Genomic DNA, 72,089 nt, shown 5'->3' with positions numbered 1-72,089 from the left:
GCTATACCAATCCAGGACTGCCACATTTGACATCTTCACAGAATGACCATCTTTTTGCAAGAGGAATCTGCACATTTTAGACTGGTCTTTTATTGTGACCAGTGTAAGGTACATATGTGCAATAATGATGCTGCTTCATCAGCATCATGATATGTCACACTAGCCAGGTGGATAGATTATCTTGGCAATAGTGAAGTGCTCACTAACACAAATTTGTGAACTATATATGACGAAAGTAAACCTTTTATGTGCATGGAAGAAGTCTTAGATCTTTTATTTCAATTCATGTAAAATTGGAACAAAAAACAAAGGTTTTGCATTTATATTTTTGCTGAATATGTATTGCTCTCTGTATACACATGTACTATGAACAAGTGCTGTATTTCTTATTTCTTTCAGTCTAACAGCTCAGTCTATGGTTTTTACAATGATGCCCCACCACTCCTTGATTATATCCGAAAATACGGACACACCAAAGGTACAGTAATGCTGTTTTTCTACTTTGGGAGAGTTTTTTTTTTATTATAAAAATTCAACATCAAACATTACAGTGGGTGAGTGGGTACTTCACCACATAATATGAGCAACGGTTAATGGTTCCCCCTTTCATAATACATTATTAGACAGAGGTTTCCTATGTGTGGTGTCTGAAATGTGCATTTGTGGCCTTTTGTTGTTGCTGAATCGATCAGATCAGTGTGACCTTAGTGTCAGTGAGCGCAAACAGGGCAAAGAACATCACTCTGATAACTGCTGTTGACTCTCAACCAGTCCTGTCCTGACTCCGACACAAGCATGTATGTATGCACATGTGCATGTGGGTCTGCATGTTAGTGTCAGCTGCGCTGTGTGTGTCTTGCAGGGGCACTGCTCTTTGACCACTTTCAAGGTTTCTGGCTGTCTCACAGTGTTCCACATTTCCCTCCATTCCCTGAGAATGGTTACAGTTACCCGTCTTCCGGCAAAGTCAACGGCCAGACTGTTCTGTGTGTGACCTACCCGTATGAACAGTTCCTGCACATCGGTGAGCAAATGGCTGTGAAGCAACAGAGCTTAATTTACTATCAGTCAAAACCTGTGGGTGAAACTATGAGAAACTATGGATATTATCTAACAACACTGAACAATGGACGTTAATAATTACATTCTGGACTCACACGCAATTCCAGCAGGGGGCCATAAATCATCTATATATTAAAAGCGAAGTGGCATCTGTGTATGTGTATGTGCATGATTTTATTTAGTAAGTTCAATGAAAGTACATAATATAATTGTAAATAAATTAAAAATACATGGATGACACAAGAAAGTGAAAATACTAATTTCCATTGTCCTCCATTTAAAAATCAAATGACAAAATAATAATAATAATAATAATAAATATTGTGTATACCTAAACAATTTATAAATACATTAAGACAGTGAATTAACATTACAAATGACCTAATTAACAGAAAATAAAAGGGTTGAGTTCTTCCCCTAAAAACTGTTGAGGTCTAATGTTCTAAAAAACATTCTGGACTCACACACCATTCCAAATCATTATAGAAACTTTGTATAATTTATTACCTCCCTTGAAAAATGTCAGCTACCTAATTTACAAACACTGTCCAATCTAGAGTCCGTGGATCCCCACAGTCAATGCCCTAGTTGCATTTTTTTTAAAATAATCAGGGATTTTGGGGTAATTTTGAACATTATTAGAAAATAGAAAATCAGAAGTTTTTACTTTTTTATTTTTAAGGATGGTCCACCTGCCATTTATAATGCATGCAGGTATCTACTGTGGCAGTGGAGCTATTTTGTGGGCTTTCACAGAGATCTCTACTTTCACCTCTTATTTTGGTAGTGAAACAAGGCCAAATTACAAATAATTATGGACCTCACTGTATGCGGTCACAGTGGAACATTAGTACTGTGTATGTCCAGAATGCATTATGAGACAGAGTACTGAACTGATAGTGTTTATTGGGAAAACCATAAATCTAGCCAGTCTAACCAAGTTCTGTTTATATTAGGGCATTAGTGGACTCTTTAGTTCTATAAGCGTCTTTATTTAACATGTTTTTTTTTTCTTTGTGATTCCTGTTTGTCCAGCACAGCAGATGGTGTATCTTTATCCACATTTCTATAACTGTTCTGTGCCTGCTGCGTTCTTGGCTGAGTTGCCACTGTTGGCGCGCTTATGTGAGGGAAACAAACTACCATTGGCATCTGAAAAGAGAGTGGCACAGCTTGTTTCAGCCAAAGGGGGAAAATTTGTCAGTTTTGTTAAATCTGAACACTTTGTGGATGGTAAGTTATTCCTCGCCGAATGCTGACGTTTGTATCTGTCACTGCCAGGGAAAGAAAGTTAATGAAACAACATGCAAAATTAAGACGATCTGTGGACTTAAATGAATCATATAATCTGGGTATAATACTTGCACCATGCTTCACGTCTCCACTGTCTCTGTCCCCGTCTCCCTCTACTCTTATTTGAGGTGTTTTAGTTCTGGTTCAGTTTTGTAGTGTCCAGGGGTGGTCAACAGTGTGCCATGAAGGGCTACGAGTTCTCTCTTCTGGTTCTGTTTAGTGTTTGGTCATTTATAAGTGTCCCGTGTTGGTTTTGCCCGGAAGGTTTGTTAGTTTGTTTCCACTTGCTTTTCTTCCTTTGTCTTTTTCGTTTTGCTTACTTCATGTTTTGTCCTCACACCTGTGCCTCATTCTCCATGATCACTTCCCTGTCTGTTTAAACCTTGCCTTTTGTATCCCCATCGCTTGGGCATCAGTTGTTTTTCCCCTCATTGTGTTTCTAGTGTGCTTTGTTCTTGTTCTAGTTGACCATCTGTTACTGACTGTTACCTACTTCTGTTTTCATGACTCTGAGTGCACACCTGCAATCACACACTATCTGGAATTGTGCACATGTTGATCTGCCTCATATCTTGCCCTTTACATACCCACATTCAACCACAGATGGTCAATATAAAACACCTCATGAATATTCAAGCGTACACATGAAGGTTAAAAACATGTACTTATTACGGTAACCAAGAGGAAAAGCAGGAAAACAGACTTGTGTGTGGTCGCAGCAATGGAATGACACACACACAAAAAACCCAATAAATGCAACAAGTTGGCAACACTAGGTGGCAACAATGAGTCCTCAATTAGTTTTGAAACCAACCATTTATAACGACCATTCACTCAAGGTTAAGCATGTTGCTTCTTCATTTAAACATCACATTCACTTATAGACACAACTTTAACAAGCCCTCCAAAAGAACCAGAATAAAACTTTACAGATAAAAGAATAATCAGACAATTATTTATCGTTACACATGGCAGAATCCTTTACACTGCTGTGAAGTTAATGTGCTTCTGTCTTTATTAAGATAAAACTTATTGAGCAGCGAAAATCATGTAGGCCTATTTTTAATATAAACAAGAGCAATCTCAGATTTCTGACGTCCACCAATCCAGATCTGGATCACCTCCAAAATTCAGTGGAGTCTTTCATGCCCTAATCTCTATCTGTGGTGCAAATTTGGTGTGAATCCGTGAAGTAGTTTTGACATAATCCTTCAAAGCGTATATAAAGTGAAATCTTGATCTAGAATCCTAATCCGGATCACCTCCAAAATTTAGTGGAGTCTTCCACGGCCTAATATCTATCTGTGGTGTAAATTTAGTGAGAATTTGTGAAGTAGTTTTCACGTAATCTTTAAAAGCCTATAAAGTGAGATCCTGAACCAGAAACTGGATCTGGATCCAGATCACCTCCAAAATTTTGTGGAGTCTTCCATGGCCTAATATGTATCTGTGGTGCAAATTTGCTGAGAATCTGTAAAGTAGTTTTGATGTGATCCTTCAAAGACTATATTTAACCAGGATGGTCCCATTGAAATCAAGACAATGGGACAATCAATCAGTCTCTTTTGCAAGGGAGACCTGGACAATTATAAAGTTTCCAATTCACCTAACCTGCATGTCTTTCAATGTGGGAGGAAACCGGAGCACCCAGAGGAAACCCACACAAACACATGGAGAACATGCAAAATCCACACAGACAGGCCACAGGTGGGAATCGATCCCATGACCTTCTTGCTGTGAGGCAACAGTCCTAACCACTAAGCCTCCATGATGCCATTATAAAGTGAAACCTGATCCAGAATCCAGATCTGGATCCAGATCACCTCCAAAATTTAATGGGGTCTTCAGTGGCCTAATATTTATCTGTGGTGAAAATTTTTGTCAAAATCCTGCTAACAGTAATCCTTCAAAGCCTATATAAAGTGAAATCTTTATCCAGAATCCAGATCCAGATTACCTCCAAAATTCAGTGGTGTCATCCATGGGCTAATAGCTATCTGTGGTGCAAATTGGGTGAGAATCTGAGTAGTCTTGACATGATACTTCAAAGCCTATATAAAGTGAAACTTGATCCAGAATCTGGATCCGGATCACCTCCAAAATTTGAGGGAGTCTTCCATACCCTAATTTGTATTGTGGTGCAAATTTGGTGGGAATCTGTGAAGTAGTTTTGATGTAATCATTCAAAGCCTATATAAAGTAAAGTGAAATCTTGATCTAGAATCTGGATCCTGATGCAAATCTGGATTACCTCCAAAATTCAGTGGAGTCTTCCATGCTTTAAAATCTATCTATGGTGCAAATTTGGTGAGAATCTGAAGTAGTCTTGATGTGATCCTTCAAAGCTTACAAAAAGTGAAACTTGATCCAGAATCTGGATCCGGATCACCTCCAAAATTTGAGGGAGTCTCCCATGGCCTAATTTGTATTGTGGTGTAAATTTGGTGAGAATCTGTGAAGTAGTTTTGATGTGATCCTTCAAGGCGTATATAAAGTGAAACCTGATCCAAAATCCGGATCCAGATCCAGGTCACCAAAATTTAATGGAGTCTTCCAGGGCCTAATATGTATCTGTGATGAAAATGTCATCAAAATACATCAAAATAGTTTTGATGTAATCCTGCTAACTGTAATCCTTCAAAGTCCATATAAAGTGAAAGTTGATCCAGAATCTGAATGTGGATCACCTCCAAAATTGAATGGACTCTTCCATGGCCTAATATGTATCTGCGGTGAAACTTTTGCTGAAATCTGTGCAGTAGTTTTGACATAATCCTGCTAACAGACAGACAGACAGACAAATGAATAAATAAATAAACGATGATTTTATTACATCCTTGGCGGATGTAAATATCAGGAGGGGAAACAATTTGCTTCATGCCAGGAGCAACAGGCAGAACCTTGTCCAAATGATTATGATAATCTGGTGAAATATTAAATGTCTGGTTTTATACAAGATAAAAGTTGGCTTATGTATTTAACAATTGAACAGTTCCTATGGAATAATTTTGGCTCACTATCAGGTATAAAATGCTAATTTCAAATTTATGAGAAAGTACACATATAAGTAACATGTGTTATTAAGTGTAATTAAATCTATAGTTATTACTCAGTTGCACATGGCATCATTTTATGTGTAATGGTGCCACTCCCATTTTTATTACAGTCTGTTTTCATTGTACCATCTCCAAAATGTTTGTATGCATGGTTGAAACTTTCCATACAGATGCGTACATTCCGCTGTCCAGTTATGTAACGCACAATGTGTGTTTAAATTGACTGCGCCGTTTTTAGGCCCCATTTTGTGCATGTGCAACAGTTACAAGGATTGTTTACACAAGATACAATGTACTTACTGTGAAGTGTGGGACAAGCTTACAGATAAACTAATCATGGAGTAAGCAAACATACCGAGCATTTTTCTGACACTGAATTACAGTGGTTCAAAGAGAAAATAGCTGTTTTGGGCGCTTGTGATGTGTACACAGCACCGGGCATGTTGTTTTCTGTTGCGTTATAGCAGAAAATAAGTTGGTTCATCCTGGTAGAGAGACAACTCCGGTTGTACAGGAACAATGCAACTTTATTACAGCTCGGTACAGCTTACAGGTGTTACCCACTTGTTCGCCCTGATCTGCCCCGTCTGCCTGCTCTCTGTACGGCAGCCCTCATTTATAGTGTGACTGCCTCTAGTGGTCACACTAAGACACCACATTTTCTTTGTTGACCGCACCTGGAGCGACACTGCCGGTCTTGGAGTTCAGCGACATCATGGTGAACCTTGTGAATATCTGTTGCGCCGGCGTTCATTCCTTTCTCCACCTAAAATTGGTGAACTAGTAGAGAAAGTTCTCTGCACTTTTGCTAAGCAAAACGGTGGAACCGGGTCAGAACGAAACATGTAGCAAAAGGAACGTCAGTGCAACACAGATGTCTGCATAATTAAATAATTTATTCACGGAAACAACTGTGATGTGTCAGCGTTCCTTTCTCTATCTAAAATTGGTTGAACATTTCACACAGTTATTATAATTTAATGTACAAAACAGCTTGGGACTTTGACGAGGGCGGTCGCATCTCCTCCACTCTCCCTTATCTCTGCTCTCTGCTTTAACCTTCAAGTCCCTACTTCACCAGACTGTGAATTCCTCAAATTATATTGGATACTGGATCTATTGGACTACTATTGGATTTACCATGGAATTAATCAGCTGGTCTCTGAACGCTATGAACGACACCATCTTTTCTACAAGAAGGTCAGGACCGGGGGATCCTACCTGCCCAGATGGAACATACCCTGCGGGCTATGTTCTCGACTCCTGGGGGTCGTGGCGTATTGCATGCTTTGCGTCCTTCTCTGTTGAGGATGTCGAGGATTTATTCATATTTGGTCTTATGGTAGCAGGGCTGGTACTTTCTGGCTTATGTGCTGCCCTGATCTACTGGAAAATTGGCAAGACGGCAGCATCAAGAACCACGGCCCCTCGCTTGTCCATCATGATTAACGAGTTGGGCAAGGCAGTGCATTCTCAGACTGCGATGACTCTTGAACTCAGATGCAAATTGGATGACATCTTGGAGCAGATGCGTGCCTTGAAGATGAAGATGAAGATTCCAGAGGCCAGGGAATATTCTTAATTCATAATTGGGAATATTCTTAATTCATAATTGGGATTTGGTTGTTCAAGTGAAGCTGTAAAAAGTGTTTTTCACTGCTCAAACCACAACACGGCAGGCTTATCAGCCTGAAGGACAAATTGCCCTGCTGTTTTCCTCCAGAGAAATGTTTTCGGCCTTGGTGAACTTGGTGGCTGTTTCTTATTTCATCTCACAAAGACAATAAACTGTTTCACAGGACTGAAGCATTTTCCACTCCCTCTCCCCACCCCCCTCCTACCCCCCATCACATACTCCCTACTCCGGCTTCTGCTCATGTCATCCCTTCCCTTCTGCGGGGGCAGCGCGGTTTTAGCTGCAGCTGGTCCCTGTCCCCCCCCCCAAGCTGACGGTGGCGCAACTCAGGGTTGCTGCGAGACCTTCACCCACTTGCCTCAATTTGGATAATGGACTTCTTCAAATTTAGTGCACATAAACAATGTCAGATGTGTATGTGCTTTCTTTAATTCTGATGTGTGCCATTATTACGGTAAACAAGTAATAACTGTGGACTTGCTGTCTGAGGTAACTGGAGTGTAAACATAATTTCTCCACTGTGAGATCAATAAAGTATATGTCATCTCATCTCATCTCATCTCATTTTCAACAGCAAACAAACATACCTGATGTGAAGTGTTCACTGCACAGGTGAGTGTATTCTGTGGGAAACCAGGCTTTTCAGTGGATTGCAGCAATCCACAAAATTCTGCACTCCACTGAAATCCAAAATTCTGTCCATTGAAATCCTGTAGAAGCTCACATTCTCCTTCTGTCCATGTCTGCTGTGATAGTGAATTGCACAAATAATCTCTGAAATGGTGTAATAGCAGAAAAATGGCAAAAAACAGGAAAATCTTGTTTACACAGCCAAGTGTATTCTGACCGCCTCAACTGGAACTTCCAAACGGCGGCAGCCAAGTGTGAACCTGACCTGTGAAACATCACGTGCACAGCAGATAAACAGTGAAAAACGGTGAAGAGGAAAGACGAGTTGAGATGGCTTGTTTATACATTTATTTCCTTTTTATATAGCGCCAAATCACAGCAAAGCTGCCTCAACGCGCTTTATACAAGTGAGGTCTAACCTTACCAACCCCCTGGAGTAAACACACAGGAGACAGTGGAAGGAAAAACTCCCTCTGATGATAATGAGGAAGAAACTTCAAGCAGACCAGACAGCAGGGGTGAACCACTGCTTAGGTCATACTAATAAAAACATTTTTAACAATACAGAGGAAAATCAAATCTTTGAGAATTATTAAATCCACACAGACTCCTGGACAGCACCAGTTGATTGGTGAGGGGAGGTCTTCAGATCCAGTCTTCGAGCATAGTCCATTTTACAACTGTTGTAGTCATGGGCGCAATTTGGTGGGGGATAGGGGGACATGTCCCCCCCCACCTTTTCAACCAGGGGGGACAGAATATGGTATGCCCCCCCCACCTTCTGACATATATGTGTGTACTTGAAACATGCTATGCCAGTCTTATGTGCAAACCATGTCAGAATAGTATTTTTGTTTCTGCAAGTTTGTATTTTTAGCAGCATTGACTTGTTTATAACACCTGTTTCTTGTTTGTCACATTCAGAAATTTCTGGGACTGCATTTGCCCAGATTTGAAACCAAAAATATACTCAACAAAAATATAAACGCAACACTTTTGGTTTTGCTCCCATTTTGTATGAGATGAACTCAAAGATCTAAAACTTTTTCCACATACACAATATCACCATTTCCCTCAAATATTGTTCACAAACCAGTCAAAATCTGTGATAGTGAGCACTTCTCCTTTGCTGAGATTATCCATCCCACCTCACAGGTGTGCCATACCAAGATGCTGATTAGACACCATGATTAGTGCACAGGTGTGCCTTAGACTGCCCACAATAAAAGGCCACTCTGAAAGGTGCAGTTTTGTTTTATTGGGGGGGATACCAGTCAGTATCTGGTGTGACCACCATTTGCCTCATGCAGTGCAACACATCATCCGTGAAGAGAACACCTCTCCAACGTGCCAAACACCAGCGAATGTGAGCATTTGCCCACTCAAGTCGGTTACGACGACGAACTGGAGTCAGGTCGAGACCCCGATGAGGACGACGAGCATGCAGATGAGCTTCCCTGAGACGGTTTCTGACAGTTTGTGCAGAAATTCTTTGGTTATGCAGACCGATTGTTTCAGCAGCTGTCCGAGTGGCTGGTCTCAGACGATCTTGGAGGTGGATGTGGAGGACCTGGGCTGGTGTGGTTACACGTGGTCTGCGGTCGTGAAGCTGGTTGGATGTACTGCCAAATTCTCTGAAACGACTTTGGAGACGGCTTATGGTAGAGACATGAACATTCAGTACACGAGCAACAGCTCTGGTTGACATTCCTGCTGTCAGCATGCCAACTGCACGCTCCCTCAAATCTTGTGACATCTGTGGCATTGTGCTGTGTGATAAAAATGCACCTTTCAGAGTGGCCTTTTATTGTGGGCAGTCTAAGGCACACCTGTGCACTAATCATGGTGTCTAATCAGCATCTTGGTATGGCACACCTGTGAGGTGGGATGGATTATCTCAGCAAAGGAGAAGTGCTCACTATCACAGATTTAGACTGGTTTGTGAACAATATTTGAGAGAAATGGTGATATTGTGTATGTGGAAAAAGTTTTAGATCTTTGAGTTCATCTCATACAAAATGGGAGCAAAACCAAAAGTGTTGCATTTATATTTTTGTTGAGTGTAGTTGCCTCTAGGGACTAGTGTCTACACATAAGTATCAATGGACCATATGCTAATTTACTAAATTCTGAAAGTTAGAAAAGAAAATCAGAAAAGCTATCTGAGACCTCAGAAAGCCCATCTGCAATTATTGCTTGATCTCCAAAATCAGTCTATGCAAGCGAAATTATGTTCAGTATGAGTGTTGTCATTAGTGCCACTTCGAAAATTAAATTCATGATAAGTAATTTATCCTAAACTTATGATCTGTTGTTTTTTCAAACTTATGCAAAAACAAATCTTGAGAAAAAAAAAATACAGTATGCGATAGTTAATAATTATTAAGAGCCTGTTCTGTCATATTTATGAATACATTTTACCACATTGCAGTTGTTCTTTTTGAGTTCTACACATGTGGTGATACCTTATTTACACCAGGATGTTAATAAAATTAATGCTGCCTATTCTCAGAATAAAGTACTTTTATCCACAGTTTCAAATTGCATAAGTCAAATGGTGTCCACTTTATGGTCTTCTCAAAACATTAAAATTACTGTTCTGGATGCTCAGAATGCATCTGAGCTTATCTAGAAACCGTTGGCTTCTGGGGGCCTAAAGCGGCCCCCAGACCCCCGGCCTATGGGCTTTGGCCCTGTGGGCATCGCACTTTGTCCCCCCCAATTTCTAGTTCTAAATTGCACCCTTGGTTGTAGTCAAATTAGCCGGTTAGGATACACTGTGTATCCTGATTGGCTAAACTTGACCTTCAAAATAGCGCCAGCCCGTGTGGCACTGCCCTGCACGTGAACTGTGACGTCATGTGCAAAGCCTCTATAGATGAACGCATTCACACTCTCACACCTACAGCCCAATTAGAGTCACCAGTTCACCTGACCTGCATGAGTTTGGAAGTGCGAGGAAGCTTGAGCACCCAGAGGGAAGCGTGCCTCAACATGGGCATGAGAAATTATTCTGAAGTGCACATTTATAAAAGGAGTTTTCAGCTGTATTAAACTAATGTTTGAAATGTTCTTCCTCATGGTCTTCCTCAGTTTCTGTGCTTAAATAGAAAATTTGTTTTAAACAAATGATAATTTAGTTGTCCTTCACGATTCACAGTTAATAAAAATGTTTTTGTTGATGAAATACCAAGATAAGCCATATTTTTATGAAAATATTATTGTAACCCTATTTATTTCAACAACCAGTGAGGTTTTCAGTTATTTAAAATAAGGATCACTCTCTGTGTTTAGATATCTACACAGGCTGGGTGGCTCAGGTCCTGCAGGCTGACCTGCTGGTGGAGACTTGGCAAAGACAAGGCCACGAGCTGCTCTCCAACTGCTCCTTGCCCAAGCACACCCTGAACATCAGGAGGATCAGGCTTTCCGGATCAACCCTGTTCTATTCCTACCACGATCACTCCAAGTGGTGTGTGTCACATGCTTACGAGGATCAGGTGGCCTGCTTGGGGGACCTGAACAGGGAGAAGGCCCAGCTGTGGCGTGGGGGAGGACTAATCTGTTCCTTCGACCCTGTGATCTACAAGGCCTTCCGGCAGGCAGTGGATTGGTACATTGACTGCTGAGAGAAGAACATGAACTTTTCTCCTGTGGAGAAAATGTTATTTACACGACTAAATTGACACATACCAAAGTTGAGGGTGGCGGTCAACAGCAGTCAGTATTAAACATTTTTTACTAATGGGCTAGTGGAAGTGTGACATCAGTTTGGTGAACTTGTGTCCATTTAATTCAATTTCTACTTCTGCTTCATCTGTTAATATCAATGGAAAGTGATCACATGTAGGATTTTTACCAAATCTTGTCCCATGAAAATTGAATAAATCTGAATTATATTTGTGTTTTGGTACCCCCAGAAATGTTTAACAGCGTGTCTCACATTATATATATATATATATATATATATATATATATATATATATATATATATATATATATATATATATATATATATATATCAAATTTTTTTTTTTATATATAGTGCCAAATCACAACAAACAGTTGCCCCAAGGCGCTTTATATTGTAAGGCAAGGCCATACAATAATTATGTAAAACCCCAACGGTCAAAACGACCCCCTGTGAGCAAGCACTTGGCTACAGTGGGAAGGAAAAACTCCCTTTTAACAGGAAGAAACCTCCAGCAGAACCAGGCTCAGGGAGGGGCAGTCTTCTGCTAGGACTGGTTGGGGCTGAGGGAGAGAACCAGGAAAAAGACATGCTGTGGAGGGGAGCAGAGATCGATCACTAATGATTAAATGCAGAGTGGTGCATACAGAGCAAAAAGAGAAAGAAACAGTGCATCATGGGAACCCCCCAGCAGTCTACGTCTATAGCAGCATAACTAAGGGCTGGTTCAGGGTCACCTGATCCAGCCCTAACTATAAGCTTTGGCAAAAAGGAAAGTTTTAAGCCTAATCTTAAAAGTAGAGAGGGTGTCTGTCTCCCTGATCTGAATTGGGAGCTGGTTCCACAGGAGAGGAGCCTGAAAGCTGAAGGCTCTGCCTCCCATTCTACTCTTACAAACCCTAGGAACTACAAGTAAGCCTGCAGTCTGAGAGCGAAGCGCTCTATTGGGGTGATATGGTACTATGAGGTCCCTAAGGTCCCTATATATATATATATATATATATATATATATATATATATATATATATATATATATATATATATATATATATATATATATTTTTTTTTTTTTTTTTTTTACTGCTACTATGTTCCAGATCAGCCATTTCCAAACTTCACACAGGCGCTCACTTTTAAACCTGGAAAAAAAATCTAGTGTCCACCCAAAAAAATGTAACCATGTTTTTGATTGATCCCCCCCATGACCCTTAATTACCCCCCATGACCCTTTATCTCCCCCATGACCCTTAACCCCCCCAATGACCCTTAATTGTAATAAGCAGTTACATAAAATGGATGAGACTAAGATTAAATACAGTATTTCTATATTTACAATATGTTAAACTTGGTCAGATGAATAAAGAAAAACACTTTATTTTCATGGCTTTGTTCTTCATTTTACTGATTTTTATTACATTTTAAAAAATATCTTTTTGCCAATTTTAAATATGACCTTTTTTTTATTATTAATGACTTCTCATAGTCCACCCACAGTAGTTTCGTGACACTTAGAGAATCAGTGTTCTAGGAAGAAGAAATAAGTCCTACATAGGCCCTTCATCCTACTGGTGCCAGTGCTTACCTCCTGATTCCGTAGTGTCCGACAGACCAGCTCCTTATCCACTGATTTACCTACTCTACATTACTGTTGTAGTGCATATTGTAATATTGTCTGTTGTTTGTATGTTTTGTCTCTGCTCATCTAAGTGCTTGAGACATTGTGTTCAGTAATGTTTCAAATAGGAAAAAAATTACACTTTCTTTACCAGGTGGGATTATATATGAAATGATGTGACCATAAGAATTAGTGGTCTTGATGGCCTCCAGAGAAAGGCTTTGGAAATGAAAGCAACTGACAAACAAGTTAATTTCAAGTTATGTTTACAACTTCAAACTACACCTGCTCCTAATGTACATCATGCATTTGGTTATGGTTATTCCCTGAAACAATTCCAGACATGTCCAACATGTGGCAGTGTTCCACAGTATGCAGACAGGCGTATAAGATGATAGCATTTATTATTTTTGAGTTATGTTAAAAAAGTGAAGGGGATGGATCTATCTAATCGCTTTCCATATGCCTAGGCTTTTCCAAAGTTGAAGAATGCAGGATTTGTTGAAATGCAATGAGTTTTTCAAATTTTTCCACAGCCATATAAAACCATGTAAAAACAAAGATTTAACAGTTTTGTATTTGAGAATGTTTGATTCTTTTCACACTGATTTGAAATGCAACTTTTGTGAGAAAGTCACAAAAAGTCAAATCCCAGCAGAAAAATGTGAACCTGCCTCACTCTGACATCACAAAGTAAAACGACTTTGCAAAATTGCAATCAATCAATCAATCAATCAATCAATCAATCAATCAATCAATCAATCAATCAATAAATAAATAAATAAATAATATGAGCGAAGCGTTGCGAAGCTCACTCATGGTACAGGGTGTCCTAAACAGGAAGTGCCAATTTTTTGAAAACTTTGAATATTAATTTACATCTACATTAAGAAAAATGCTTAAAGTAGCAGAGGGTTAAGGCTGTAATTGGGTGGTCAGCTGAAAAGCAAAAAAGAAAAATGCTTAAAAAGGCGGGGGGGGGGGGGGGTCTGAGGGGGCACAAAGGTTCTTCCCATGGTAATTCCTCCCCTGAAGCATTTACTCAAAATAAAGCCTGAAAGACCTAAATGACATGGTGAGATGCTGACGAGCTTCGCTCATTCTTGTCCGTGACATATGCATATTAATAATTCAGGACCCTGATTTTCAAACAGCATCAGTGATAATAAACATCTGGGAAATAATCTCCAATGAACAGGATGGGATGCTTAAAACACACTGTATCGACTGGTGCAAGAATGACAGTAAAGAGGTTAATTCACCTGATAAAGTCCACAGCACTTAATTTTTATTTTATTTTACCTTTATTTAACAACCAGTATTCAAGAATCAAGATTTATTCTGCTTGCACCACTAATTCAGGCTTCCTATATCGTGCACTGATAGATTTTATTTGATTTGTACAGTTGTTACCTTGTTACCTGATGCACAGGCTGATAATTCCTTTAGAGCAGTGCAGCCTAATGGTCCGAGTCAAACAATACTGCTCAGAGACAAGTATTCAAATCAGAATTGTGGAATTCTAATAAAGCATAAACTTCTTTAAACAGTGTTTCATCTGGGTAGGGCTTGGAAATTGCATAATTTATCTATTGCCCATTTAAAATCAGAACCTGTTGGCAAAATAAATATCTTTTTGTGAAAACAAAAGTGCAGTACAACAAAACCTGTTGTACTGCATTGATGACATTTAAATCTGTGAATGAGTGTGAGCAATTTTTCCCATGAATCATTAAAAATTCAGGAAACGAGAAATTTAACTTGACTTAATTTTAACTCTAAATAAAAATCTCTTCCAATGAGCAAACCAAAAGCTCAGTTGTTGACTTTTATTGACTCGTGTGATCTGAATCTTTCATTTGGCACTGCTCTTCTCTTTCACTTTCATTTCTCCATGTTTGTTTGAATTTTTTTTTTTTTTTTTTTTTTTTGGTAAATGCAAATGATAGTAGGTGACACACTTGAGATTGTGTCAAAGCATTTATCCAATCCAGAAAGGTGAATAACTGTGAAATATCTTTCATTTGTATTCCTGAGATTGTTTTTCCTTTATTAAATTATAATGTTAAGAAATGGAGTTGATTTTAGTTTGTGCCTCAGTGGGACTGACTGGAAACCAAAAATATATTACCTGGTCTGTGTCAGACAACTGAATAATGATGTAATTTAAAAATGTCTGTCTAGATGGTGCTTGCAGATTTAATAAATTAATATATAAATCCTTGAAACAAGCATAAAATTAGAACAATTCACTCCATATAATTTATAATGTGCTTTACTGCTCAGCAAGAGTGACGTCTTGTCTTGCTTGTCCTGTCCTGGTGCAGACAGAACAACCTGGAGCTCATGCCCTCAAGACAGTGGAGATGGTTGTTGACTTCAGAAAGAACCCAGTCCTGGCCATTTCCTCACCCTGTGCGACTCCCCAGTCGCCAATGTGAAATCCTTCCGTTACCTGGGGATCACCATCACCCAGAACCTCAAGTGGGAGCTGAACATCAGCTCTTTCATCAAGAGAGCACAACAGAGGGTGTACTTTCTGCAGCAGCTCAGGAAGTTCAACCTCCCAAAAGCAATGATTATGAACTACACTGCCATCATTGAGTCCATCGTCTCCTCCTCCATCACTGCCTGGGACAGGAGCAGACTGCAGCGTATCATCCACTTAGCAGAGAAAGTGATTGACTGCAATCTGCCATCCCTACAGGACCTGTACACCTCCAGGGCACTTAGGTGAACAAGGAAGACTGTAGCCGATCCCTCTCACCCAGGACACAAACTTTTTGTCACCCTCCCCTCTGGCAGATGGCTGAGGTCCATCAGGACTAAAACCTCAAGACACAAAAACACCTTCTTTCCATTCACAACTATAAATGATGCCAGAGACCCCAATTTACCCCCCGGTCCACAAACTACGTATTGGTCATCCCTGTACTGTACATCTGCACACCAATCACATGTTTTTGCACAGTCCCATCCCATTACATTATATTTATTTAATAGTGAACATAGTTTTGACTCTTTTAATTCTTACAGAAATATTTTTTCCTTTTCTTTTTTATTGTTGTTTATGCACCAATAACACCAGATCAAATTCCTTGTATGTGAGAACTTGGCAATAAAATCAATTCTGATTCTGATTCTGATCTAAGCATTACTGTTTTTTGAATTTATACTAAACATTCCAGCAACAGAATTCTATACCCACTTAATCCAAATAAGGGTCATGGGGGGCTGGAGCGTATCCCAGCAGTCATGGGTGGGTGCAGTGGGGTACACCTTGAACAGGATACGGGTTTGTTACAGGGCCACATACAGACAGACAAGCACACTCACAGTCATTTTAAAGTGCATGCCTTTGGATGTGGGAGCCCACACAAACATGGGGAGAATGTACAAAGTCCACACAGAAGTGATCACTTCCCATAGAAGTGATGACCTTCTTGCTGTAAAGCAACAGTGCTAACCACTAAGACACCATGCTGTGAGTCATTTACAAAGAATTCTTTTTTTGTAAGAGTTGAACAAGGAAGTAGGTGAGGAACAAAAGATGTGTGTGTTGCTTTCATTTTACAGTACCTTGTGACAACCACACTGTGAACACAGTGTTCAGCATCAACTCCCAAAAATGGAAATGGAAAAATTTGTAAGTGATATATTTACGTACAAATTATGCAAAATATAATTACTGTCAATTACAGCATGTTTAGCAGATATTTTAGAAAATTATGCCACATTAATTTTTTTTTTATTTTAGATTTTAATTGACATGTTTACAATTATTTGGGGAAAAAAAGATGGTTTGAATGTCTGTGGTTTTGATGTGTAACAATATTTAATAGTTAAATATGTAATTGTTATACTATTTTTCTTGGAGTTCTTGTAATAAAAATGCTAATAGTTTTTAAAAATATAATTTTTTGAATAGGTTTATTATTTTTCTCATCACAAATCATCAGACAGTATTTAAAGGATGTGATTTGTATACTTTAAAACAGGGTGATGGAAAATGTGTCGTTTTTTCATGTACAGTCTAACTAAGGGCAAGAAGGTAGGGGTGGTGAAACAAGAGGACTTACTAGTACAGCTGAGGACAGACAGTTTAACATTGGCTGTGTGGTGTGCATGTGCAGGGTGTGAGCAATAATGGTGTCAGTGTGTACTGTATATACAGTGCATCTGGAAAAAAGAATTCATAAAAAAAATTGTGCACAAACATCGGTAGTGACCTACAACTCCAATTCCAGTGAAGTTGGGTCACTGTAAAATGTAAATAAAAACAAAATACAATGAATTGCAAATCCTCTTCAACCTATATTCAATTGAATACACCACAAAGACAAGATATTTAATGTTCAAACTGATAAACTTTATTGTTTTTGTGCAAATATTTGCTCATTTTGCAATGGATACCTGCAACACGTTTCAAAGAAGTTGGGACAGTGGTATGTTTACCACTGTGTTACATCACCTTTACAGTAAATTTTGCTAAGTAAAATATACTCTGCCAGGACATTTGGTCCCAGTCTAAATAGAGTAAAATACACTCTATTATAGAGTGAAATCAGCTCTACTGTCAAATCAAGTGTTTCTACTCCAATAAGAGTTCATTTTACACTGTGATACAGTTGATTTATCACTGTGTATATTTAACTCTATTTGGACCTACTTGGACTGGGACCAAATGTTATCCCGAGTAAAATTTACTGTGCAAGGAAATAGTGCTCTCTGACATTTTGTGAGAAGAAACCTCAAGCAGACCAGACTCAGGAAGGGGTGACCGCACAGCTTTGGCCATACTACCAAAGATTAAAGGTTTTTGGGATTGTTAAAAAAATAAACCTGTGGAACTGAAAACTATTTGTTTGTGGGTGTAATGGTGTTCCCATTGGATTGTGATGTTGGTGATCCAGGTTCGTTTCCTGATTGCAGCCAAGCTCCCAACTGACAATTCAATCATGTTCTCACAACTACAGTCAGAGTCACCAGTTCACCCAACCTGCATGTGTTTTGAAGTGGGAAGAAGCCAGGACACCCGGAGGAAACCCACACATACATGGAGAGGACATGCAAACTCCTGCATGAGGTTTAAATTTCTTTTCATTTGCACACTGATTTCTGTCACAATTGTATTGTTTCAGAAAACAATGATGAAATTCCTCTTCAGTGTTGGGATCCTTCTTCAAGGATGTCGCTCCGATGTCAAATGTAGAAATGACGATGGAACGGAGCTGGACTGGTTAGTAAAAATTTTGACTTGTGCCATTTTATGTTTACATCTTATTTTTGTCTGAATGAGGTAAATGGACTAAAGATCTTCACTGTGAACTACTGCTAATTAATCTCTGAATTATCAGGTATATTTTGTACAAGTTCCCCTCAAATGATTTGAAATATCTGTACATGGATGAGACCACCAATGGATGGAAACTCAGTAACAAGATGATTAAGAGTGCCTCTGGTTCCCTGGGCAACACCCTGGAACCACTGCTCGACTTCTACAAAAAAAAGGTAACATCATTACACAGTGAAAAGTGCACACCTGATTCATGTGGTACAGCATGTGGTATGGGACGTCACACCATTAAATCAAAATGTAAAGTCATAATAACACACTTAATGCACAAACAATCCCAACTAATAAAAAAAACATACAGGGACAAAAAAGAAAAAAGGTTTAGCCTCCCTACACACCTTTCTGTTTTTATATGAATGATTAATTCATTTAGTTAATTATTAGCACTGTTGCTACACAGAAACAAGGTCATGGGATCGCTTCCCACGTGTCCTTTTCTATGTTCACGTGGGTTCCGGGCGGGTGCTCCGATTTCCTCCCACTTCCAAAGACATGCAGTTTAGTTTAATTGGTTACTCTAAATTGTCCGTAGGTGCAAGTGTGAATGTGTTTGTCTGCCTATATGTGGCCTTGTGTTAGACTGGTGTCCTGTCCAGGGTGTATCCCGCCCCCAATGACCCTTGATTGGAGTAAGCGGGTATAGAAAATGAATGTTACAGACCCATTGGGGTGTATCACTGTTTTCTCTTTTAGGTCCACCAAATGGGAACCTCCTTGCCCTTATAGCGGTCTTTGATTTCCTGCACAAAATGGGTTCTGCCTCATTTCTGGATTAGGCGGTGGTGGGCACAGCTAACCTAAAGCTTATCTTTGATCATCTCTCTTCCTCGAACTGATAAGCATATTTTGCTGAAGCTGTGAAAATTCCGAACTAAAGAGCTGATATTTTAATATGTTGGAGCATAACAGATCCCTCAATGTGTCAATTTTGCTTATAAGCTCCAACAGAAAAAAAAGTATAATTTTTTTGGTTTATGAATGATTTTGACTGTTAAAACTGTTAAAAAAGATGTTGGCTAACTTAAAATTCGCTAAACTAAATTTAGTTTAGCGAATTTTAATTTTAATTTAATTGGTGCACTAATGGTTTGGAGTGTTAGCTGAAAAGCAAATGCACAGAAAAAAAAAAATAAATAAAAATTAGGTTCTCTAATTATCTGAACTGAGCCCAGTTGTATCCAGGGGCGTAGCACCAAATTCTGGGCCCTAGGTACTAGCCATATTGAAGACTCCCCCCCCAACACACACACACTGTTATGTTCTTTTTTATTAATGCAAACACCAAATTTCTAATGCATAGTCAAACCAGGTCTAAATCATGTATACGTACCTTAGATCACACCTGGGAGTCAGAACCTTTTTTAAAGTTGGGGGAGCAATATTGAGTTGGCGGTCTGAGGGACCAAACTGCACCATTTTTCTAGAAAATGGTGCAATTTGGTGCATTCCTGTCTGTTAAAATGCACAGGAATGCACCAAATTGCACCATTATTCTAGAAAATGGTGCAATTTGGTCCCCCAGACCCCCCAACTCAATATAACTAGCTTTCAAGCTCACCTCTCTTTTCAAAGAATTTGGTTAGGAGCTGCTTTCCCTCATTTAGTTTTCTTTCCCTGTCCTTTTTTCTCTTCTTTTTTGAAATCTGGACTTTGATTTTTTAGGAAAGACATATTTTATTTCAGCCTAAACACTAGGGCTGCAACTAACGATTATTTTACTAATCAGTTCATCGGTCGATTATTTTTTCCAATTAATCTTTTTTTTTTTTTTTTTTTTTTTTTTTACTTACATGTCAGTTTTGCCATTATTTCTTTAAGTGAGTTATTATTAAAAGGCCTTTGTCACACAACATCAGCGTTTGAGCTTGTAACAAAGTTATGTTATATTCTTGTCAAAAACATACCTGGAGTAGTGTTTTGTTTTATTTTTCACAGACATACATCACCGACACACCACAAAGAGATTTCCATCAGGTTTAGATGCCTACAGCAACTATCTCAACCACTGACAACATATTACAGCAAGAGTCCACAAAGGTATTTTAAAGGCCTGACGAAACTGTAATATGTTATATTTAATAAGATATTTTCATGAAAAAAGACACAAATGTGCAGTTTACTGCATTTGAGTTTTTTCTTGTGTAAAAACACAGCTTAGATTTGGTTTGACCGAAACAAATTGTCATTAAACTTAATAAAACAGGGATGAAGTGGATGTTTAAGAGTCACTAGGTGTTCACAGGAAACAGTTATTTCTATATTTATTTATGTTCATTGTTAGTTGTTTAATCTTTTCTGTTTTGTTTTATCAGATTCTTTTTGTCCGTTTCTCTAAAACTGTATTGTGGCATTATTAGTTATTATTACTATTATTGTTGTTTCTATTATTATTACTATTGATATATAAATAAAAATAAATGAATAAAATATTACAATTTGTAATACATTTGACTCTTTTATGACAACAAATGCTGAGCCATGAATTATTATACAGAAAACAAATGTGCTGACAGCTGCAACAGCTTAATGCTAACTTCAACATTGAAAACGCCATAGACATGCTAACACGTTAGCATCAGTCCCATTTTTAAGTTATAAAATACATCTATCAACTGTTTCAGAAGACCATAACAGGTCAGATTAACATAAAAAGGTAAATGTTACTCACAGACATATGCTCTTTGGGGTTTAAAGCGAAATAAAACACTGAATCAACAAAGCAACCAAAGCACTGCTTCAATCTGCGAATCACTGCTTCGATTGGTTCAAGGTTCAAAGCAAAGCAAAGCTGCAGAAACGGTTGATTTATAGAGGGTTTTCATGTGACGTATCGGTCATGTCATTTTGTGTCCTGTGGCCATTCTGGATTACGACGCGGTAGCCGCTGTGATACACTACGTGCATTTGGTGAACAATTGCAGAAGCTTCAACGTCGGTGTGAAGAAGCCTCAAGGCACCATGGCACTGAGAGAGATCCATCGCTAACAGAAATCCACTGCTCCCAGAATTTTATTTTATTTTATTCGGCAATAAAATTATATAAGAATACATAAACTGCCGAGGATAACACAAGAACGCTTCCAATACGGATGCTTATTTACATTGTGGTCCTCGAGCACCGAGCTGCTGATCCGCAAGCTGCCCTTCCAGCGCCTGGTGAGAGAAATTGCTCAGGACTTCAAGACCGACCTCCGCTTTCAGAGCTCCGCTGTGATGCTCTGCAGGAGGCCGGCGAGGCTGACCTGGTTGGCAGCTTCCTAGTTCACAATATTGCAGTGTGACACTGTCGGCCAGTTCGTTACATCACCACTAAATTCACTATCTGGTATAAGATACGGATCCACTGAACCAACTGCTACACATCTATCACGATAAATAGCTTTACCTTGAGGGTTTAAAGCATCGTAATAACCGTACATTCTCTCCATTTTTCTATCACGTGCCAGCCTCCTTGTAATCCAGAATGGAGACGGCACCTGTCCTGCAGCAAATTGGTCACGTGATTGAAAACCTTCTATATGGAAGAAACGAAACATTTGCGGTAAACAAAGTTATTTAACAACTAATTGATGACTAAATTAGTTGACAACTATTTTAATAATCGATTAAATCGATTAGTTGTTTCAGCACTACTAAACACCTCCTCTTTCTGTCAGATCCCGTTTGGGATGTGTGTGTGTGTGTGTGTGTGTGTGTGTGTGTGTGTGTGTGTGTGTGTGTGTGTGTGTGTGTGTGTGTGTGTGTGTGTGTGTGTGTGTGTGTGTGTGTGGCAGCATGCAGGCCTGGACTAAAGCATTGTACAACTGTGCAGGGGTGGGAAGGGCCCTCAGAGATCTTTCAATATTATTGTTAGAACAGAATTATGTTTTGCAACATTTATACATTCATTCTAATTATATTCTTTACAACATGAATTGTATGGACATTAATAACATGCAACACAAAAATGTATTTAATGCCAGTTTTTTGTGTCCCCCCCAACATGCTCTGGGCCCTGGGTACATAGTACCCTTTACCCCCCAGTCCGACGCCCCTGGTTGTATCAGTTATCAAAAGTTACCATGAAGCCATAACGTGTTTTCTGTTTTGTTCTCGTAGACTGAAGGTTTTGGTTACCTGCTTTACAGTGATCAGCCACCACCACCAAAGCGTGATCCTTCTTCATCATATGGTCACAGCAAAGGTGAGTATTTCACTTTGTTACATTTGAGGTTAAAACCCTGTTGACGTAACAATGCAGTCTTACTGTTGTTATTTTCCACTGTGATATTTCCTAAAGGACTCATCATGTTGGACAGAAACACCGGAGTCTGGCTCTCACACAGTACACCAAGATTTCCGAAATATCAAAGTGATGACTTCTGACCTTCCACTGCAAATCGTTTTGCTCAAACATTTATGTGTGTAACATTCTCCTATGATAAGTTCAAGGAAATAGGTAATTTAATAGCTGTTACATTTTGCCAGATTTTATATGTACTATGTAATATTACACATGGACATGATGACAGTAAAGGCTATGGCAATCTGACATTTTAACCCAATGACCTTGACCTTCTCCCAAATGACTGACCTCTGGCTGACCTTGACAGGGCACATCTGTAATCCACCTTAGTGTGTTCCACACTGTGTCCAAATAGGATTAAAAATCAAATTCATTGGCCTTGACCTTTTCCAGAACAAATTGATGTTGGAAAATGTTTGAGTTAGCCCTCTTTGACATACAAACTTTGTTAGATATCAGCAGAAGGACCTGGCAGGAGTAGGCCAACAAACAGATAGGCAGCTATGGCCTTTTGACCTATGACTCAGATAACCTTGATTCAAATGATTGATCTTTGGTACGCGTGATCATGGCTGGGCAACTCCAGAACTAACCTCCATATGTGTGCCAGGTTTGATGGACATGGGGGTGAATTTTTTAAAAATAAATTTGTTTTTACCTTTCACCCCAATGACTTTGACTATTGCTAAAACAGACCCTTTTTGGGGAATTCTGTGCTCAACCTTAATCCACATACCAAGACTCATGGAAGTCAAGTCAAAGACCAGGGCCCAGTTTCATAAAGCAGTCTAATCTTTTAGTCTATTAAACTTACTTAGTCACCCAACATTATCCGTCTAATCACCATTTCACATCGACGGATAAGCTTGTAGATAAGCCGTCTTACATTAGTCCCCCAACATTATCCGTCTAATCACCGCTTCACATCGACGGCTAAACTTGTAGATTAGCCATCTTATGTTAATCGACGATTTTCACGGGCATGGTGGCCTCACGAGTGCAGTTGCCAATAAACGTGCAAAAGTTTTGTTTACTTCCAGGTTGGTCGTTGTCATGAACTATCCAGCCTTTGTTAACTGGCTTTATTAACATTTATTAACATTTACGGACACATACACAACTGCGGAATGACGTGCTTAGCTCTTAGCCTAGCAGTTCTTCTCCACTTCCGCCAAGCCTTTTTGTGCACACAACGCTGCTCAGCATAACAGCGATGCTCAGTGGCTTGTGGGAGAACTGTCCCAAACACATCACAACAGTCGTCTGCTACAACCGTGGCCAAAAGTAGAGGAAGTTCTCCTTTTGGAGGAATGCGAGCGACGTGGGGGTGCTCTTCACTGTTCCATCAAATGGTGGTACATGATGGCTGCCATTTTTGAGGTAAGACTGTTGAAGTGTTGTCAACTAAAACAGGACTAGCCTCCTCTGTACCAGGCTAACAACTTTAGTCAGGTAACGCGAAACTTTAGCCTACTAAGTGCTTTGTACAAAGACTAACATCAAAAGATTAGTCAACTAAGTGAGTTCAGTTGACTAAAGAAGATTAGACTGTTTTATGAAACCAGGCACAGGGAGAAGTAGAGGAGCAGACAAACAAACAGACATTTCTGAAATGAGAGTAGTATTTTAACAATTTGCTAAAAGCGAGAATGATTAAAATGAACTTTCTGAATTCTCAGGAAATCAGCTCAAATACATCCACGTGTATTCCTACGACTTTCACCTCCCGAACACATTTCACAAGGAGCTGCAATGTGTGACACAGCCACGCTGTTATCCGACGACCGCACCATGGTTTCGTTTGCGTAACCTAACTTCGCTCAACAACCAGGAATTCTTCAGCTTTGCAAAATACACACGTTTTGGGGATGGTAAGTGCTATTTAATATTCATGCTGAGATTTTAGTGTTTTTTCCAGACAAGGGAGGGAAATTCATCAATGTAGCAAAACTCATTCACAGGTCAAGGACTCAGAGCTCACATGCTTCAACCAAATTGAGAAGTTCACTTTTTTTTTTTTTACAACCTTATTGGACCTCATGCAAGAGCCACTCGTAATAACAGATTTGTTTGTAATTGGTGTGCACGGGAGTGATTTACCAGAACTTCTTACATTCACCAAGTTTCTTGTATTCTAAGACATTTCATGCCAGTGGTCCAAACCTGTAGTATGTACAGTTAGTCTACTGTCATCCAAATCTGACTGACTGAATATTTCATTCAGTGTATTAATTGCAGCAATTGCTTTCCTTTGAAGTTTTACTTTGAAAATCCTGCAAAAATTATGTGTCATAATTATGAGGGTTGACTTCTCCCGAGTCTTTGATCATATCATTCCAAGCAGAGTCCAGAAACAAACTATTCCTCAGGTTTGATTTCTTCAAATTTACAGTGAGATTTCATTCAGCCAAGAACCACAAACAAAGAAAGACAGAACTGTTTATAAAAGGCAGTTGTACTTGTTACAATGGGTGGGCCTTATCCTCACAACTCCTCATCTTATTGGCTCCCATAGACAAAGAGGAAGGCCCCATCCCCATGTCACGCATCTAACACGTGATCAGCTCATGCCGACATCTGCCTTAGTGCACTGTGCGCACAACCTTAACCAGTTAGAACCGGATTGCATGCACTCTTAGAGAGATAACCAATTCAGAAATGAATAATGCACGAATTATAACCACTTAGTTAAAGCAAATACAACCCCAATTCCATTGAAGTTGGGATGCTGTGTAAAATGTAAATAAAAACAGAATGCAATGACTTAAAAATCCTCTTCAACCTATATTGAACTGAATACACCACAAAGACAAGATATTTAATGTTCAAACTGATAGACTTTGTTACGTTGTGCAAATATTTGCTCATTTTGAACTGGATGCCTGCAACATGTTTCAAAAAAGTTGGGACGGGGCAACAAAAGACTGGGAAGGTTGATGAATGCTCAAAGAACACCAAACTGGAAACAGGTGAGTGTCATGATTGGGTATAAAAGGAGCATCCCCAAAAGGCTCAGCCATTCACAAGCAAAGATGGGGTGAGGATCACCACTTTGTAAACAACAGCATGAAAAAATAGTCCATCAGTTTAAGAACAATGTTTTTCAATGTTCAGTTACAAGGAATTTAGGGATTCCATCATCTACAGTCCATAATATAATCAGAAGATTCAGAGAATCTGGGGAAGCTTCTACACGTAAGCAGCAAGGCCGAAAACCAACACTGAATGTCCGTGACCTTCGAACCCTCAGGCGGCACTGCATTAAAAACCGACATCATTGTGTAAAGGATCTTACCGTGTGGGCTCAGGAACACTTCAGAAAACCATTGTCAGTTAACACAGTTTGTCACTACATCTACAAGTGCAAGTTAAAACTCTACCATCCAGAAACACCGCCGCCTTCTCTGGGCCTGAGCTCATTTGAAATGGACAGATGCAAAGTGGAAAGTGTGCTGTGGTCTGATGAGTCCACATTTCAAATTGTTTGTGGAAATCATGGACGCTGTGTCCTCCGGACAAAAGAGGAAAAAGACCATCCAGATTGTTACCAGCGCAAAGTTCAAAAGCCAGCATCTGTGATGGTATGGGGGTGTGTTAGTGCCCATGGCATGGGCAACTTACACATCTGTGATGGCACCATGAATGCTGAAAGGTACATCCAGATTTTGGAGCAACACATGCTGCCATCCAAGCAACATCTTTTTCAGGGACATCCCTGCTTATTTCAGCAAGACAATGCCAAGCCACATTCTGCACGTGTTACAACAGCGTGGCTTCGTAGTAAAAGAGTGTTGGTACTAGACTGGCCTTCCTGCAGTCCAGACCTGTCACCCATTGAAAATGTGTGGTGCATGAAAGTTCAGTAAGGTATATCTTATATATTATATTCCAATTCTAAGGTGGAACTATGCCAGTATACAAAGGTATATCTAAATATCTAAAGGGGAGTAAAATAGGAGAGTAGAAAAGAGTAAAGTAGAGCCACTTAGGTGCCTGGTCTTGAGAACCAGGGATGGTAGGTTGGTGGTAGGTGCATTATGAAGCACAAAAATACAACAAAGAAGACCCCAGACTGTTGAACAACTGAAGTCGTACATCAAACAAGAATGGGAAAGAATTCCACCTACAAAGCTTCAACAAATAGTGTCCTCAGTTCCCAAACGCTTATTGAGTGTTGTTAGAAGGAAAGGTTATGTAACACAGTGGTAAACATACCACTGTCCCAGCTTTTTTGAAACGTGTTGCAGGCATCCATTTCAAAATGATCAAATATTTGCACAAAAACAATAAAGTTTATCAGTTTGAACATTAAATATCTTGTCTTTGTGGTGTATTCAATTGAATATAGGTTGAAGAGGATTTGCAAATCATTGTATTCTGTTTTTATTTACATTTTACACAATGTCCCAACTTCATTGGAATTGGGGTTGTACTTAATACCAAAAGCAAAGTAGCAAAATAAGGCATTAACACACAGATATATCTAACATGAGGATGTTATCCTGCTTAACTCTACATCATGACATGTTATAACTGTAATTTTTTTATATAGTGTAGCAATGTAATTTAAGATACTGTAAACAAGTGACATATCTTGGAATTGGTTCTTCTTGTTGTCGTCGTCTTCTCCCATGTGAATTACCGTCAGCATGGGCCTTACCGAGCAGTTTTTCAGATCCACTTAGAAGTACAACAGGGCCTTATCCCCTAAAATTGGCTTTTCAGGGGAGTTCTTTTTGATAGAGACACATTTTAAGGGGTTGTATCACCAGAAATGGGCCCCACATTTCCTGTGGTGAAGATCTTTACAGTGGCCTCATTACAACTTATTTAAAGCAAGAGCTTTATGCCAAGAGCTGGGGAAAGATGCGTCGACCTCTGAAATCCAACTGCAGCGACACTAGGCCTCATGTGTACAATGTACAAGTAGTGAAATTCCCCAGTGGAGTCTCTTTCTCAAATAATCAGGATCACTCAAAGTGGTGTGTGACCAAATTTGAGGGCTGGGCCTGTATCGCTGACATGAACAGGGAAGTGAGTCAGATGGAAAGGGGAGGAGGTGCAATTTGCACAACAAATCAATCAGTTTGGAAAGCTTTCTTGAATATTATCATGGAGTATGAACATTGTCCAAGTCTGGCCAATATATATTTAAACAACAATCACATCACAGGATGTGCAGTGTCAAGTAGATCAAATTAAATCAAATACATCACCCCACAGATTTGCTGTTGCAGTTTTCAGTTTTCATCATTCATGACTAATCTATAGTCTGTCTGACATAATTTACTCTGATTTAAGGATTCTTGGATGCAGAGTTTTTGCATCTGAACTAATCCTCTCGGTGTATTGAATTGTCTCTTTGCAAAATGCTTGGAGCCCTGCTAGTTAACAGCAGTGTATGATTAAACATTTTATTTTGGAAGATCAGAATGCAAGGAGTCTCTTTTCTTTATTTGATGCTTGACTGTGAATGACACTTGGCAATGGTGTGGACCAGAATTGTTCTGAAAATGAGTGAGCAACATAAAAACACCAAAATGGAAGATTTGTTTGCAAAACCAAAATCATCACTTGTATGGAATTATAACCAAAATTATAATCAAAATTGTAGAGCTTAAAATCTAATCTATTATATTACTAAATGTAATCTATTATATTAAGTGTCACTTTGTTGCCACAATTTTGTTGAGTAACCCTTGGTCACAACTTTTACAGTGTATCTTGGTTTCTGTTTCATTGCAGACAGTATCAACCTAAGATATTTCCTTTTTTTTTTTTTTGTGGTCAGTGTAAGTTCTGCAACACATTCCAAAAAAGTTGGAATGGGGGGGCAAGTTATTCTTAATATAATGATGAAATCATTATATTAAGAATCATTTATATCAATCTTTAAGAAATACAGACAGTAGGACACTGTATGGTACTGTTGTTTGAAAATTAAGTTTGCATAAACGCTGCAAATCAACTGAATGATTTGAATTTTATTAATGGGATATTGTAATATGGATATCTGATGGGCTTTTGCTGTTGTTTCAATAAAATATATATAAGCAAGTGTGTTTGTGGGCCAGTCATGATTGTGTCCTACACAGCTTTAATGTATTGCCATGAAAAGAATGATGCTGCTCAGCTATATTCCAAAACCACAACAGCAGCACTTGTCATAGTTCATACATCACCACTTTTTTATACATTTATAGCCCACTCACACTCTCTATGTGAACACGCCAAAATTTCAACAACCCAAAGGAGTTGACAAATATAAAGGTCTTAATATAATCAATGGGGAGGCAATAGGTTTGTGCAACACTTTCACAGGATAAAACTTAAAGGATTTATGGCCAATAATTTATTTCAACAATGGATGTGATGCACATTACATCAAAACACAGACAGATCAAGATGTTATACCACCTACTCATGAAGAAAACCCGCTGTGAAGGATCAATGAGATCGAGCTACAGAATGAGAGACAGGTGCACAGACACACACAATCAGTTTAACTTTTACTTATTTATTTATTTTAACATCCTACTGATGACAGCCACACATCCAAGAAAGAAGTACGAGGTCTGTTAGAAAAGTATCCGACCTTATTATTTTTTTCAAAAACCATATGGATTTGAATCACATGTGATTGCGTCAGACAAGCTTGAACCCTCGTGCGCATGCGTGAGTTTTTTCATGCCTGTCGATTGCTTCATTCGCCTGTGAGCAGGCTTTGAGTGAGGTGTGGTCCACCCCTCTCGTCTATTTTTTATTGCGAATAAATGTCTGAACGATTTGGATCTTTGCTGCATCAATTTTTTTCCAGAAACTGTAAGAGACCTCCAGGTGGACACCGTTCGAAAAATTAATATGGCTTTCAGGGACGATTTTATGGGGATTAAACAGATTAGAGGGTGTTACTGCCCCTTTAAGGACGGCCCACAACTGCTGAGAGCGCTGCGCGCTCCCAGCGCCGATGGACAGGCCGACACCCCGCACAAACAACCAGATCATTTCCAACGTGAAAGCTTTGTTGATCCGGGACCTCGTCTGACTTTCACAAAAAGGCAGAAGATGTGGACATCAGCACTTTTTCCGGCACATTCCACCGTTACAGGAGTTTTCATGGAAAAAGAAGCCGAGGGACGCGCCACCATGCCACTCTTGACGCGGCACAAAACCACCCCGGTGTTGGTCTCTCAGGACGGCTTTCAGACGGATTCCGGTTGCTTTTCTGTCGTGTGAATATCCGAGAAATTGAGCTTGAGCTGGACAAGCCCCAACATGTCCTGTGAGGCTTCATCACGGCGTTTCTTTGCGCCGAGCGGCTGCACCGCTACGCGCCGAACTCCTCTGCACGTCTGTCTTAATGTGCCGGAAAAAGTGCTGATGTCCACGTCTTTTCACAATTCCTGTGCTAGTCAGAGGACATACCGGGCAGTAACACCCCGTAATCTGTTTAATCCCCATAAAATCGTCCCTGAAAGCCAGATTAATTTTTCGAATGGTGTCCACCTGGAGGTCTCTTACAGTTTCTGGAAAAAATTGATGCAGCAAAGCTCCAAATCATTCAGACATTTATTCGCAATAAAAAATAGACGAGAGGGGTGGACCACACCTCACTCAAAGCCTGCTCACAGGCGAATGAAGCAACGGACAGGCATGAAAAAACTCATGCATGCGCACGAGGGTTCAAGCTTGGCTGACGCAATCACACGTGATTCAAATCCATATGGTTTTTGAAAAAAATAATAAGGTCGGATACTTTTCTAACAGACCTCGTAAATGTTTTGCCTCTGCCATTCACTGGTTATCCATAAATTTTCTAAAACTGCTTATTCGACAAACATAACATAACATGTTTGAGTTCTGGGCCATAAACAAACCACAACATGTCCACTTTCCACCACATCTTCACCTTTTGTTTGCACTTTCACTTTGTTCGCTGTGTAATTTGCCCCAAAACTCAGAGAAACTGCCATGTTTCTGATGGGGACAGAGTGACTGGGTGATAATGGGGGCTGTCCCCGGAAGTACAATTACTGCTTCATACACGCTTTCATTTTAACCCTTTATCGCCCACCCTCAAACAAGACTACGGTAACCTATTCACTTGTTTTATGGAAATTTTGTTTTAGTCTGCAAAATTTTTAATGTGATTTTCAATGCATTGATTTATTGGCGGTTTCAGTTTTGTTGTAATACTTATGTGCACATGTAAGTATATTTATGTTATTTTACCAGTGATTAATGTTAAAAAAAATTAAAGTTAAACAGGGCCACAAACACTGCTTTCTTGGCAGGTGTAATCATAACTAGCATTAGCAACATAAATGTATTCAACGCAGTTTTCTGAATTAATCATTCGAAAAACATCACAGCATAAAATTTATGTGTCATTTGCATCTATTTGCGTTTTGCGCAATTTATTGTACACGCTCATTTTTTTTAAATAACATTAAAGAAGTGTACATAATTACGACTTTTTTATCTCATAATTACGACTTTTTATCTCATAATTACGACTTTTTATCTCGTAATTATGACTTAGTAATTTGGATTTTTTTATTTATTTATTTATTTATTTATTTGGTGGCGGAAATGGGCTTCCATACAGTGACCCAGGGTACCGACAAATGTTCACGTTGTCCCCTTAACCGCTAGGTGGCAGAATTATCTACTGATGACCGGAAATCAGTCAGTTCTTGTACCGGATGTAAACAGGCGGCAGCGCACGTGAAGCAAGATGGAAAGCAGAAAGACTCCGAAAAAACAGAATAAAAGTAAGAAAAAGAATGTTAAGACGGCAGAGAAGGCGAGTGTTACGCAGCAGGAGGATGCGGCTGGTGGTTGTGTTGAGCAAAAAGAGAAAATGGAGAGCGGAGAAGCAGCAGTTTTCCCTCCGACCTTCAGTGTGTCTGAAATTAAGAACAAACAGCGCAGGCACCTAATGTTCATGAAGCTGAAGCAGGAGAAGAGAAAGGTAAAAGTCCACACCAACGTATATATATATATATATATATATATATATATATATATATATATATATATATATATATATATATATATATATATATATATATACACACACACACACACACACACACACACACACACACACACACACACACACACACACAGGTCCTGGGAAATAGTCTTTTGAAACAGTCTAAATTTGAACTTTTCAGCAGCTCAAAGCCAGTGTTAACCTGGTTTAAAATAACTTGCAGTAGATCTTTTCGAGGAAAACTATTTTTGACTTGTAGAAAACGGGCAATATTTATGTATTTTTGCACTGTTTGTTAAATAGTTGTTTCAAAGATGACTATGGTTACAAAAGTAGTAAGAGCGGGTTTTTTTGGTCATTTCTCAGTAACTACTTAGTAATATAACAACGGCAATCCAAGATCTCTGATGTCCACCATTCCAGAATCTGGAATGGCGTTTGTTTTGAAGTAATCCTTCAAAGCCGAATCTGGATCATCTCCCAAATTAAATCATTTGAACAAAGAAAAAATTAATAGTTCTGCTTACTAAATCGGTTGATTACCACAAATTGGTTTTTCGCAAAAGTTCAGATTATTGTGATTGTGGGAGTAGTTTTCCTATGATTAAGTATACGTCTCCCGTCTGCATATTTCAGCAAAAAGTGCTGCAGAAGAAAAAGAAGAAAAAAGAAAGAGAAGCTTTAGGTGACAAGGTAAGTTGCACTGTGCATAGTTTCTCCAGTCACATCCACAGAAGCCTTTAACTAGCTACTTCACAGTTGTTGCAGGTGTCTTGGTGGCTTCCCTTGCCAGTCTGCTTCTTGCACAGTCAGTTTTTGAGAGTGGCCTAGTCCAGATATATCAAAGGTGACACAGACACTACAAGCATTTGATAGCTTAGTTTTAACTCTGTTGTGGTGGTGTCCAGAGTTAAATAAATAAATAAAAATAGGTCTCTGTCATCTACTTATGGACATGACTATATACGAGGTGTATTAGATAAGAAACCGACACTTTAATTTTTTTTTTAACTATATGGATTTGAATGACGTGCGATTACACCAATCATGCTTGAACCCTCGTGCGCATGCGTGAGTTTTTTCACGCGTCGGTGACGTCATTTCCCTGTGGGCATGCCTTGAGTGAGATGTGGTCCAGCCCTCTCGGCTGAATTCCTTTGTTTCACACACTGCTCGAGACGGCGCGCATTGCTTTATCAAAATTTTTTCTGGACCTGTGAGGAATATCCGAGTGGACACTATTTGAGAAATTTAGCTGGTTTTCGATGAAAAGTTTAACGGCTGATAAGAGATTATGGGGTGTTTCTGTCGCTGTAAGGACTTCCCACGGAGCGGGACGTCGCGCAGCGCTTCCAGGCGCCGTCGTCGGCCTGTTTCGAGCTGAAAACATCCTAATTTAAGGCTTAATTCACCCAGGACGTCGTGAGAGAACAGAGAAGATTCAGAAGAGGCCGGCATGAGGACTTTATGCGGACATTCCACTGTTTAAGGACATTTTTTAATGAAAGACGTGCGCGCAAATTCGCCGAGTTGTTTCCGTGACGACTCGACGAATCTGTGTGCGCCGCGACAGGAAAAACACCTCCGTGTTGAAAACCATTTGTAAAATTCAGGCGGCTTTTGATGGCTTTCAACAAGTGAGTAACTAAGAGTAACAGAGAGTAACAGTTTGGGCATGTTCCAACTTGCCCGTTAAGGTTTCCAACGGAGGTGTTTTTCCTGTTGCGACCCCCCGTGGTCGGGTCCGGCCCAACATGCGACTCTACCCGCACGTTCTTTCATTACAAAATGTCCGTTAACAATGGAATGTCCGAATAATCTCCTCATGCCGACTTCTTCTGAAAGTTCTCTGTTCTCTGACGACTTCCTGGGTCAACAGAGCCTGAAATGTGGAAGTTTTCAACTTGAAACGGCGAGACGCTGCCGCCTCGAAGCGCAGATCGCCATCAGGCGCCGTGGGCCGTCCTTAAAGCGACACTACCAGACCAAAATCTCTCATCAGCCGTTAAAATTTTTACCGAAAACCAGCTGAATTTATCGAATGGTGTCCACTCAGTTGTGCCTTACAGCTTTTGAAAAAATTTTGATCAAACAAAGCAGCAGTCTCTGAGCCATTCCTAAACAATGAAAAATCGACGAGAGGGTGGGCCACTCCTCACTCAAAGACTGCCCACAGGCGAATGAATTAACCGACAGGCGTGAAAAAACTCTCGCATGCCCACGAGGGTTCAAACATGTCTGATGTAATCACACGTGATTCAAATCCATATGGTTTTTGAAAAAAATAATAAGGTCGGATACTTTTCTAACAGACCTCGTATGACCAACATTGGCAGCATTAAAGACTTAACCATCAAAACAGATGGATAGATGGACTTTATTGTGATTATAGACAATTCTGCAGTGTCTGCGAGTCACAACCACAACATTGAGTTTGAGTAATGTACAAAAATTTGTCTGAGGTGAGTGAGTGAAAATATGTGACGTTAATGCTCTGCTGAAATTTGTTAGCTAAATTAGCTTTAGCTGCAGGTTGTTGAGTTTTTGACACATTTTGACCTATTTTTATTTTTACCAAATAAAGCTACACAGTTATTTAATTGTTACTGCCATAATAACAAGAAAAGTTTCAAATTTAAATAACTTCTTTTTATTTAAAATTTTTAACTATCAAGTAATCAAAGAAAGTAGCACAGTGCTGTTTCCTATTTCTTTATATTTTAAGAAATAGATTTCTTGCCCCACATCAGAAATTTATACATTTGCCGAATGAATGAATGAATCTACCATTACTACATGTAAACATTACTTTTCATGCTATTTTATTTGTCAAAAAATAAAGGTATTCTAATTTTTAACTTTTAACTTTTGCAAATTGTACAGTAATCAGAAATTAATCTTGAAGTAAAAACACATTTGTAAGGATTTTAAGGTGGCCAAGAATTTGAAAACACAGATAATCTATAGCTCCAAAGCTCCTGCCAAAACTAGGAAAACTCAGAAATGAGTGAAGATTGAACAAGTTGATGCATTAATGTGCCATAAATACTCCTATTGTTTCATTTGAATTGATACTGAGAATCATTATTATTATTGAGTTCTTTGAATTGTCATTTCTTTTATGGTGTAGTTTACTGAACCACAATGTTTTTTTTTTTGTTTTTTTTATTAAAGGCTGGTAGCACAATACAAGTTGTGCGAATAGACTGGGGTGGAAAAATTGACCTGACCCAACAAAAAAATAAAAAAATTTGAGATTTCTGTAGGTGGGCAAATAGATCTGAAAATGCACCAGAATGCATCTGACATCTCAAGTTGTTTTGGGGGAGGACCCTCAGATGCCCTGCCAGGGGCTTCAGGCCTTTGGCCCTTGCCAAAAATTCCATTTTTTTTTTTTTTTTTTCCCCCATGGCCTATTTTCACACTTTCATCACTCTATAAAGGACACGCCTCTTGTAAACAATTCCTGTAAATCTTTGTAGACAAGGTAGGGGGTAAAAACAGTCTGAAAATTAAAATGAATTATTTTACAATGTTGTGGTGTTGTATTGCCTTTTTTTTATATTTTTTTTCTTCCCCTCTTGAAATCAATCTGCCCTCTATTAAGGCACCACCAAAAGCGGTCCCAAAGACGATAGAAAACCAGAGAGTGTATGACGAGACAATGGTTGACCCTGAAGATGAAGAGGTTTGTATGCTGACCTTGTTTTTGTTGATTTCTTCCAGACAAACGGTGGGTATGCATTACTTCATTTTCTGTCTCGCAGGTGGCTTTTGATGAAGGAACTGATGAATTTGCTGCTTACTTTAATGGGCTGACAAACCCCAAAGTTCTCATCACAACGTCAGACAGACCCAGAGGGGTGAGTGCTATCTGCTGATCAAGTGAAGATAATTGGACCTTTTTAAAAGAAAAAAAAAATCTATTTGCCAGATTACATGTTTAAACAGCTAGAATTACATAAGGATATGCAAACAACTGGTGTGGCAGACTGCGGGTTTATAATTTTTGTTTGTTTTTTTCCCCCCTCTCCACAAAGTAACTGTTTGTGTCTATAGTCTTATTTTGCATGTCTCTTTAACAGACACATACAAACAATCTGCAGTTAAATTTCCAAATGACAGGGAGACAAACAAGAAGGTGTCCAATATACCCGATCCAAAATGGGATTGACCTGAATAGACTCAGGAGCGTGTCCATAAAGTTGATCTGTGATGATTAATTATTATGAAAGAACCACTTCACTGACATACTGACACGCCAACAAAATTTAATAGAATGGGCCCCAACCATAATCCATATAGACAAGTGATGCACATTTACTTGCATTTTCATCGCATTTGCAATAAACACATTCCAGAAGACTACCTAAAGGGCAGTTTAATTAGGGAATAACCCTGTTGTGTTGTGTGTGTGGTGATGATGTGTCGGACGTTCATGCTGGGATATACGGTCGAAAAAATTTACTGGTGATGAGTAGCGGAGCCGGTAAAAAGCAATTTATCAGTGATGTGTTAGTGGAGCCGATAAAACAGATATTTTTGATCATATATAACAGCATGAACATCCGACACATCGCCAGACACAAGGGGGTTATTCCCATTCTAATCCAATTCTATCATTTGCACGGTTTATTTTTCTGTAGGTAATTCGATCGGTGAGGGTAGGCTTACCGAGAAACAGCAAGCCATCTCTCCAACAGTGGTCAGGGCATGGAGTAATCCATCAAAAGTGAAACAGTAATTCTGTATCAGAATCCACATCAATACTTTCGTATGGTAGCTTAAATTCATCAATTTCAGCGGCAGCATGCGAGTTTCTCTCATTCTGAGCTAACAGCGCTAACAGCTAGCAGAGTGCATAGGTGGTGTTCTGACGAATTCTGTCTCGAAAGTTCCGCATCCCGACAATACTGCACATGCGCTGTTGCTCACGGAGGATGGGAATGACATTCAACAGTAATCACATCTTGTCAGAACACTGGTCAGGGCGCGGAGTAATACATCTTAGGTTACCGGTCTAATATTTTGTTCCATTCCACAGATATTATACGCCTGATTATGTATGCATTATGAATGTAATTGGATTAGAGAAATAGCTATTATTTTATTTGCATGTGCCATGACATGAGGCAAGATTTTATGCTGAAGTGCTAGCGCTCAGTGTTCCACTCAGAGTGAGTGGAGTGGGAAGCCAGTAGAAGTTCAACATTTGTGTTTCTAGTCATAATGTGGTATGTCAAGGGAAATGGAACAGTCATAAATTCTGTGAAAAGTCATATTCTTGGCATCATTGACTACTGAAAGGGAAAAAATTGGCTTTCTCAGATAGCAAATGTCATGTTGACATTTTACTGACCTGATCTGTCGTGCTGCATGAGGGTTCCTAATTCCAGCTGACTGTGGCTTCATGTAAAATGAGTTTGTTATAGTTGTTTTCTGGGGGTTTGACTTGTGTTAGATTGCTAATTCTCTGATTGTCTCGTAGAGGACGGTGCGTTTTTGTGAGCAGCTGGCCTCGGTTATCCCAAATGCTTATGTGTACTACAGAAGAGGCTTGGCCCTGAAGAGGGTAATTCCACAGTGCATCTCCAGGGACTTCACGTACCTTATAGTCATCAATGAGGACCGTAAGATACCCAGTATCCTCAAAAGACAACTTTTTCAGAAGAGCAGGAGGGACGTGCAAACACCGTACAAGTTTATTAAAATTAATTTCATTGCTGTAATATAGAATTTGAGAATGAAAATTGTGTATATCCTACAAATTTGTATGCTGAGCTTTCAGTTTTCAGACCATGTACACATTTAGAGCACCTGAGCTGTAATTCTTTTGCAGTAGACTTTTTGTATGTCAGATTCCTTTACCACAGCGTTTAGATGGAATGGTTCTCTGTCATCTACCTAATGGGCCAACGGCACACTTCAGGGTCAGCAGTGTTCGACTACGCAAGGAGATTAAGGCAAGTAAATAAGTCCTAAATACATTTGCTGTCAATCATTATCTGTTTGAATTCAAAGTAAGTCATCTCAAAGTACTATACACAAGTAAGGTCTAGACCCACCCAGTAAAAACAGTATAATACAGTACATTCACTCAAAACACAATTTAATACATACAGTAACATTAGGGCTGCCACAATTAAGCAATACAAATTAAAAATAAACGTTAGAGTAATAGATACGACTACATTGAACCGCAGACCCTTCAGTCTTTCTAATTGCACTGCGATGGCTTGATTTTAATGTGATAATTCAGTTGAGTTGTGCTCGTCTCGCTGCTGGTTCCACATCTTCAAACTCAGACAGTCAGCAGCTGTATCACAAAGCCACAATGTGCATTTTAAAAGCACATTAACACTCTGTTTTAAGCATGCTGCAAGTCTATTTTTAGTCATACGGTGCACATCAGCTTGCTCTGATTCATCAGCTTGGTGTTAACGGCAGTAGTCTGGTAAGTGGTAAGTGCTGGTCTATGGTATTGCCACGCTATGCAGTTTAAAAATGTTTCACCGTGACGTGCGTAGAGCCCCAGGCTACTTTGAGGGGAGCACAATCAGAGACTGTCTGGTTCATTAGGGTGAAGGCTCGTCTCCACCTTTTTCTCAACTCGCAACCTCTTGCGTGTCACTCTGCATCAAGAAATATGCACTTATCACTTTAAAAACATTTCAACATGACAGTAAATCTACAAAATTATGCCAGCTTTTCAATTAATCTGCAATTTATATGCGTGTCAAAACATGGGGGCAGTTTAGGTGGGTCGCACGGAGTCTAACGCCACTATTAAGTTTTCATCTCATTTTATAAACGAGGCCGATAATTGTGACAGCCAGTAGTTGCTATTGACATAATGGAGTCATTAAAACTCATTAGGATTCATCCTCTGAGAGGTAAGACGTGTAAAATTTCATAATGTGAGTCCAAAACAAAATAAAAAGAAAGAATCTTGTGAGATTATTTAGAGGCCCTGAAGATTTGCCGTGTCCTTGTACTACAAGTTTTCTCTCTTCTCGTTGCAGAGGCGAGGTAAGGATCCAACTAAACACTTTCCAGAGGTGATCCTAAACAATTTCACCACACGTCTGGGCCACAGCATCGGACGACTGTTCGCTGCACTTTTCCCACAAAACCCTGAGTTTGTTGGTCGTCAGGTTGCCACCTTCCACAACCAGAGAGACTTTATCTTCTTCCGATTCCACAGGTGAATATTTACACTCCACAGTAAAACTCGCCTAAGGCCGGGTTCACACGGCAGGATAATTAGGCTGATATCGGACCTGATCTTCCCCTTCCGACAATCTTGAGGATCCCCCGACAATTGTGATGACGCTAAAGATAATCTTATCAGATATTCCTGCCATGTGTGGTGTGTTAAGAGCGCTTTGATCTGCTTGGAAGGACGTCAGCAGCGCTCCGATCGCAAATCGGGGATATTCAACATGTTGGATTTTTTTGCCCCGATATCGCAGCGTGTGTTGTGTCCTCCAACCACAAACGAGCACGCAGCCTCCTGAATGTGATGTGCAGCCAATCAGAAAGCTAGGTGACGGACATATGGAGCGGAAAATAAAATCAAAACAGCTGTTCTGACTTACCAGAAAGTCCGGTGGTCGCGCTGTCTCAACTCCTTTAAAGAACGCCTTTTCTTTTTCTTTTTGTATCTTTTTTCCCTCTTTATCTCCCTCTTTAAATAGTCCACAAAGTACCTCCGTTTGTTTACTCTGAAGTCACGTTTAATCTCGAGAGATTTTGCTAGATTTCCTGTAGGAACACCACACACTGTACGACCAAACCTGTTAGATCCATGATTTTTTATCTTCACGTGTGTGGTCTCTCAGGTTTTGGAAACCTAAAAATAATTTTAAAATCCTGTCATGTGAACCAGTCTTAAACCGTCATCGCAGTCACCAGACAAAACCAAAAGCCCCAATGTTTTTGTATAATTCTCCATGTAATGAACACTGTATATACTGGATTTTGTATAACGGATTTTCGCTTACATCAGACAAAATGGTTCATCCCATCGCAATGCATTTCCATTAAAAATCCTTCACATGTACCGGACAGAGCAGTCTGGGCGTGTCCAGTCTCAACAGATGTACAAAATGAAGCACTGACACTCACCGATTCAAAGAAAGTGGGTACTGTATTTCCTTGCTTAAAAGCCTGGGCATTTATTTTTCAAACCATGCTCAGACGCGGTGCCTAAATGAGGCAGACCTAAACGCACACCTGCTAAACGATGGAGACCACAAGGGCTGTGATTGGGCACTTTTCCAGTTTCACTCCTTCCTCTCCCATCATATTTTAAAAGTTTTTGCAGTGTGCACGCTAATTACATTTCGATCATGGATCAAACAGGAACGTTTAGCAGAAAAGTCCACAAATATGACCAACTTTACAACATGGAGTCTAAAAACTACGAAGACACTCAAATGACCCGCAATTCACAGAGGAAATTGCACATACCGTTACATTGGTTTGGAGGTTGATGATTGTATAAATAAGTGGAGCTCATTGAGAGACAAATTGATCCAGAAAAATCCACTGTTCCTGTGGCAAATTGCATTAAGATGCCCACTAACGCAATGGAGAACTTTTAAAAGGGTCATACGCATGTTGACGTCATTGCATGGCCACGGATAAATCAGGCTTTAGGATTTTAATGTACCACTTCACAGTAGACTTAAAAAAAAAAAAGTGACTCGACCAAATGTAATCTTTTTAATGCACATAATGCCCAGTGCTTATTTAAGGCACACGTTTATTTATTTATTTTTTTTCCAGATGAAGTTTTGACATGGCCACAAAGTGAGGTAGGCCCTAATGCAAGGTCAGCCATTTAATCAAGGAAATACATAAGCCTAATTGGTGCTAGGGATTCCCTGTAGATCGTTCGGTGCCTCCTGACTAATGCCTGGTTCACACAGCAGGATTTTAAAATTATCTGTAGGTTTCCAAAACCTGAGAGACCACACACGTGGAGATTAAGCCACACGGTGAAGTCAACACACCACACACGAAGATTTCACAGATGAACATTCCCAGGTCAGACAATTTGCTGGTCTACCTGAATCCATTATATGCGGGTTTTACTGTACTTACTTTTGTTTGGGTCGTTTGTCCCTCGCCAGAGGGGAAAAGGAGGATATTGGTATGGGTTCTCTATGTACTTCGGTCTGTGTAAACCGCTGAGCAGAATTAAATGGAATTTACCATTTGCATACTTGTCTTGAATAAGTTTGTTCACGCATATTTTAGGGGAGGTGATGGTCTAGTGGGTAAGCGTTAGGCTTGAGGCCAGAGGCTCCTCGGTTCAAATCCCAACCTGACCGGAAAATCACTAAGGGTCCTTGGGCAAGGTCCTGAATCCCCTAGTTGCTCCTGGTGTGTAGCGGCCGCCTTGGCAGCAGCCTGACATCGGGGTGAATGTGAGGCATTATTGTAAAGCGCTTTGAGCATCTGATGCAGATGGAAAAGCACTAAATGCAGTCCATTTATTTACCCTATTTGTTTTGGTTACGACCAGGGTTTTCTTTTTCTATTTAGATCAGCTGAAAGCATTTTCTCTTGTGGAAAATGTAACTCTGCTGCTTATAAAGTTAAAGTCAGGTCCATTAGTAGTTGGACAGTTGACACAATTTTTTGTCATTTTTCCTTTGCGCCTCCAGTGATGTTGAAATCAAAGTCAGTTTGAAGTAAAACTCCCCAGTACAAGCACAAAGTGTTTAACAAAAATAATGCATTAACCATTTATAAATTCTGACTGTGGCCCCTCTATTTTCAAGCCAGGGGATGATGCATGAACAAGTGACTAAAATATGTCTTGTACTTCATTTACATCAATCATTAAGAAATACAAACTGTATGGCAGACCTGTTTTGAGCAGTCTGCAAAGAGCTAAGTAGTGATGAATGTCACCAAATCACTCGTGACATCTCTGAAGAAGTTATAGTAAGTAGGAAATCTCTACTGTATTTGCCAGGAGGAAGGTCACTCGCGGTTCGGAAATACATAGAAATAGACTTGTATTTATTTGAAGCAATTTTTTTTTTTTTTTTTTTTATATTACACTTTCACCATTGCAGTGACTCACTTTTGGGGATGGCCTCAAGTGACCGTTTGAGGAACTAGTTTTCTACTTCTGTATAAGCTTTATCAGGGTGGAGGTTGGGACTTGGACTTATAAAGCAGTATCTTAAATTCTTGATATTGTTAGGTTATATCAATACTTTTACAATTATACTATATTTCAAATTTCAGAGATAAATGAGATGGCCTCAACATGACATGTATTTAGTGGGATTTTCTACAGTTCAGTCAGATTGGCCTTAAAGTGCATCCGGAAAGTATTCAAAGGGCTTCACTTTTTCCACATTTTGTTATGTTTTAGTTTTATTACAAAATAGAGTAAATTAACCTTTTCCATCACAATTCTACTCGCAACACCTCATAATGACAGCATGCAAAAAGGTAGTTTTGAAATTTTTGCAGTAAAAAACTTAAAAACAAAAACAAAAAACCTAAGGAATCACATGTACATAAGTATTCACATCCTTTGCTCAGTGCTTTGTTGATGCTCCTTTAGCAGTGATTACAGCCTCAAGTCCTCTTCAGTATGATGCCACAAGCTTGGTGCACCTATCTTTGGGCAGTTTTGTCCATTCCTCTTTGCAACACCTCTCAGGCTTCATCAGGTTGGATGGGGAGCATCAGTGCACAGTCATTTTCAGATCTCTCCAGAGATGCTCAGTCAGATTCAGGTCTGGGCTCTGACTGGGCCACTCAAGTACATTCACAGAGTTGTCCTGATATCTTGGCTGTATGCATAAGGTCATTGTCCTGCTGAAAGATGAACAGTCACCCCACTCTGAGGTCAAGAGCGCTCTGGAGCAGGTTTTCATCCAGGATGTCTCTGATGTCTCCCAGTTCCTGTCACTGAAAGACATCCCCACAGCATGACGCTGTCACCACGCTTCACTGTAGGGATGGTGCCTGGTTTACTCCAAACATGACCCCTGGAATTCAGAGAATTTTGTTTCTCATGGTCTGAGAGTCCTTCAGGTGCCTTTTGGCAAACTCCAGGTCGGCTGTCGTGCGCCTTTTACTCAGGAGTGGCTTCCATCTGACCACTCTACCATACAGACCTGATTGGTGGATTACTGCAGAGATGGTTGGCCTTCTGGAAGGTTCTTCTCTTTCCACAGACGAATGCTGGAGTTCTGACAGTGACTATCAGGTTTTTGGTCACCTCCCTGACTAAGGCCCTTCTCCCCCAATTGCTCAATTTAGACGGGTGGTCAGCTCTAGGAAGAGTCCTGGTGGATCAGAACTTCTTCCATTTATGGATGATGGAGGCCACTGTGCTCATTGGGACCTTCAAACTAGCAGAAATGTTCTGTACCTTTCCCCAGATTAGTGCCTTGAGACAGTCCTGTCTGAGGTCTACAGACAATTCCTTTGACTTCATGCTTGGTTTGTGCTCTGACATGCACTGTCAACTGTGGGATCTTATATGTAGACAGGTATGTGCCTTTCCAAATCATGTCCAATCAACTGAATTTACTCCAGGTGAACTCCAGTTGAGATGTAGAATCATCTCAAGGATGATCAGAGGAACCAGGATGCATCTGAGCTCGATTTTGAGCTTCGTGGGAAAGGCTACAACTACTTATGTACACTCAACAAAAATATAAACGCAACACTTTTGGTTTTGCTCCCATTTTGTATGAGATGAACTCAAAGATCTAAAACTTTTTCCACATACACAATATCACCATTTTCCTCAAATATTGTTCACAAACCAGTCTAAATCTGTGATAGTGAGCACTTCTCCTTTGCTGAGATAATCCATCCCACCTCACAGGGGTGCCATATCAAGATGCTGATTAGACACCATGATTAGTGCACAGGTGTGCCTTAGCCTGCCCACAATAAAAGGCCACTCTGAAAGGTGCAGTTTTATCACACAGCACAATGCCACAGATGTCGCAAGATTTGAGGGAGCGTGCAATTGGCATGCTGACAGCAGGAATGTCAACCAGAGCTGTTGCTCGTGTATTGAATGTTCATTTCTCTACCATAAGCCGTCTCCAAAGGCGTTTCAGTGAATTTGGCAGTACATCCAACCAGCCTCACAACCGCAGACCACGTGTAACCACACCAGCCCAGGACCTCTACATCCAGCATGTTCACCTCCAAGATCGTCTGAGACCAGCCACTCGGACAGCTGCTGAAACAATCGGTTTGCATAACCAAAGAATTTCTGCACAAACTGTCAGAAACTGTCTCAGGGAAGCTCATCTGCATGCTCGTCGTCCTCATCAGGGTCTCGACCTGACTCCAGTTCGTCATTGTAACCGACTTGAGTGGGCAAATGCTCACATTCGCTGGCGTTTGGCACGTTGGAGAGGTGTTCTCTTCACGGATGAATCCCAGTTCACACTGTCCAGGGCAGATGGCAGACAGCATGTGTGGCGTCGTGTGGGTGAGCGGTTTTCTGATGTCAATATTGTGGATCGAGTGGCCCATGGTGGCGGTGGGGTTATGGTATGGGCAGGCGTCTGTTATGGACGAAGAACACAGGTGCATTTTATTGATGGCATTTTGAATGCACAGAGATATCGTGATGAGATCCTGAGGCCCATTGTTGTGCCATACATCCAAGAACATCACCTCATGTTGCAGCAGGATAATGCACTGCCCCATGTTGCAAGGATCTGTACACAATTCTTGGAAGCTGAAAATGTCCCAGTTCTTGCATGGCCGGCATACTCACCGGACATGTCACCCATTGAGCATGTTTGGGATGATCTGGACTGGCGTATACGACAGCGTGTACCAGTTCCTGCCAATATCCAGCAACTTCGCACAGCCATTGAAGAGGAGTGGACCAACATTCCACAGGCCACAATTGACAACCTGATTAACTCTATGCGAAGGAGATGTGTTGCACTGCATGAGGCAAATGGTGGTCACACCAGATACTGACTGGTATCCCCCCCCCAATAAAACAAAACTGCACCTTTCAGAGTGACCTTTTATTGTGGGCAGTCTAAGGCACACCTGTGCACTAATCATGGTGTCTAATCAGCATCTTGATATGGCACACCTGTGAGGTGGGATGGATTATCTCAGCAAAGGAGAAGTGCTCACTATCACAGATTTAGACTGGTTTGTGAACAATATTTGAGGGAAATGGTGATATTGTGTATGTGGAAAAAGTTTTAGATCTTTGAGTTCATCTCATACAAAATGGGAGCAAAACCAAAAGTGTTGCGTTTATATTTTTGTTGAGTGTACATGTGATTTTTTTTTTTTTAATATATTTGCAAAAATCTCCAACTTTTTTCACATTGTCATTATGGGGTCTTGTGTGTAGAATTTTGAAAAAATGAATATCCATTTTGGAATAAGGCTGTAACATGAAATGTGGATAAAGGGAAGTGCTGTGAATACTTTTCGGACGCACAGTATGACAGTGTTAAACATGACGCAAAAGATATTTCTTAATTTCTCACAATTCTCCCCCGTAAAGGTATATCTTCAAGAATGAGAAGAAAGTCGGTATCCAGGAACTAGGACCTCGTTTCACCCTCAAACTCCGCTCTCTCCAGAAAGGCACCTTCGACTCAAAGTTCGGAGAGTATGAGTGGGTCCTAAAGGTTTGTCTCACTCAGCAATTCATTCTCTCTGCTGCCAAGTTCCATTACTGAGTTTTCATGGTGAAACTAACTTTTATTTTTGGTTGTTTCAGCGCCATGAAATGGAAGCCTGCAGAAGGAAGTTCCACCTCTGAATTCACACCAGGGGCCAGACAAAGACACACTATTATAACAGCTGTTCTGTGCTTTGCACAGATGAATTTTAACACTGGTATCTCAGACTGTTTAACAGCAACACTTGTCCTGTGTTGTAAAGCTGGGTGTGCAGTGTCTCATTTCCCTTCATCTCTGGACATTTGTCTAGTAACAGGAACCTGTGGCTCAATGCAGACGCTGTGGGCATCTCGCACCTCTGTGGAAATGGGAACCAGAACTATGCAGATTCCACAAGAACCTCACATAATGTCATACTGAACCTGTTCTTACTAGTCAGGTTGATACTTTTCAGTCTCATATTCAGTAAAGCAGCATGCCCAAACATTGTCTGGCATATTTGCCCAATGCAGATTCGAGATTCATCACTGAATATGACTTTCATCCAGTCATCCACAGTCCACGATTGCTTTTCCTTAGCCCATTGTAACCTTGTTTTTTTCTGTTTAGGTGTTGATGGCTTTCATTTAGCTTTTCTGTATGTAAATCCCATTTCCGTTAGGCAGTTTCTTACACTTCGGTCACAGACGTTGACTCCAGTTTCCTCCCATTCGTTCCTCATTTGTTTTGTTGTGCATTTTAGATTTTTGAGACACATTGCTGTAAGTTTTCTGTCTTGACGCTTTGATGTCTTCCTTGGTCTACCAGTATGTTTGCCTTTAACAACCTTCCCATGTTTGTATTTGGTCCAGAGTTTAGACACAGCTGACTGAACAACCAACATCTTTTGCAACATTGTGTGATGATTTACCCTCTTTTAAGAGTTTGATAATCCTCTCCTTTGTTTCAATTGACATTTCTCGTGTTGGAGCCATGATTCATGTTAGTCCACTTGGTGCAACAGCTCTCCAAGGTGTGATCACTCCTTTTTAGATGCAGACTAACAAGCAGATTTGATTTGATGCAGGTGTTAGTTTTGGGGATGAAAATTTACAGGGTGCTTCCATAATTTATTCCTCAGAATTGAGTCCATAATTTTTTCCCTCTGCTTAGTCTAAAAAAGTAAGTTACTGCCACAATTTTTCTTGATTTCTTATTGTGTTTCTTAAACCCAGAAAGTTGCCATTTGAAATGACTTTAGTTTTGTGTCACATCTGATCTGCTTTTTTTCTACAAAATTAAACAACTGAATGAACATCCTCCGAGGCCGGTGATTCCACAATTTTTGCCAGGAGTTGTATAAATAAACTGTCCCAGTACACAGAAATCATGGTTCAGTTCACTGCTAGACAAAGTATAAACTTATGAATCGTTCACATCTCTTTATTCACATTGTCATGAATATACTGTGGTGCACAATGTTTTATAGGTCGTGAGATGGATTGAGACTCCCTTCAATAGTGTCCATTTTAAGTTTTACCTTTGCGCAAATGACTGCATTTCAAACCTCTCTGTATAGATTTGAAATCATTGTGTGCCATGTCACTATTCTGCAGCCACCTCAGCTGTTGTACAACTGGAGTTATCTTGGTAAACTTGAATGCATACCAGCGGGAAACTAGAGTGAATCTGTGGAAATGAGATGAAATGTCAATCATTTTCATCCTGAAGTTCCATTACCAGCATTGTTCCTGTCTAACTGAACATGTCTCTGTAAACCCATGCAGTTTATATACGCCGGTTGGCCAGTGTCGGCACATTTTTAATGTGCGTTTGGGTGATTGTGTTTATTTTTGCCATATACCTTGTGTATATGATCCCAGGTCTACATTACAGAAATGAATTAAGTCAAACAGTTAATACTGTTCAGCCTGAAAATGGCTCAGCTGCTATTTGTGTGTGGCAGAACTGTCAGTAATTATGAAAACATTCAAAGATTTTTAATTAAAAAACAAGCTTGACAAATATGGAAATACTAATTTATTCATGATCAGTCATGAAAAATATACAAATTTATAAAGGCACACCTGTTTGGTTAGTCACGGGTTAGTGAGAAGATTTAAGACATCGTGCCACATTAGCACCTGAAATGTTTATGAAAACAGTAAAAAGGTAAGTCCTCAAATTTCTCTCATCCCTCCTGAGACCTTTCCAGTCCATCATGTAGGTTCTGTAGCCCAGTTTCACAAAAAGCACCACAATGTCCAAAACCTGCAAGAACAAAAAGTGTTGAGAGACACCTTAACATTACAGAACTACAGGCCTTAAAAAAAAGAAAAATAAAGTGTTTGACAGTATTATAAGTTTGAGTCATATCTTTAAGTTGGGGCAAATTACACTGCCGTCTAATTGTTTAACTGAACACGAAGCAAATGGCTGATGCACAATTTATATAAACGTTTTGCTGACTAAAGTTCTGAGTCGACTCTAGCTCTATTTACTCAGCCATTCACTGTGGACAGTTTTGTGCTGTATTAAGAGTCCTTACATTTTGTCCCTTGGACTGCTGTAACAGATGCGTGGCTGATGTATGCTTTTATTTCAGTTTACCATTAAGCAGCTGCTTCCATCAGCTCATATCTTGTAATGATGCTGATAAATGTGTATAGAAACCGGTAAAGTATGTGTTTTTCCTATAGTTGAGTAACCTGGAAATGTGAAGATATGCTCTGGAGAGCAAGGGAATGAAGGTCAGTTGGAGTAAGACAGTACATGTGTGTGAAAGAGAGGGAGCACAGTGGAGTAATGTGTTAGAGAAGTGAAGAAGACTGGAGAGAGTAGGAGGTGGCAGAGCTAAAGATGTTGCAATTATCTTTGCGAGTGACAAGGATGGACAGGACTAGGAATGAACATAGAGGGACAACTTGGGTGCAATGGTTGAGAAAGTCAGGCAAAACTGAGATGAAGCCACCAGGCAGGAGGGGGACTGGTGCCATTTTATTTATGGCAGTGGCACATTTCCCTTGAGACTGAGATGGAAACTGGGTTCTTGGGGAGTGTCAGTGCTGACCTTCATTTCATACCCATTACTGGGCACGTCTGTCTGCTCTGTCTCGTACATGCGAGGGATTTTTTTTTTTTTTATGTAAAAGCATTGTGATCGGACAGGACGTTTTGTCCGATGTGAGCGAAAATCTGTTACACAAAATACATTATATATGGCGTTTATTACATGTAAAACCATACAAAAGCATTGAGACTTTTGCTTTCGTCTGGTGAGTGCGAATATCCGGTTTCTGAGTTTTACTGTATAAAGGAACAGCATCCCATGACAGTGCATGCATACATCCTGCAAAATAGTCAAACCTCATATGGTGACGTGGAAAAGAAAAACAAGGTCAGATATGGAATTATTGTGAGACTGACATCATGGCCTAAAAGCTGTACAGGAGCAAATTTATGAATTTCAAGCTGAAAGCAAAATTTGCTGTATTAGTAACAATTTGTGCCAACTTGCCATATTAAGGTTGAGTGCAATTACCTACCACTGCCACTAGAGGGACCACTGTCCATATTATTCTGGTCTAATCGCAATTAAAATCTGTATTTGAAAAAAATAATATGCGGAGAAAAGCCGTGGCGGTAAAATAAGTTTAAAAGTAGGCTTCTGCGTTACTCACAGCGTGGACTATAGAAAGGAGCAGACTTTCTGCGGTCTGAACGGGTTGTTGCTGGACGACATGCCGGTGAGCAGCGGGTCTTGCTGGGCGTGCTGGATGCAGAACTGCTGCAGGTCAGCCGCGGCCTGGGACACCTGGAAAACAAACAGACCGATAGTAATCACGGGGGTGTGGAAATAACGATCCGGAGAAAGAGTCTATGCCGCTGGATTGAACAGAAACCCGAGATGAAAACGCCCTTAAGAGTCAAAACTTTTGGTAAAGTTACCTTCACTCTGTTTATGCCAGCTTCAAGGCGGAGCTGTTGGACGATTTTCTTCATCACTATGATGTTCGACGACCCGGACATTTTTCAGCTTTTAAATGTACCGTAGTCGCAAAAAGAACTAATAATAATAATAATAAAAAAAATGACGGGGGGAGGAGGAGAACTTAATGCTACTAGCTAACTAGCCAACTCTTCCACAACAGGCGGTTTCCGGGTTCCTTTAAGGAGATGCTGCGTTCAGGGGTGCTCGTTGGAAGCAAATATACTACAGCTACGCGTGTGTAACGACTGACTGACAAAACCGACTTGAATAAAACAAAACAAAAAAATTCCTGCCGTTAACAGCAGCTCCCCACCCAATATTCTAAAAAATTCTAATCACTCCAAAATCTTGTAGTCCTGTGAGATTAACTTTAAGATTTACTGAGTGACCTTGAATACACCATGAGAGATCTTAGAACTTCCAGTGTGAATAAGAATCTCGGAAATCTACAGACAATTCCTTTGACTTCCTGACATGTACTGTCAACTGTGGGACCTTATATGTAGACAGGTCTGTGTCTTTCCAAACCATGTCCAATCAACTGAATTTACTCCAGGTGGACTCCAATTAAGCTGTAGAAACATCTCAAGGATGATCAGTGGAAACAGGATGCACCTGAGCTCAGTTTTGAGCTTCATGGCAAAGGCTGTGAATACATGTGATTTCTTAGTTGTTTTTTTTTTATGTGGAAAAAGTGCTGTGAATACGTTTTGGATGCACCGTATGAATATCTACTCGCACTGTCGGTAAAACAAGGCATTATTTCTGAGTCTTTTCGTCTTATTTTAAGTGGTGATGTCAAGCTGTCTCCTTCCTGTTCAGAAAATCTCTGCCTGTTTTACACAATTTTTAAGACCTGTTAGTATGAAATAAATATTTTTATGCAGATTAACAACAGAGATAAGTGTTTAAATTGTACAAAGTCTACCTGAAATTAAATACAGTCACATTAGACGTAGACATTAAGCCTAGCATAGGCTTGACATTTACCTTTTTTGTTTAACTTTACATTTTATTTGCCCACTCAGAGGTTTCACTATAATGTCAATCAGTATAAATGACAATCACATTAATTCACATCATAACTACAGAATAAGTGGTGAGACAGTTTTTGACTAAAACCAGGTTTAATGGTTTGACCAGCAAGGGGAGCTCTTCTTTACAATTTGTTGACTTTTCTGGTAACGCAGCACCAGTTAAAAAGTATTCAGTTGTACAAATTACTGTTATTCACCACACAAGTACAAGAAACAGCCTGAGATTAAATGTTCTTTTTCCCCCTTTATGATCATCTGTAGCTGAGAAAACAGGCTACCACAGAGCTGAGGGCCCTGAAGGTCAAGCTGGCCCATTAGAGGAGCCAGTCGTCTTATCCGGGGCCTGAGGCCTCTCTGAGCTTCGTAAAGTACACACAGGACAAACTGTAAATTCAAACCACCACATCTACTGTAATTCAGTAAAAAAAAAAAAGCTGCTGAATCTATCATCAGAATGGCAATTTTTTTATATAACAACTCTGTTCAATTACTATCTTTATACAAATGGTACTAACGGTACTACTTTTTCACTACACTGAGGATGTACGCAGTCTTTTATTGATAGTACAAGCATGCAGAAGTGCCGACCAGGTTGCATGTGTGTGCGCGTGCGGGGGACAACTTCCAAGACATGATTTGATTGAGCTAACTGATGCTGCTAATTCTTGTAACATGCACTCACTCACACACACTTTCACTCTCTCTCTCTCTCTCTCACACACACGCACGCACGCACACAAAACAAATCACTGTGCTGTCTGGAGGCTGTTAGCAGGAAGAAATAATAAAAGCTGGAATAATTTCTGATGTGGTTTTTTTTTTTTCACTGCACTGAGAATGTACACAGTCTTTTTCGGTAGCACACGTGTGCAAAAGTGCTGACCCGGTTGCGTGTGTGTGTGTGTGCGCGCGCGGGGGACAATGACAATAATTTGATTGAGCTAACTGATGCTACTAATTCTTGTAACACACACACACACACACACAATCAATCCACTCTGCTGTAAGCCGTCTGGATGCATGAAGAGCTGTTCACATGAAAAGCTGATGTGATTTTTCGCTGGACTGAGGAACTACACAAAGTCTTTTTTTATGGAAGTCTGAAGTCAGTGCAGAGCACCACTGGACTACACGTCACAATTTGGACTCCAGCAGCAGTGGAACGCCAAAATGTAAATCCCTTTTCTGTTGTTGTGTCAAATGACAACGATCTATTTTAGTGTTATATAAAACAAATAATGAATGTTTTTACATTCTTTCAATGGTATGAATATTTCTTGAGGTGAAAGCTGGAACAAACCATTCAAGGAGGCGAAAACATTCATTATTTGTATACCATTTTATACTCGTAGATTGTCCCATTATTGTCTAATTACTTATGTGTATTGGCCTGTTTGATGCCTTATGTTCATTCTTTCCTTCCTTTTCATGTGTTCATCATACTGTTTTTAAAGTTTAAACAGCGCAGTAGAAAAACAGTTTAAGAGATTATACTGTAAAACTTCAATGATAACAGGTTTCAGAAATTTTTGAATGCAGTTATGTAATCATTATTGATCCATTAAAATGGTCTGTGCAGATCAGGGGTGGCCAAGTTCGGTCCTCAAGAGCTACCTTCCTGACACTCTTAGTTGTCTCCCTGCTCCAACACACCTGAATCCAATGAAAGACTCGTTAGCAGACTTTTAATGAGCCTTTCATTGGATTCAGGTGTGTTGGAGCAGGGAGACAACTAAGTGTCAGGAAGGTGGCTCTCGAGGACCGAACTTGGCCACCCCTGGTGCAGATCGTTAATAACAGTGTTTCATTTCTTTTAGCACACTACAAAATCTGAGATGCAACTGCAAGTAAAAACAACAGCAATAAAAGCCACAAAAAACCTAAAGTGCAAATGTTAGTGGTTAATCTATGCACATGGAATGCACAAGTATTGTTATCTGTGTTCTAAGATGTCAGATCACATATATTTTCTTTCTTGCACATTTCCACATGGTGTGCTACCATTGCAAGAAGTGTCCCTGAAATCCATAAGAGGAAGCGCACTTACTAAGTCAATATCAAATGATGCATTGACACAAAAATTTCCGATTAAATCCCTTTTAAAATACTGGACGACAACTATGTTCCTTCACACACATCTTCGTGTGGTGTGGTGTGCATCTCCTCCACGGATCTTGGAGGAGATGTGCTTTTAAGACTCATTCCTATATTACAGCCAATTTCTTTGTTTGGGGGCAGCAGTACATTCAGGGGTGGTGTGAATTTTTGCAGTCCTGATGTTCTGGTTAGCATCCCAAGAGAGCATCCCACATTCTTGCAGTCTGCTGCTTGGCCACTGGGACGTCACCGTAGTCCAGAATGTTTCCATTCCACATGCCAATGCCTCTCAAACCTACACGAGTCACAAAGTCAGCCTTGGCACAAATGCTCTCAGGGTCGTCATACCATACCTGATGAATCAGTTCTTGCTCGTCCTGTAGAGAAAAGACACAAGTGATAGATTATTTAAAAAAAAAAAGTCATAATGGCGACTTCTTGTGGCGACGTAAGGTTCAAATACACAGTAGAGATTAATTTATTTACCATACTTTTATTTACCATACTAATGAGTAATTCACGCAAAATAAATCTGGGCAAAGAAGCACCTAATCCACAAAACTGGAATCCACTTAAACATTTAACCAAAACGGAGTATTTGTATATTTATTAGCATATTATCCACTAAGTACGATTTGAAAGGTAATGATGGCGTACCTTATAATTAAAGTAGGGAGCTTGCTGCTTTATGTCCCACAACCTGCCAGAAATCGAGCTATTAATTTGCTTCATGATCCAGCTGTAAGGTTTCTGTTTTCCAGCAGCATCACTGCAGGGGGTGCTGTGGAAAGGAACCTTGTCTATGTAACATATACCCTCCTGTCACAAAAAATAAAAAATGTTAAGAGTCAAACTGGTTTTTGAATTTATGATACACAAACAGCAGCTGGGGTCAAAGATCCCTTTGGGTTCCTGGAAGTATCACAATGATTTTTGTACTTCTGTCATGATGAAGGATTTTAAATCATGGTTTGTGTTATTTTTCATGGGCAGCACGGTGGCTTAGTGGTGCCAAAATAGGCCACTATTGCCTCACAGCAAGAAGGTCATGGGATCAATTCCCACCTGTGGCCTTTCTGTGTGGAGTTTGCGTGTTCTCTCCGTGTTTGCGTGGGTTCCCTCAGGGTGCTCTGACTTCCTCCCACATCCAAAGACATGCAGGTTAGCCAGATTGGAAACTTTAAATTGTCTGTAAGTGTGCATGTGGGCGTGAATGTGTTTGTTTGTCTATATGTGGCCCAGTGACAGACTGGCATCCTGTCCAGGGTGTACCCCGCCTCACGCCCTGTGACTACTGGGATAGGCTCCAGCCCCCTGTGACCCTTAATTGGAGTAAGCAGTTGAAGATGAGTGAGTGTGCATCTTATTTGTTGGTGTTCCAATAAATACATAAATAAATGAGCTAGAGCACCATGCTCGTAGAGTGCAAACCTCCGCCAACACTAATTTCCAATCCCACAAAATTTTATCTTGGAAAAAAAAAAAAACATTCTAGGTCCTGTTAAGAAGTGTTTTTTTCATAAACTAAATTAGATTTGATCAAATGTCAAGAGCATGTATTTAGTTCATGCACTTGAAGTCTTTTTGTGGTGTTGTCAGCTTTTTTTTTTTTTTTCAACTTTTTCACTTTCTGAATTCTTTTTCAGATCATTTTTACAGAACACTGGTTATTTCTGCTATGCACAATTTGTCCTTGCTTTTTGGCACTTGGTTTCCAACTGATAACTGGCAGGTAGACAAACAGGCATAAAATGAGAGGGACCGAGGCACTTTTGATTGAGATACATATAGTGCAAAATGTACACCAAATGGGCTTTTCAATATTAAATTCAAATGTCCACAAAATCCACAATCCGGATGAGCTCCAGATCCAACTTTGTCAGGTAACAGTGAGTGCCAGTCTGCACCTCACGTTCAAATATGAGTGTGATTGGGGCACATTTGATTAAGATATAATGTAAAATATACATTAAATGGGGTTTTCAATGTTAAACTTAAATGGCCACAAAATCTGTAATCTGGATCAGATCCAGATCAAACTTTGTCAGTCGATAAAGGATACCACCCTACAAAATGTTACCATAAATTTGATCTTTCTTCACAGAGTTATGAATTTTTGAAAATTCGTTCAATGTTAAAGATAGGGATTTTTTTCTCTAATTTTCCAAGATTTTTCCTGACTTTGACCTAGAAAATTGAATCACTTCTTGCTCCTCACGATAGGCATCTTTAGTAAAAATTTGAGAATGATAGAAAAATTGTGGGCTCTTGGTCGTTCACAAACAAACATTGTTGGCGGCGGTAATAAAACACTACATTTTACTTTAATTGCCTATGTTGCTGGTACATTTTTCTCTGCTCTTCAGACTCATGCATGATTGTCTGAGGAAGATAAGTGAATTCAGTACAGAGTTATTGCAAGCAAAAGATATTTGTGCTAAAAGAACAAAAACTGCAACCTGTTACCACCATTATTTCAAATAAAACTTATTTTCCACAACATTAAAACAATACAAAAGTTTTTTTTTTTTCGTTCCCTGAACCAGTTCAAAGTCTTGTAAAAATAAATAAATAAAACAACTGTACCTTGGACATGTTGAGGCAGGTGTAATCATAGCCATACCATGGCACTCCCATCACAAGCTTCTTTGGACTAATGTTTAAGTCCAAATATTCCTTATAACCTTCAAAGACAACAGAGGACAATATTAAAAGTAAATTACTGTTAATTAAATACCACACAAGCACACAACAAACCATTAAGTGTTTGAAAGAGTGGAGCATTTGCCACTGCAATACAATCCCCTGTGATCTGGCTCTGCTCATCGTAGGACATCACAAACAGCAGGTCACTGGCTTCAGCAATGGCACCGTAATCATAGCAGCGACCATCGATGCATTTAGGTGACCAGGCAACATCAAAAGAAACCTGAGAGCCACAAAAAGGTTCATGTTCATAAGGGACTCATTTTACAGCACTAAGGAAAACAATCTTTCATCCATACAACCAACTTTCACAAAGAAACAAAAATGTAAAAAGAACTCAATAGCAATAACCAAGTCCCAAATTTATATTTATGTTGCAGTTGTTTCATTTAACATTGACCTCTTAAAACCTGTGCAGCCCAGGATAGGCTCAGCACCCTGGAAGCAGCATTTGTCATCTGACATTTTACTTCACCATTTATCAAAATGATTTTATATATACTCAACAAAAATATAAACGCAACACTTTTGGTTTTGCTCCCATTTTGTATGAGATGAACTCAAAGATCTAAAAGTTTTTCCACATACACAATATCACCATTTCCCTCAAATATTGTTCACAAACCAGTCTAAATCTGTGATAGTGAGCACTTCTCCGTTGCTGAGATAATCCATCCCACCTCACAGGTGTGCCATATCAGGATGCTGATTAGACACCATGATTAGTGCACAGGTGTGCCTTAGACTGCCCACAATAAAAGGCCACTCTGAAAGGTGCAGTTTTGTTTTATTGGGGGGGATACCAGTCAGTATCTGGTGTGACCACCATTTGCCTCATGCAGTGCAACACATCTCCTTCGCATCATCCGTGAAGAGAACACCTCTCCAACGTGCCAAACGCCAGCGAATGTGAGCATTTGCCCACTCAAGTCGGTTACGACGACGAACTGGAGTCAGGTCGAGACCCCGATGAGGACGACGAGCATGCAGATGAGCTTCCCTGAGACGGTTTCTGACAGTTTGTGCAGAAATTCTTTGGTTATGCAAACTGATTGTTTCAGCAGCTGTCCGAGTGGCTGGTCTCAGACGATCTTGGAGGTAAACATGCTGGATGTGGAGGTCCTGGGCTGGTGTGGTTACACGTGGTCTGCGGTTGTGAGGCTGGTTGGATGTACTGCCAAATTCTCTGAAACGACTTTGGAGATGGCTTATGGTAGAGACATGAACATTCAATACACGAGCAACAGCTCTGGTTGACATTCCTGCTGTCAGCATGCCAACTGCATGTTCCCTCAAATCTTGTGACATCTGTGGCATTGTGCTGTGTGATAAAACTGCACCTTTCAGAGTGGCCTTTTATTGTGGGCAGTCTAAGGCACACCTGTGCACTAATCATGGTGTCTAATCAGCATCCTGATATGGCATATATATATATATATATATATATATATATATATATATATATATATATATATATATATATATATATATATATATATATATAGACACATCCAATACTTCCCAGTGTTTCTGCAATGAGAGTTTAGAGTTTACACATTTAGCAACATCACCGCATTTTATTTTATTCCTGAAACAACCACAAAAAAAAAAAAAAAAAGTTTTTACGCAATTTCCCGAATGTTTGACTGGTACTATAAAACCTGAAATCAAATCCTATTTTTATTTCATTTTTTTTTATTTTTTGTCTTTTAATCCTCATTTTAGAAAATGTCTAAACTTGAATCCAATTCATTTTCTTATAATTTTAACCAGTTAAAGGGATTGACTCATTTATCACATGTTCAGTTGTCATAACAATTTATTTTGGGTATCACATTTGAGAGGGAAGTGCTTAAAAATATCAGAGGTCGTAAAAGGTTAAATCCCAGTGGTTGAGAAAGCATGAATCACAAATGTAGAAATTATAAAAGATGTGGCAGAGATGTAACTCAAACTTAGTTAATATGGCAGTTCTTATTTTAACAACTACTAAATTATATACACAAATTCATTTGAGCCTGACATTGCAATAAATAGATCCAATGCAATTTTCACCAGTATTATGCAAACTCTGTGATCACTATGATTAACTGCACTTTAAAAAGTCTATAATAAAAAGCAACTGAAATGCTTTGTTTTTATGCACTATAACAACACCATGTTTTACATTATCACTTTTTTTGTGTGTGATGCATGTTTATCGTTCACTCCTGTTCAAAATCATTACGATGACCATGGTACATCATTAATAAGGTCAACTACCAAGCTTCATGTTCTCATTCGAAGAAGTAAGTCCAATATAGGCCCTGAGGCCTGTTGGCGCTGGTGCCAATCTTCAAATTCCATAGCATGAAGTGGATGAGAGTCTACTACCTCCCCCTGGAAACCAGTCTGACTCTGGTTACATTACACTGTACACAGACCTACGTGTTAGCAACCAGTCTCCTCAACCACAAGCCTACCAGCTCTATATTCTTATTAGACCATGTTGTAAAAACACAGCCTTCACCTGAGAACCCGGCATCGCCCAGTGGAAGGCATCAGTAGTCTCTCGGACCAAGTCTGTCAAAGCGTGGTACTCCGGTGAGCCCTCTTTCACTTCTTGTTCAATGTCAAGGTTGATTCCATCCATAAACTGACTCTTTACCAATTCAACCTTCTCCAATATCCATGCTGTCCTGTTGTCTTTGTCCACAATGTTGGAGAGGGGAACATCACCTGTATTCAACAATAGAAACAACAGATCAATACAAAGTTAGGTTTGCATACATTTGGACATGATTTTTGTTATTTTATCCATCTGTCATATCATATTAGAATAAAGCTTTAATCTGATGGTACTTGCATCCAAATTGGGTGAACAGTGTCAGAATTACATCACTTTCTACGTGGTCCAAAAGTAACATTTGTTATTATTACTCATTATTTAATTGACAAGTTAGGAAAAAAAAATCCAATGAACATGAATGACACCCTCTTTGGCAAACCTATAAAGTGTAAAGTCACTTTGATTTGGTTCTTGACTTCCGTAAAATTACTAGTCAATAAAAATGGACTTGGTCACGTTGTTCCACAGTGTGGTAAATTTTTCTCTTCATGAATGGGTGATTCTTTAACTACGGAAATGTAATTTCCACCACACCATTGCCTTACAATATAAAGCGCCTTGGGGCAACTGTTTGTTGTGATTTGGTGCTATATACATGTGCTCTGATGTCACTGTTTATCTCCATAGAAACTACCCAAACAATCTTTCATACAAACTGTTTAAAGGGACATTACAGTGTTGTGGTGGAAATTACGGCAATAGTGTGGGACAACTACATTTTGTTTAAAAAAAACACAACAGTTGTATGACACTGAATACCCCAATTATGTTTTGATTATTTTACTGATATTTTAAAACATTAGAAAAACATTTTTTTACCATTCATTTTTACCATTGAAGATCAAAAGTCTGGGTGTGGGACAAGCACAAAACGGCAATATTTGCATATAATGATGCTGAAAAAAGGTGAAAAAGTCATCATAGACTACTAGAACAAATTTCTTAAAACACTTTCATTGTAAAGATAACTATAAAAGTGTGAAATTTCCCCTTTTTTCTGTTTTTCATACAATATGATCAAAGGACATAATAAGTGCCCGTAGTCTAAGAATCACCCGAATAAGAAAAAGCCCTACCTTTCAGGACCACCCGTGCTCCTTTGGAATGGGCATAACACATGAGTTCAGGATCATATTTTCCAAATGCTGCTACTGTGGTCACCATGCTCCAGTTATAGGACTTCCATGTTTTTCCACCCACATCAAACACAAATACCTTTAAATATTTTGAGACATCACAAACACATTCATCATTATTAAGTGCTTCAATGTAAAATCCAATTACACTTTTCATAGCAGACAATTCTACAAGGCAAAGCACATTTGGAACAAATCACTCAAAAAAAAGCATGTTTCCAATAAATCACATCAGTCTTTTCCAAACACACTGAACTAATTTATAACTGCTGCACTGAGGCTTTGACTGTAGGTAGGTTGAGCACTCAACCAAGAAGGCCATTTTCAAAACATTTCAAGACAGGTTGTTTAAAATGTTTAGGAACTGGATTAACATTTTGCAATTCTTACGTCTCATGTCATTTGTGTGACAAAGACCCAACATCAAGAAAATCAGCGCTGTGGTCGCCAGTTACACCATGAAATATATATCACTAAGAAACATATCTACTAGTTCAAATGATTAAACTTGGCTCTGAAAAATCAATGTTGACTTCCAGTAAACTTCTGGTGATTAACTCAACTAGTAAGGACCATCAGCTGTTCCTTTGTTTACACTCGCCGTCACCACAGCAGATTCAAGGTTGATCTGCATGTTGAATTGGCAGTTTTACACTGAATGCCCTTCCTGATGCAACACCACATTACATGGAAAATGTAGCATTATTATTATTAATATTGTCATTTTATTATTACTTCTATTTTGTCATTTGATTTTTAAATGGACCCCAATGAGAATAAGTGTTTTCACTTTCTTGTGTCATACATGTATTTTTTGCGTGTTTGCAATTATATTATGTACTTACATCGAACTTACTAAATAAAATCACACACGCACACTTTTAATATAAAGATGATTTACCACCCTCTGCTGGAATGGCGTGTTAGCCCAGAATGTAATTAGCAATGTTAGCTAATATCCATAGTTTCTCCAAAAATATAAGTCCTATCAACATTCCATTTTTGCAGCAATCATCCTTGACCCAAATACATAAGCATACCAAAAGGCAAATGTCAGCTCTCCACAGTTTATCCCTGATCAAAGTTATTTATACACATGCACACACGGAGAGCGTTTTGTCTTTTTGTCACATTGTGCCATAAGCAGGTGCATCTATTTTTAGGCACAAACGGAGATGGTGGCAGAAGACACCAAACACACTACACTTTTCACACATGGTGTCAGCAGCATGACATTTAACTCACTCATGGCAACGGCAACATGACACTTAACGAAACTGAATAACCCAACTGAAATGCAAAAAGACAATAAATCAATAACACTAACAACACTGTTAAATTAACATGAACCACAGTAACATTTAAAATGCTGAACTCCCATTGTGCATTGTAGCACAACATCCATTGTTTACTGGTTAGTTAAATTGCTAATTTCTCCAAAAATATTAGTCCTATCAACTTTCAGTTTTTGTAGTGTTCATCCTTGACCCAAAATACATAAACATACTAAATAGCAAAAGTCAGCTCTCCCCAGTTTCTCCATTATCGAAGGCATACACATGCACCCACGCACGCACACTCAGGCCATTTGGCTATTTTATATATATATATATATATATATATATATATACATATATATATATATATATATATATATATACACATATACATATATATATATATATATATATATATATATATATATATATATATATATATATATTTTTTTTTTTTTTTTTTTTTAACACACACGCACTGATGTTAAAACGTTTTGCACCCTTGAGCTATACATTTTTGAAATTTTTATGACATCAAAAAACAAAACAATCACTCTTTTAGATTAAAATTTTAAAATGGTGCCCCTTTAAACTAAGAGTGATAAGTAATCTTGATATGATTTAAAACAAAAATCTAAAAGCCAAAATGATGGTGTGAATATGTAAGTGCACCCTTTAGTGTAACACATCGACCATAACATTTACATCCATGTTGTGGAGTTTACAATGAAGAAAAACAGTCGTACTAGCTTGTAGCATTCAAAAATGTGGTTTTGTTGTCAATAATCCCAGTGTGTCCCTCTGAAAGTCACTTTAGAATATTTTTTAAAAAAAGGATGTCCCAGGGGACCTCAAATGCAACATCTGGCACTGGTCTGTGGTCAAGTTCTATAGCAAAATATATTAGTATTTTTTGTTCTAATTTCTCATACTGCGCTAAACAAACATATAACATTTAATGTCTCCAGACAGCACGATGACAAGTGTGACGTCATAATGGGGACTTTTAGTTGAACTTTACCTCAGAGTTTCTCTGCTCACGGATGTGTTGGCACAGCTCCTGACTTTCACAAGGACACACTGCCTCGCAGACCGGGATTATCGACAACAAAACCACAAACCGGAACATTTTGGAACATTACAAGCTACTTTCTTCTTTGTTTATGCCGACGTGGGGCTTTTCCGGGTGAGTGACGTCACGCAGGCAGTCGACGGGCGAATGTCAACCAGCGTTCAGGTGCTTTTACCGCCACCTACTGTGTTGGAGTGGGGACCAGATTTGACAAGACAACGACCATAAACACTGCTCAAAATCTACTAAGGCATTCATGAACAAGTATAATGTTCTGGAATGGCCATCTCAGTCTCCAGACCTGAATATTATTGAAAATCTGTGGTGATTTTAAGCGGGCTGTCCATGCTTGGAAACCAACAAACCTGAGATGTTTTGTAAAGAATATTGGTCCAAAATTCCATCAACCAGAACCCATACTCTCATTGGAAGCTCTATGAAGCATTCAGAGGCTGTCATTTCTACAAAAGGAGGATCTATTGATGTATTTTTTCTGTTGGCGTGCCCAAATTTATGCACCTGCCTAATTTTGTTTAAAGAATTATTGCACACTTTCTGTAAATCTTATAAACTTCATTTCACTTCTCGAATATCACTGTGTTGGTCTGCTATATGATATATTTAACTAAAATTGCTAATCCAAACAACCTATGATTTATAAAGGAAAATCATGGAAAATATAAGGGGTGCCCAAACTTTTATATACAACTGTTGTTCATCCAACATAAAACTCAGTATGTGGCTACACACAAGCCACTTATTATTATTATTCTCTATGCCTATATGCTGGAATAAGGGATTCAATGTTTTGCAGTTGTGAATCTTGCTCCATTTCGCAGTCCGTAACTCACACGAGAGGTCGGTTTCAGCAGAATTCTGTTGTCAGGAGCTCAGCACTCATAGTGTAAACACATCTTGTGAAGTATGGACAACAAATCAACATCAGGGCACAGCAGAAGTCCATCACACGCGCTACACTACCTCTAGATAACCCTCTCAACTTGGGAGAATGTATTATCATCATCATCATCGAATGGAACTTTTCAAATTATTGTTCATTACTTTCCATTTCAATCATACTCATAGATGAAATGTTCATCCACAGCTTTTGAACTGGTGATTTGCGCAGTTTATAGTTGCACATGAAGGCATCCATCCATCCATCCATCCATCCAGTTCACTTAATAAAAATAAATAAATAATAAATAAAACAAATAAATAAACCATGCGCTTTATTTCTCGTTAAAATCTATGGAATATTCCATTAACTTATATATATATATATATATATGTATACAAAAAACTATCTCAGAGATTCCAGTTGTCAGTTTCCATTGTGAGGAACATAGTGAGGAAATGGAAGACTGCAAGCATAGTACTAGTTAAGGCCCGAAGTGGCAGGCCAAGAAAAATCTCAGATAAGCTGTAGTGAAGGATGGTGAGAACAGTCATAGTCAACCCACAGACCTGCTCCAAAGACCTACAACATGATCTTGCTGCAGATACTGTCTCTGTGCATTGTTCAACTATACAGCATACTTTGCTCTAAGAGATGCTATATGATGCTGTAATGCAGAGGAAGCCTTTTCTGCGTACACGCCACAGAGTCGCTTGAGGTATGCTAAAGCACATTTGGACAAGCCAGCTTCATTTTGGAATAAGGTGCTGTGGACTGATGAAACTAAAATTGAGTTATTTGGACATAACAAGGGGCGGTATGCATGGCTGAAAAAGAACACAGCATTCCAAGAAAAACACTTGCTACCTACAGTAAAATTTGGAGGTGGTTCCATCATGCTGTGGGGCTGTGTGGCCAGTGCAGGTCACATGGATTCCAGTCAATATCAGCAGATTCATGAGAACAATGTTCATGAATCAGTGACAAAGCTGAAGTTGCGCCGGGGCTGGATCTTTGAACAAAACAACGACCATAAACACTGCTCAAAATCTACTAAGGCATTCATGAACAAGTATAATGTTCTGGAATGGCCATCTCAGTCTCCAGACCTGAATATTATTGAAAATCTGTTGTGATTTTAAGCGGGCTGTCCATGCTTGGAAACCAACAAACCTGAGATGTTTTGTAAAGAATATTGGTCCAAAATTCCATCAACCAGAACCCATACTCTCATTGGAAGCTCTATGAAGCATTCAGAGGCTGTCATTTCTACAAAAGGAGGATCTATTGATGTATTTTTTCTGTTGGCGTGCCCAAATTTATGCACCTGCCTAATTTTGTTTAAAGAATTATTGCACACTTTCTGTAAATCTTATAAACTTCATTTCACTTCTCGAATATCACTGTGTTGGTCTGCTATATGATATATTTAACTAAAATTGCTAATCCAAACAACCTATGATTTATAAAGGAAAATCATGGAAAATATAAGGGGTGCCCAAACTTTTATATACAACTGTTGTTCATCCAACATAAAACTCAGTATGTGGCTACACACAAGCCACTTATTATTATTATTCTCTATGCCTATATGCTGGAATAAGGGATTCGATGTTTTGTAGTTGTGAATCTTGCTCGCAGTCCGTAACTCACACGAGAGGTCGGTTTCAGCAGAATTCTGTTGTCAGGAGCTCAGCACTCATAGTGTAAACACATCTTGTGAAGTATGGACAACAAATCAACATCAGGGCACAGCAGAAGTCCATCACACGCGCTACACTACCTCTAGATAACCCTCTCAACTTGGGAGAATGTATTATCATCATCATCATCGAATGGAACTTTTCAAATTATTGTTCATTACTTTCCATTTCAGTCATACTCATAGATGAAATGTTCATCCACAGCTTTTGAACTGGTGATTTGCGCAGTTTATAGTTGCACATGAAGGCATCCATCCATCCATCCATCCATCCATCCATTTTCTTCCGCTTTATCCGGAGTCGGGTCGCGGGGGCAGCAGCTCAAGCAAAGCCGCCCAGACCTCCCGATCCACACACACCTCCCCCAGCTCCTCCGGGGGAACGCCAAGGCGCTCCCAAGCCAGCCGAGAGATGTAATCCTTCCAGCGTGTCCTGGGTCTTCCCCGGGGCCTCCTCCCAATGGGACGTGCCCGGAACACCTCTCCAGCGAGGCGTCCAGGGGGCATCCGGAAAAGATGCCCGAGCCACATCAACTGACTCCTTTCGACGTGGAGGAGCCGCGGCTCGACTCCGAGCTTCTCCCGAGTGACCGAGCTCCTCACCCTATCTCTAAGGGAGTGCCACCCTGCGGAGGAAACTCATCTCGGCCGCTTGTACCCGCGATCTCGTTCTTTCGGTCATGAGCCAAATCTCATGACCATAGGTGAGGATCGGAACGTAGATCAATCGGTAAATCGAGAGCTTTGCCCCCCTACTCAGCTCTCTCTTCACCACGATGGTCCGATACAGCGACCACATCACTGCAGACTCTGCACCGATCCGTCTATCGATCTCACGCTCCAGCCGTCCCTCACTCGTGAATAAGACCCCAAGATACTTAAACTCCTCCACTTGAGGCAAGGACACTCCACCGACCTGAAGAGGGCAAAGCACCTTTTTCCGGTCGAGAACCATGGCCTCGGATTTGGAGGTGCTGATTTTCATCCCGGACGCCTCACACTCGGCTGCAAACCACCCCAGTGCACGCTGAAGTTCCTGATTTGACGAAGCCAACAGAACCACATTGTCTGCAAACAGCAGAGACGAGATTCTGTGGTTCCCAAACCAGACCCCCTCTACACCCTGGCTGCGCCTAGAAATTCTGTCCATAAAAATAATGAACAGAACCAGTGACAAAGGGCAGCCCTGGCAGGAGGCCAACGTGCACTGGAAACAGGTTTGACTTACTACCGGCAATGCGAACCAAGCTCCTGCTGCGGTTGTACAGGGACCGGATAGCCCTTAGCAAAGGACCCCGGACCCCGTACTCCCGGAGCACTCCCCACAGGGTTCCCCGAGGGACACGGTCGAACGCCTTCTCCAGATCCACAAAACACATGTGGACTGGTTGGGCAAACTCCCATGAACCCTCAAGAGCTGGTCCAGTGTGCTGCGACCAGGACGAAAACCACACTGCTCCTCCTGAATCCGAGGTTCAACCATCGGTCGAATTCTCCTCTCCAGGACTCTGGAATAGACCTTACGGGGGAGGCTGAGGAGTGTGATCCCCCTATAGTTGGAACACACCCTCTGGTCCCCCTTCTTAAACAGAGGGACCACCACCCCGGTCTGCCTATCCAGAGACACTGTCCCTGATCGCCACGCGATGTTGCAGAGGCGTGTCAGCCAAGACAGTCCCACAACATCCAGAGACTTAAGGTACTCAGGACGGATTTCATCCACCCCAGGAGCCTTGCCACTGAGGAGCTTTCCAACCACCTCGGTGACTTCTGCCTGGGTAATGGATGAGTCCGCCTCTGGGTCCCCAGTCTCTGCCTCCTCTTTGGAAGATGTGACGATGGGATTGAGGAGATTCTCGAAGTACTCCTTCCACCGCCCAACAACATCCCCAGTCAGAGTCAACAGCTCCCCACCCGCACCGTAAACAGTGCCGGTGGAGAGCTGCTTCCGCCTCCTGAGGCGTCGGACGGTTTACCAGAATCTCTTCGAGGCCGACCGATAGTCCTCTTCCATAGCCTCCCCGAACTCCTCCCAGACCCGAGTTTTTGCCTCTGCGACCGCACGGGCTGCGGCACGCTTGGCCTGCCGGTACCTCTGGGGTCCCACCTACCAACAAAGATAAGTAGGACTCCTTCTTCAGCTTGACGGCATCCCTTACTTCCGGTGTCCACCACCGGGTTCAGGGATTGCCGCCGCGACAGGCACCAGAGACCTTGCGACCACAGCTACGAGCGGCCGCATCAGCAATGGAGGTGGAGAACATGGTCCACTCGGACTCCATGTCTCCAACCTCCCCGGGGATCTGGGAGAAGCTCTCCCGGAGGTGGGAGTTGAAGACCTCCCTGACAGAGGGTTCCGCCAGTCGTTCCCAGCAGACCCTCACGATACGTTTGGGCCTGCCAGGTCTGATCGGCTTCCTCCCCTCCCAGCGAATCCAACTCACCACCAGGTGACATGAAGGCATTTTTTGGCAAAATCACAAGAATAAAATTGTGTGTGCCAAGTTAAAAAACGGTAGAAAAGACCATTCAGGAGCAGAACATGCAAGGGTTCGGGTTCGGGTTGCGGGGGCAACAGCTCCAACAGGGGACCCCAGACTTCCCTTTCCCGTGCCAAATTGACCACCTCTGACTGGGGGATCCTGAGGCATTCCCAGGCCAGTGTGGAGATATAATCTCTCCACCAAGTCCTGAGGAAGCCCATTTTTGGCCGCTTGCACCTGCGATATAGTTCTTTCGGTCATGACCAAACCCTCATGACCATAGGTGAGAGTAGGAACAAAGACTGACTAGTAGATCGAGAGCTGTGCCTTTTGGCTCAGCTACCTTTTTGTCACAACAGTACGGTAGAGCGAATGCAATACCACCCCTGCTGCACCGATTCTCCAGCCAATCTCACGCTCCAGTGTCCCCTCACTTGTGAACAAGACCTCGAGGTACTTCAACTCCTTCACTTAAGGCAAGGCCGCATTTCCTACCCGGAGTAGGCAATCCATCCATTTCCTACTGAGAACCATGGCCTTAGATTTAGAGGTGCTGATCCTCATCCCAGCCGCTTCACACTCTGCTGCGAACCGATCCAGTGAGTGTTGGAGGTCACTGGCTGATGAAGCCAAGAGGACCACATCATCTGCAAAAAGCAATGATGAGACCCTGAGCCCACCAAACCGGAAACACTCCTCCCCCCGACTACGCTTCAATATCCTGTCCATGAATATCACAAACAGGATTGGTGACTAGGCGCAGCCCTGGCGGAGGCCAACCTCCACTGGAAATGAGTCCGTCTTAGCAGTCCGCCAGGCACCCTCCAGGAACCCTGTGAGAGTAAAGAGTTGGTTGGTTGTTCCACGACCAAGACGGAACCCGCATTGTTTCTCTTTAATCAGAGGTTCGACTATCAGGCGAACCATCCTTTCCAGCACCCTGGAGTAGACTTTACCAGGGAGGCTGAGTAGTGTGATGCCCCTGTAGTTGGCACACACTCTCTGGTCGCCCTTTTTAAATATGGCGACCAACACCCCAGTTTGCCACTCCTTAGGCACTGTCCCAGACCTTAACGCAATGTTAAAGAGACGTCGCATCCAAGACAATCTCCCCACACCCAGAGTCTTCAGCATTTCTGGATGGATCTCATAAACCCCCGGGGCCTTGCCACTGCAGAAGTGTTTGACTACCTCAGTGACTTCCACCAGGGAATTTGATGAAAATCCTCCATCAGCTTCCAGCTCTGCCCCTACTATAGAGGGTGCTCCGGTCTGATGCAGGAGTTCCTCAACGTTTTTCTTCCAGCACCGGATTACATCCTCAGTTGAGGTCAACAGAGTTCCATCCTTACTGTAGACAGCTTGGATGGTTCTTCGTTTTCCCTTCCTGAGGTGCCTCATGGTCTGCCAGAAGCACCTTGGTGCTGATCGAAAGTCCTTCTTCACAGTTGCTTCAAACTTCTCCCACACCAGCTGCTTTGCCTCCCCTCACAGCCGATGTCTGCTGCCCTTCGGGCCTGTTGGGACCTTGCAACTGCCTCTGGAGTCCTCCAAGATAACATATCCTGGAAGGGCTCCTTCCTCAGTCGAACGGCTTCCTTGACCACTGGTGTCCACCACGCTGTTCGAGGGTTGCCACCCCTTGAGGCACCTAAGACCTTCAGGCCACAGCTCCCCACTGCAGCTTCAGCAGTGGAAGCTTTGAACATTGCCCATTCTGGTTCAATGCCCCCAACCTCCACAGGGATGCTAGAGAAGCTCTGCCGGAGGTGTGAGTTGAAGATCCGTCAGACAGTGGTCTCCTCCAGACATTCCCAGTTCACCAGCACTATCCATTTGGGCTTACCAGGTCTGTCCAAAGTCCTCCAACACCCTCTGATCCAACTCACCACCAGATGGTAATCAGTTGACAGCTCTGCCCCTCTCTTCACCCGAGTGTCCACAACATGCGGCCTCAAATCAGATGATATGATCACAAAGTCGATCATCGATCTTCGGCCTAGGGTGCTCTGGTACCATGCACACTTATGAGCATCCTTATGTTCGAACATGGTGTTCATTATGGACAGTCCGTGACTAGCACAGAAGTCCAATAACAAATGACCATTCGGGTTTAGATCAGGGAGGCCATTCCTCCCAATCACACCTCTCCAGGTGTCTCTGTCATCTGTCGCCCGGGTCTGGAACGTCGAGGCCTTCGACTTCCACTGCCACCCATGGGACAGCGCACCCAAGACCAGCAGTTCCCCCTGTGGGTGGTGAGCCCACAGGGTGGAGATGGAAGGTCCACATTGCCCTTTTGGGCTGTGCCTGACTAGGCTCTGTGGCAAGCCCAGCCACCAGGCGCTCGCTGACGGGCCCTACATCCAGGCCTGGCTCCAGAAGAGGACCCCAGGCTTCCTCCGGGCCAGGTCACATTTCCTCTACCTCATTCTATCATGGTGTCTTATGAACCATTCTTAGTCTGGCTCTCGTCTGAGACCAATTTGCCATGGGAGACCCTACCAGGAGCACAAAGGCTCCAGACAACACAGCTCAGGTTCACAGTGGCACACAAACCTCTCCACCACGATAAGGTGATGGCTCCCGGAGAGGGTGATGGCTCCCGGAGAGGTGAATAACTGGTCACATTTCACCAGTTATTCTAATTTAATGTACAGTGATTTTCAACAACAAATAAATGTACCTGATATGAAGTATTCACTACACAGGCGAGTGTATTCCGTGGGAAACCAAGCTTTTCGGTTGATTGCAGCAATCCACCAAATTCTGCACTCGGTGTCCACTGAACTCCTGTGGAAGCTCACATTCTCCTTCTGTCCACATCTGTTGTGATAGTGAACTGCACAATAAATCTCTGAAATGGTGTAATAGCAGAAAAATGGCAAAAAACAGGAAAGTCTTGTTTACACAGCCAAGTGTATTCTGACCGCCTCAACTTGAACTTCAAAATGGCAGCATCCGAGCGTGAACATGACCTGTGAAATGTCACATGCACAACAGAAAATGGCAAAAAAGGTGAAGAGGAAAAACGAGTTGAGATGGCTTGTTTACAACATGACAACATTATTTTTCTTTTTTTCTTTTTTTGCAAATCCACTCTACCATACAGGCCTGATTGGTGGATTGCTGCAGAGGTGGTTGTCCTTCTGGAAGATTCTTCTCTCTCCACAGAGGAATGTTGGAGCTCTGACAGAGTGAACATCGGATTCTTGGTCACCTGCTTGATTAAGGTCCTTCTCGCCCGATTGCTCAGTTTAGATGGGCAGCCAGCTCTAGGAAGAGTCCTTGTGGATCTGAAATTCTTCCATTTAGGGATGATGGAGGCCACTGTGTTCATTGGGACCTTCAAAGCAGCAGAAATGTTTCTGTACCGTTTGCCAGATTTGTGCCTCGAGACAATCCTGTCTCAGAGGTCTACAGACAATTCCTTTGACTTCATGCATGGTTTGTGCTCTGACATGCCAACCTGGTCTCACAGCAAGTTGTGATTCAGCAGCACGAAATATATATTATCTATTGGTTCATGATATTGTGACAAAAATCGCCTAATTTTCATCACGGTAGCACAAATTCATTCTAATTCATTCTGTGATGGCTGCACAAAATTAAAAGTGAAGTGGGGGGGGGGGGGGGGTGTGTGTGGTTATGGTTAGGGTTGGGGGTAAGAGTAGGGTTAGTAATAGTGAGTTAAAAAACACCCCGTCATGAAAATTTGACTCATTTCGTGACTGGAGCATGAAAAAAAACATGTGAGACTGGGCTGGACATGCACTGTCAACTCAGGTGGACTCCAGTTAAACTGCAGAAACATCTCAAGGGTGATCAATGGAAACATGATGCACCTGAACTTAATTTTGAGCTTCATGGCAAAGGCTGTGAATATTTATGTCCATGTGATTTCTTAGTTTTTATTATTCTTATTATTTATTTATTTTAAATAAACGTGCAAAAATCTAAAAATAGAACAAAAACAAAAAAAAAAATAATTTTTTTTAACATTGTCATTATGGGGTGTTGTATATAGAATTTTGAGGGGAAAAAAAATTATTTCATCCATTTTGGAATAAAGCTGTAACATAACAAAATGTGGAAAAAGTGAAGTGCTGTGAATACTTTCCAGATGCACTATATGAACATCTACTTCCACTGTAGATAAAACAAGGCATTACTTATTTTAAGTGTTCTGTTCAGAAAATGTCTGCCCATGTTTTATACCATTTTTAAGACCTTTAGTATGCAAATAAATAATTTATGCAGATTAACAACAGAGATAAGTGTTTAAATTATACATACAAAGTCTATCTGAAATTAAATACAGTCACATTGTAGATATTAAGCCTAGCGTAGGCTTGAAATTTTCTTTTTTTGTTTCTTAATTTTACATTTTATTTGCTCACTCAGGGGTTTGACTATAATGTCAGTCAATAGAAGTGACAATCACATTAATTCACATCATAATTACAGAATAAGTGATGGGACACAAATTAGTTTGTGACTAAAATCAGGTTTAATGATTTTACCAGCAGAGGGAGCTCTTCCTTACAATTTGTTGACAGCGCCTGTTAAAAAGTAGTCAGTTGTACAAATTATTGTTATTTATCACAAAGTACAAGAAACAGCTTGAGATTAAATATTTGAGATTAAATGTTCTTTTTTTTCCCCCTCTTTGAACATCTGTATCTTAAGAAACAGGCTACCACAGAGCTGAGGGCCCTGAAGGCCAAGCTGGCCCAGAAGAGGAGCCAGTCGTCTCACCCGGGGCCACCGGCCTCTCTCAGCTTCCTAAAGAACACACGGGACAAACTGTAAATTCAGACCACCACATTTACTGTAATTCAGTAAAAAAGCTGTCAAATCTATCAGCAGAATGACATTTTTCATATATCAATTCTGTTCAATTACTATTTTTACACAAAAGGTACTATTTTATACTTGTATATGCTCATACCTTATGTACACGTGATTTCTTATTTTTTTTTATTTTTAATAAATTTGCAAAAATCTCAAAAACCTTTTCACATTGTCATTATTGGGTATTGGGTGTAGAATTTTGAGGGGAACAAAATTAATTTCATCCATTTTGGAATAAAGCTGTAACATAAAATGTAGAAAAAGTGAATTGCTGTGAATACTTTCTGTATGCCCTGTAAAGAGGTGTGTGTGTGTGTGTGTGTGAGATGCTTATCAGGGGCGGATCTGGATTTTCGGGGGGATTTGACTAGGGAGGTTCTGGGACATGCCTCCATTGAAGATATTGAGAGTAGGGGTGCATATTCCTGCAATCTCAGGCAATTCATACATGTATTTTGGACATATGTAAATAAATTATTATGACTGTGTTGTTTGCTACGTTTGTACATATTGTTTACACATTTACAATTGATATGTACATCCTACGTTATAATGTTGTTGTTCATTCAGCTGCTCCCGGCTTCGTTCGGGTTGCTACAGCAGATACAGCCAGAACCACATTGGTAATTGGCACAAGTTTTATGCCGGATGCCCTTCCTGACGCAACTCCAGTTTCACCTGGAGAAACACGCACAACTGCTAGTGTTCCAAAGAGGTCTCCCATCCAAGTACTAACCAGATCCTGCTCTGCTTAGCTTCTGAGATCTGACGGGATCAGGCTGACACAGACCAGATTGGCTGCTATCCTACATTATAATAATGGTCTGTTAAACACGTACTCCTCAATAAAAGAAAACAAACGTTTTTCCATCCAGATGTCAGGTGTTTCTGTGAATCTAGGCCCATTGTGTTATTACATTATGACAGATTGAAGCAACAGCTTTAAAATCACACAGGTGGGGTTAT

The 72,089-nt window shown here is 40.4% G+C and overlaps 5 protein-coding genes and 1 long non-coding RNA gene across 7 annotated transcripts in view; 3 read left to right on the top strand and 3 right to left on the bottom strand.

Annotated features, from left to right (window-relative positions):
• Positions 1–11,599, top strand: part of LOC117519503 (deoxyribonuclease-2-beta-like) — a 15,522-nt gene extending 3,923 nt beyond the window's left edge. Inside the window, exons 3-6 of the mRNA XM_034180829.1 lie at positions 400–478; positions 863–1,024; positions 2,098–2,295; positions 10,972–11,599. Coding sequence (XP_034036720.1) covers positions 400–478; positions 863–1,024; positions 2,098–2,295; positions 10,972–11,306 — 774 coding nt within the window. The 3' untranslated portion in view covers positions 11,307–11,599. The remainder of the gene's footprint in view (positions 1–399; positions 479–862; positions 1,025–2,097; positions 2,296–10,971) is intronic.
• Positions 11,600–16,570: 4,971 nt separating this feature from the next.
• LOC117518701 (deoxyribonuclease-2-alpha-like) lies at positions 16,571–29,153 on the top strand. The gene is given in 7 exon segments (XM_034179924.1): positions 16,571–16,629; positions 18,125–18,222; positions 18,341–18,494; positions 22,438–22,522; positions 22,619–22,777; positions 24,304–24,495; positions 27,426–29,153. Coding segments are annotated over 7 exon segments (1,107 nt in total). The 5' UTR covers positions 16,571–16,611; the 3' UTR covers positions 27,827–29,153.
• LOC117518706 lies at positions 28,540–45,904 on the bottom strand. Its single transcript, XR_004563044.1, has 3 exons — positions 45,689–45,904; positions 29,195–29,199; positions 28,540–28,550 (listed from the first exon to the last, which is right to left on the bottom strand). It is a non-coding gene; the product is annotated as an uncharacterized LOC117518706 (long non-coding RNA).
• On the top strand, positions 31,318–46,047 carry rpf1 (ribosome production factor 1 homolog). Of its 2 annotated transcripts, XR_004563043.1 has the most exons (10): positions 31,318–31,598; positions 32,259–32,315; positions 35,230–35,310; positions 35,390–35,485; positions 37,111–37,264; positions 37,503–37,585; positions 38,645–38,826; positions 45,163–45,289; positions 45,382–45,536; positions 46,035–46,047. XR_004563043.1 is itself a non-coding variant. In XM_034179926.1 (9 exons), exons 1-9 carry the CDS (start codon positions 31,362–31,364, stop codon positions 45,421–45,423), a joined length of 1,059 nt encoding a protein of 352 aa, XP_034035817.1. In that variant the 5' UTR covers positions 31,347–31,361; the 3' UTR covers positions 45,424–45,650. The 2 variants fall into 2 exon arrangements, 1 of the variants encoding a protein (XP_034035817.1); XM_034179926.1 differs by lacking the exon at positions 46,035–46,047 and having other exon boundaries at positions 31,347–31,598; positions 45,382–45,650.
• A 1,238-nt stretch (positions 46,048–47,285) lies between these two features.
• Positions 47,286–49,723, bottom strand: LOC117518705 (guanine nucleotide-binding protein G(I)/G(S)/G(O) subunit gamma-5-like). Its single transcript, XM_034179928.1, has 3 exons — positions 49,211–49,723; positions 48,943–49,076; positions 47,286–47,533 (listed from the first exon to the last, which is right to left on the bottom strand). Exons 1-2 carry the CDS (start codon positions 49,289–49,291, stop codon positions 48,951–48,953), a joined length of 207 nt encoding a protein of 68 aa, XP_034035819.1. The 5' UTR covers positions 49,292–49,723; the 3' UTR covers positions 47,286–47,533; positions 48,943–48,950.
• Positions 49,724–52,071: 2,348 nt separating this feature from the next.
• ctbs (chitobiase, di-N-acetyl-) lies at positions 52,072–61,304 on the bottom strand. The gene is made up of 7 exons (XM_034179925.1): positions 61,136–61,304; positions 58,778–58,916; positions 57,603–57,811; positions 55,145–55,316; positions 54,974–55,071; positions 53,045–53,206; positions 52,072–52,764 (listed from the first exon to the last, which is right to left on the bottom strand). Exons 1-7 carry the CDS (start codon positions 61,241–61,243, stop codon positions 52,576–52,578), a joined length of 1,077 nt encoding a protein of 358 aa, XP_034035816.1. The 5' UTR covers positions 61,244–61,304; the 3' UTR covers positions 52,072–52,575.
• Between the last annotated feature and the right edge of the window lie 10,785 nt (positions 61,305–72,089).

Source organism: Thalassophryne amazonica, chromosome 10 (genome assembly GCF_902500255.1).
Source record: "Thalassophryne amazonica chromosome 10, fThaAma1.1, whole genome shotgun sequence".
NCBI lineage: Eukaryota > Metazoa > Chordata > Actinopteri > Batrachoidiformes > Batrachoididae > Thalassophryne > Thalassophryne amazonica.
Note: the sequence above shows the minus strand (reverse complement) of the source record. Positions and strands in the feature narration are given on the sequence as shown.

Coding starts and splice junctions, on each gene's coding strand:
- rpf1 (XM_034179926.1), top strand. CDS start 31,362: ATGGAAAGCAGAAAGACTCCGAAAAAACAGAATAAAAGTAAGAAAAAG. Junction 35,311..35,389: donor TTGACCCTGAAGATGAAGAG/GTTTGTATGCTG, acceptor TCTGTCTCGCAG/GTGGCTTTTGATGAAGGAAC. Junction 37,265..37,502: donor TGAGGACCGTAAGATACCCA/GTATCCTCAAAA, acceptor CACAGCGTTTAG/ATGGAATGGTTCTCTGTCAT.
- LOC117518705 (XM_034179928.1), bottom strand. CDS start 49,291: ATGTCCGGGTCGTCGAACATCATAGTGATGAAGAAAATCGTCCAACAG. Junction 49,077..49,210: donor CTGGCATAAACAGAGTGAAG/GTAACTTTACCA, acceptor TTTGTTTTCCAG/GTGTCCCAGGCCGCGGCTGA.
- ctbs (XM_034179925.1), bottom strand. CDS start 61,243: ATGTTCCGGTTTGTGGTTTTGTTGTCGATAATCCCGGTCTGCGAGGCA. Junction 57,812..58,777: donor AGCACGGGTGGTCCTGAAAG/GTAGGGCTTTTT, acceptor TGTTGAATACAG/GTGATGTTCCCCTCTCCAAC. Junction 52,765..53,044: donor CTCCCTACTTTAATTATAAG/GTACGCCATCAT, acceptor TTTTCTCTACAG/GACGAGCAAGAACTGATTCA.